This window comes from Gordionus sp. m RMFG-2023, chromosome 2, assembly GCF_954871325.1.
Source record: "Gordionus sp. m RMFG-2023 chromosome 2, tfGorSpeb1-WG-v2, whole genome shotgun sequence".
Taxonomy (NCBI): domain Eukaryota; kingdom Metazoa; phylum Nematomorpha; class Gordioida; order Chordodea; family Parachordodidae; genus Gordionus; species Gordionus sp. m RMFG-2023.
In genome coordinates this window covers 1,876,817-1,943,541 of record NC_088776.1, presented here as the reverse complement: position 1 = coordinate 1,943,541, position 66,725 = coordinate 1,876,817, and the positions used below count along the sequence as shown (strand labels likewise).

The 66,725-nt window shown below is 28.3% G+C and overlaps 3 protein-coding genes across 3 annotated transcripts in view; 2 read left to right on the top strand and 1 right to left on the bottom strand.

The window, feature by feature from the left end:
• LOC135923115 (heparan-alpha-glucosaminide N-acetyltransferase-like) overlaps nucleotides 1-73 on the bottom strand; it is a 13,857-nt gene extending 13,784 nt beyond the window's left edge. The window contains exon 1 of the mRNA XM_065457695.1: nucleotides 6-73. Coding sequence (XP_065313767.1) covers nucleotides 6-73 — 68 coding nt within the window. The remainder of the gene's footprint in view (nucleotides 1-5) is intronic.
• A 14,276-nt stretch (nucleotides 74-14,349) lies between these two features.
• On the top strand, nucleotides 14,350-41,696 carry LOC135923524 (metabotropic glycine receptor-like). Its single transcript, XM_065458323.1, has 12 exons — nucleotides 14,350-16,339; nucleotides 31,444-31,627; nucleotides 33,332-33,455; nucleotides 33,852-33,995; nucleotides 34,765-34,956; nucleotides 35,494-35,562; nucleotides 35,680-35,789; nucleotides 36,923-37,137; nucleotides 37,677-37,815; nucleotides 38,412-38,517; nucleotides 39,920-40,096; nucleotides 40,694-41,696. Exons 1-12 carry the CDS (start codon nucleotides 14,557-14,559, stop codon nucleotides 41,312-41,314), a joined length of 3,864 nt encoding a protein of 1,287 aa, XP_065314395.1. The 5' UTR covers nucleotides 14,350-14,556; the 3' UTR covers nucleotides 41,315-41,696.
• Nucleotides 41,697-47,053: 5,357 nt separating this feature from the next.
• LOC135923398 (antistasin-like) lies at nucleotides 47,054-49,023 on the top strand. The gene is made up of 3 exons (XM_065458120.1): nucleotides 47,054-47,133; nucleotides 47,983-48,221; nucleotides 48,935-49,023. The coding sequence occupies exons 1-3, from the start codon at nucleotides 47,079-47,081 to the stop codon at nucleotides 48,995-48,997; spliced, it is 357 nt and encodes a 118-aa protein (XP_065314192.1). The 5' UTR covers nucleotides 47,054-47,078; the 3' UTR covers nucleotides 48,998-49,023.
• The last annotated feature ends 17,702 nt before the right edge of the window (nucleotides 49,024-66,725 follow it).

Genomic DNA, 66,725 nt, shown 5'->3' with positions numbered 1-66,725 from the left:
TTTACATGAGAGGTGGGGGTTGGAACAGTTTGCATCCTATCTTTAAGAGGAGTGAGGAGTAGGGATTAGGCATTTAAGAGTTATAGACTAGGAGTAGCATAAATTTATTGGGGGATAATCTATTAAATTTCTTATGAAATAGGGCATAATGTATTGCTGTAAAAATTAATAAATTTATCATAGACTATTTTATTACAATGGTATTGCTAAACATCGATCAAATCTATATATTGCACACAATCATAGATATTATTTTCCGAATAAAACAATTTCTGGACCCCTTTCTGCTATGCTTTTAAATGTAATTTAAAAAGTAGTGACCTCTAGACTTTCTAAGCGATGGAGGTAGAAAATCCCCATGAAAAGTACTCCCACCCCCTCGAAATAATTTGATACCCATAAATTTTAAAATAATTTTTACGCATCAATCTTTAATACATAATATTAAAAAAATATATACTTTAAAAATTATTTTTAAATTAGACAAATTAGCGAATTTATAATTTCATCAATAAAAATTACTTTACTATTCTTCCAATTTTGAGAAATATTCTTAAAAGCTATTATTCCCTCCACCCCACCCCTTTTAGTGACTTATAAATATTTTAAACAAAATTATAAACTTTTGGTGGTAAAATAAATTCAAATAATTTTGCAAGAATTTATATGGTTTTTTTATAATTTATAACTTTAATCATAATAATATATAAGCACCAACATACAAAATTAAGGTACTATCTTTATGCGATGTTATAGTCAGGATTCTTCCAAGGGGGGGGGGGGGAATTGCGAATTTTTTTAAGAGGTAAGGGGAGTGTTTACTTCTAAAGTTGCTCGACTTTTAGCCAGATCCGGCCTATAAGAAATTTTCATTAGCCATTTAATTATAATATTTCTAAGTTTATTTTTAATTTGCTCTTTAATTAAATTTATATCAATATTTTGATCTTTATTAGGATACATCTGAGCCACTAAAAAAATTATAATAGCAAAATCTTGGCCAACTTTACCATCAAGAGTGACTATAAGCAAATATTCTTAGAATTTGATCAAGGTTTCATGCTTATACATTATCAATAACTTTGAAACTTATATCAAACCTTAAGTAGTGCTTCGTTAGTTCATGATATAGCTATAATATAAAAATTATTAAACAGGGAAAAGATTATTTGTTAAACTAGAATAAATTCCCAAAATAGCATTGTGCCAAAACGTAGAATGCAGAAGGTTAAATGTCTGGTTTATGCGAATATTTAGTGCCCTCCATTTTACTTATTCAAATAATTTTTCCAACCAATCAAAAAATTCGCATTCAAATTTGATGCTATGGTATCATACCTTAAATATAAAGCCAACCAAATCTGGAAGAAGGTGCTTTCCATTGCATGATTTTAATTTTTTTAAGGTAATGAATTAGAAATAGCAAATTTTAATTTTTTAAAATATAATAAACTAAAATTTTTGTTTGAGGGTAAATATTTTATTCTATATTCTTAGAATCAAAAATATTATTCATTGTATATCCATTTTATTTATATCAATCATTTCATTTTATGTGCTAGTTATATATATATTTTTTGATAGTTTTAGGCCTTTTCTTCTCTTCTCTTCTCTTCTCTTTCTCTTCTCTTCTCTTCTTCTTCTTCTTCTTCTTCTTCTTCTCTTCTCTTCTTCTCTTCTCTTCTCTTCTCTTCTCTTCTCTTCTTCTCTTCTCTTCTCTTCTCTTCTCTTCTCTTCTCTTCTTCTCTTCTCTTCTCTTCTCTTCTCTTCTCTTCTCTATCTTAAGAAAGAAAAAAAATCGATAAATATATGAAGGAAAGCTCAAAGTTTTGTTCACGGAACAAAAAATTCCACAGACAACTGGAATAAATTGGGGGCCAAATTAGATTTCCTAGTGTTGTAATGCTCGTTTTTAGGCTATTTTTAAAAATGACTAACTCAATATTTCATCTAAAAAAATATTACGCAACCCTGAAGATTTTGCTTCATAGAAGGAACAAAGGTTTAGACTGGTAAATGGAATATATTAACATATGACTAATACAACTATTTTATAAATTGAATAATGGTATATAAAAGTTTTTATTGTGTATCAAATATTCTGTGGTTAAAATAAAATAAGTTTTATTTGTAATATATTAAATTAAAGGTTTAGAAAGTCTTGATTATTATTAAGTAATAACTTATATTAAAACACATATCTAAAAAGGGTTTAACACCATTCACAATTTTTCATGTATATATATACCAAACTGAATCCCTACACTTCGGTTTGGTTTGATTGATAACGCAAATAACAAATTAATTTAGTTATTTAAATTTTAGCATAACTTAAAGGTTGTTATCTTATATATTTCGCATGAAAAAATATTTAAATATTCTTCTAATTGTAAAACCTTAGACGGACAAGTGAAGGGCAGGTGAGACATATTAATCTTCTGCAGCCTTTTGACCCGATACAAATATTTTATCGTTTTTGTAACTTAAATAAATAAAATCCTTGCTAAGAGAAAATGTGTAGTAATTGTTTTCATATTTAAAGGTTCACAAGCTAAACGGTTGGTTCCAAATTTATATGGATAGCGTTTATTTATATTACCAAAAATATATTTTAAAAATATTTGAGCGTCCATAACCTTAGACAATTCTGCAGAGAATCATAGCTGTGGTATAATTATGCCCTTTCGATTAACAGATCATTTTGGCCGTTCTTTCTTCCCTCGATAAACGCAATCTAGTTAGGTTTACTTGTCTGCTGTTAATCGAAGAATTTTCCATCTTTGTCGACACATGAAGACTATTATATGATTTATGCATTCGCCTAGCTTTTCTCCACTCTTCCCATAATTTTAAAATTTTCGCTTTAATTTTCCTCAGTGAGTATCAGCTTTGCCATGATATTTTGTTTGTGTAATATCTAGTATTAGTCAATCTCTAATTATGAATTGATATCCTACGCCATAATGTCGTGATCGAGCTAATTGTTTTAATTGACACGATATAATTTATGATCGTATCTGCCTGTCGTTTAGCTTGTCGAGGATAAGATTCATCGTTTCTTGATAATCCAGATAATAGTAATTGCTAAATGGTATGATTTGGGTCGATTTTAAAAAACTGTCCGATTAAAAGCTTACCCAAAATAATAATATGTAATCTTGGAGATTTTGCTCAAAGATGGCATAAATATTTGGAACCTCTATTTGTGAAATCTAGAATTTACATGTAATTATTATTTTGGTTCTAATCTTAATCAAAGATCTGACAGCTTGACAGCACTAACAGATAGTACAAGATTCTAAGTTCTTAGTTAAGGTTTTTTTTTAAAATTAAATTCAGATTTCTATTATATTCTTTTTGGGAAAATATACTATATCGAGAAAGGTTTCACTATTTGAATTAGAGTTGTAAGTAAGTGAAATCAAAATGAGATTATCTGAAAAATTGGAACTATAAAAGATAGAAGTCAATTGAAAACTCTTTCCATTAGGTATACCATATTTTTTGATTTAGGTTCTACGGTAAGATAAAACTCTTAGGACCGAATGACTTTTTTTTTGACGATAAAAGAGGGAGGCCATATACCGCACCAAGGATAAAGATGTAAAAATAATTACCTGTAGTGGGTGAGGCTAGAAAAAAAATTAATAATGTCAATTAGTGATCTAATTAGTGATCTGCATCGGGATTTTAAAAAAAATTTACCGGCCGGGTCCGAATTTATTTAAATATAGAAATTAATTTTTATAATTACTAAAAATAAGAGACATATGTTATGTGGCGTTTAGTTTCAATAAAATTAAATCAAAAATGTTTATTTTACTTAAAAAATTCAATATTAAAATTGATAAATTTAGATATATTTAAAAAAATTTCCAAGGGCCGAGTATGGGCCGGGCCTAATTTTGCAGATCTCTAATGTCAATTAGGTTATATATAGTAAAAACCCACCCTAATAATATCTAACGGTGTAGACTTCAGAGAAACTACTTGATGGACTAGAACATCGCTAATAATTGAAAGAGCCCCCTCTTCCTCCCTCCAATCAAAATTTTTTCGATAAACTGACAAGTCTACAAATAGCCCGATGAAATTTTATAAATAATCTTGGTATTTCCAATTCCAATCATGATGATAATTAATAAACTTTTATCAACTCGATCAGCTGGTTAAATGGCTAAACCATTATATTATACCTCGTGGCGTTTTATAACAAATCTCTGTTAATATGAAGTAAAAAAAAATGCTCAATTGTGAATGCTAATAAAATAAGATTAATTTTTTTTTTTTAAATATGAAAGAAAACACTCAGAAATTCCTAATTATCCAATTTGAGAAATCAATAATGTTAAAATAATACGTCTTCCGTTTCTCCTCCTATTTATTTTATCAACTTTGAAGATTAACAAATCAGTTTTCTTAAATAAAAAATAAAACCATTTTAAAAGCAAATTATATTACAAGTTCTGTTTATTAATTCCAAAAACGTAATAAGTATTATAATTAATAAATAATTAATATTATATTTAATATTAAAAAATAAAAGTATAACATGAAAAAATTAAAATTCATAATAAAAAATAAAAAAATATCATAAAAAGTTAAAAGTTTTTTTTTTTAAAGTATTTATATATATATAATTAAAATAAATTAAAATAAGTTAAAAATTTGAACAAATATTAAAATTAAAATTTAATAATAAAATAAAAATGAAAATTTTAGATGAATATTTATGCAAAAAAGTTATAATATTTAAAAAACAATAATTTAATGCTAATAATTATAAAAAATTTATGCCTTTTAAATAATAAAAAAAAAATGTTTTTTTTTGTAAATTTTCTTGTAAGAGCAATTAACAATTATATATATATAAATTTAATTATAAAAATTTTGGCTAAAAATATCTAGCAAATCTTCATATTAATTTTTAGAAAATTTTCAAAAATGGAATATTAAATTTTTTTAAAAAACATAAAAAAAAACACTTAAAATTCTTAATGAGAAAATATTTTTTAAAAAGTTTTAAAAAAATTATTAAATTCCTTTCCAATTACTTTAACGTTACACTTAAATGCTCTTTGAATGCCAAAAGGTATGAAATAAAAAATTATCACTTATAATTTTTAAAGTTGTAAGCATTTTAACGCGACTCTAACAAAAGTGAACCAATGTTAAGCTTAATAAAATATAAAATTAATAAGTCTATTTAACTGGATTTTTTTTTTATACAGCTTGTTTGTAAGGTTTTATAAAAATAAGGTAATATAAGAAATTTTTTTTTAAAACATTAAGCGTCTGTGATAATTTTTTTTAACGTTTTTTTTGCTGAGAAAATTGTTTGATAAATTGACAATGCCTAACATAAAATTACTGTACTACTATTTAGTAAATACATTAGAACACGTTCGTAAATTCTCCTTATATATATAAAAATGTTTATTTCCAATAGTATACTTGGCTCAGACTCAAGAATTCAGAAGAGATAGGTTTTTTTGTTCCTGAAGATAAACTGCCTTCCTTCCTTCCTTCTTCCTTCCTCCTTCCTTCCTTCCTTCTTTCCTTCCTTCCTTCCTTCCTTCCTTCCTTCCTTCCTTCCTTCCTTCCTTCCTTCCTTCCTTCCTTCCTTCCTTCCTTCCTTCCTTCCTTCCTTCCTTCCTTCCTTCCTTCCTTCCTTCCTTCCTTCCTTCCTTCCTTCCTTCCTTCCTTCCTTCCTTACTCCCTTTTCAAGTGCTAGGGGTACATTATATAGGAAATATAAAGCTGAGGCATGATTTGAAACTAATTTAGAGCAGCTGTATAAGGTGCATGCAATAAAAAAAGGTTCAAAAAAGCAGCAATAATATTATCACTCCATCATTAACACTTGAAAATTTTGTAAATAAAAATTAGATAAAAATATAAAATTAGATAGAAAGAGAATCTTCATGAGGTTGGCAAAATTTTCTAAATCTGCAAAATCAATCTTTTATAATTATGAGATGAGTCTATGGAAATAATTGGAGTTGTGTGGGGTCTAAATAATTTATTTAACGGGAATTTTTTTAAAATTTAAAAAAAAATAAATAAACTGAACTTGAAACGATTTCTAAGGCCCGGTTTTATAGTAATCGTGAAATACCGCGTTTGTCGCTCTTGTAAATTTTCAAAAAAAACAACAACATAATTTTAAATATAATACAACTTATACTATCGTTTTATCGGTAAATTACGTTACCCATCGCCATCAGTGATATTACGCCATAACTGTAAAAAAGAAGACTAAGGTATTATAGGATTAATTACGCGACTTGTCGATAGCCATAATGTATTATTATAATTCCTTCTGCAGTAACATTACAGGCGTCAAATTTTGAAACAAAAACCGTGGTATTTTATTCCGCGCGTAAAATAGTGTTTGATGAAATTAAATGTAATATAATCGAAGGAGAAAGAAAATAATGGCGATTAATTTTCGCGTTTAAGTAGTGTTATTAAACTACCTAACTTTACTCAACTTATAAAAGAGCATAGCTATGTTTACATCCAAAAATATTCGGATCAATCTTCAAGTTGAGACTCGACTTTGAGGCTTAATTTCTAATTTTTAGGCTAAAAGCTTGACCACAATAGAGATCGTCAAAATTAGGTAAAATTTAACAACACTACTTTTAAGGTATATTAAAGTAATCCTATAATATAACTAGAAATTCGGCTGAAAAAAAAAAAGATTTCCATTTTTCCTTTTGTTAACTTTATCAATTTATATAAATACTTTTATATCTGATTTTGGTTTAGGAAAGTTTTATACACAAAAATTTATTTCCCTTTTAGAAATTTTTATTTTTTTTCCTCTCTTTGATTTTAAATATCGCATATTAGGGGAGATTAAAAATAAAATAAATTCATCAAAAAAGAAATAATATTTATTTTTTTTTAAAAAAAATAGCTCTATTTAAAGAAAAATAACGATAGTAAGTGGCTTTAAAAGTTATATTTAACTCTTTTACCGTCATTTAAGCCCCCTTTAAAAAAAGAGAATATTTTAGCAAATAAATTATCATTATTTGGCGTACAATTTTCTAATTTTTTTTAAATTCACTTTTGTGTCTAAATTATATTCTCATAAGCGTAGGCATAGCAAAGGAGAAGGCATGAGGATATCACCCCCCCCCCCCCCAATTAGAAATGACTGTTTTGGTAAATACTCTTACACTTTCTTTTCCTCTTCAATTACCATCCCATCATCGACTTTACCAAGATTGAATATCTCTAAGTGGCATTTACCTATGAGAGCGCGATTACGTTAGAGAAGTGGGTGAGAATGTTAGCTACTACAGTACGAGATACCACGACACTTCCATTTATAACAGAACTTGTCAATAGAAAGACAGTTAGGCCCTGGAGAACAACTTATAGGGCAAATACTTACCAGCCTTTTAGAGGGGTCTCACGAGAGAGAGACAGGTTGTCCCACGTGAGGAGCAAGAAAATGTCTTAAAATCCTTTTGGACCGCATCGATCCCTTCCAATCGAGGGGCCTCAATATAGATGAAAATTGCCAGCTGCGGTAGACAGTCAAATTAAATCAAACTAATCAGGAAGCTGAGTTATGCAATCCTTTTCCCAATTCAAGGCTACCCAACGCCACCGCTCACACTAAACATATAATAAAAATGATATAAGTAAGGGCGAATATCGCCTGTAATATAATCGATATCGCAGAGGGTAATTATATCAACTCCAAATACGATACAGACTAAGAGTTTTTTTCAGCGATATTATCAAAAGCCTAGGCGACATCTAACTTGAACACTATTTCTTCAATGGCCTAGTCGGGCATTGGATCTCGTTCACATATATAATTGAGCCCCAACAATTACCAATATCTTTATTAGAATATTTGTCCCAAATATACGCAATAATAGCTAAGAATTCCACTTCCTGTGTGTTGGATATGCTGCAAAGAACAAGACAAGAGGCGGAGACCGAAAGAGTTACGATTATTGATTTTCTAATTTACACAAATCTATTGATCATGAGGATATGCTATAACTAATCATCTTTCACAAAGAGAATCTTAAATTTAGGCGTTTATCTCCAGTTAAAGGTTATAGAGGACAAAAACATAAGCTCTTTAGGAACCTGAGAATATTAAAGCTAGAAGTAAAGCTAGAAGTAGAATCCTAGAAAAGGCTTAACGACAGTTTGCAAATTTTGATTTTATATTACGAACATAGACATATTTGATTAACTAATTATATCTAAATCTTTTGTAGATATATATATATATATAACTTTAAAAAAGGAGGTATATTAATTATAAAATTATAAATATCTTTCTTGACTTTGATAATTAAAAAACAATAATTTAATGTAAAGTCAAAAAAAGTGTTATCTTTTATATAAAATCCATGTTTAATAATTGTGTAATATTTGAATATCTAGTTCTACATATCTCATTCCTAACCTAATCCCCTTCCCCAAATATTTCTAAAAAAGCAATTTCAAAACAAAACTTTTTTTTTTATAGAAAAAGGGGAAATTATTTTTTCCTTCGATTAATTTTTATGACATGGATATTTTATATTTAAAAAAAAAAAAATTACTATTTATTATAAAGAGAACAAAGGCTTTAAACAATGTTATATGTATAATTTTATGGTTAATTAAAGTTAGATATGAGATTTATATATGCATAATTATAAATATACATAAGATTAAAGATTTAGGTTTTTAATTTGTTTCTAAAATTGTAGCTCTACAAAATAACACTTAATTCGGCAAATTAAAAATTTATTGTAAAAATTAGGCGCTTTTTATTTTAAAAGAAATGGTTATCCAATTAAGTTAAATATTTATAAAGTTTATTTATAATTTATTTCAAAACGAATGCTTAGTTTATTTAATCTAGGTACATCAATTTCAACAGGATTAAATTACAGCGGGGCAACGTGGTCTGGGATAGGTAATGTAAACCCAAAATGTAGCAATAAAAGTTCAGGTAGTATAAATATATATGGTTAATTGGTTATAACTGTTTGAGACACTTTCAGCATCCTCCCAGAACTATTTATTTGGGATTGCCGACGCTTTATAATGTTAAATCATGTCATGATAAACTAGAAATGTTTGTTCATCTGATGTTTATTTCTTAGAAATCTCTACATTATTTTTTTTTGAGTTATCAGGACCATGGATTGTTATTCATAAGACCTATTTAATACTTTGGCTAACCGTTGTAGAGTACGAGATACCGAGGTTATTAATAGCGTTAGTTATGATCAGCTCTAAGATAGGTAGAAGTGCACCTCCCTTTTCTCACGACAAACTAAGCAGTTGGAGAATTCATGCATATCTTTGATATAGATTTGTTCAGTGCATCAACGCCAACAACTCTTTTACATTTATATGTGATATGCACTGGCATGTCTAAAAATAAGCAAATCTCCTTTAACGTGACCGACCCTCTATTTCTCTAGATTAGTATTCTCTATGTGCCCGAGGCATTTGAGTATTTGTTTTATTTTGGAAAGATGGGGGATAAAGATTCTAGACATTCCTCTTATTGTATAGGTATGGTGATTTATGTTCTAAGAACCTTTACATGAATGAAGTCTCCCGATGTCCATTCCTAGAGGACTGTGGTATCTTAAGATGCATGCCTCCAGTCCTTATCTGGTTAAGCTATAGGAAACCATTGTTTTTACTCATAAAATCGAGGTTGGACAGATTATTAAATAGTTAAGGGTAGCAGTTAATTTATCCTTGTTTACTGAGAATCCCCATTCCGTTACTTTATAAAAATTAATTTGTTAGCATTATTCTGGACTTCTAATTGTTTTCCAAAGATTAACACATCATTGAGATATACACTTTATAACGAGAGTTCATCTTTTGTTTGCATAGATGTACTTTGTATCTATATTTCTCTTGTGTGCGTTGGAAGCAAGCATTAAAGTTATTTTTTTTTTACCCAATATATATATATATAGGGGTATTAGAGAATTGGAAAGTTAATTTGAGATCAATCCTACATGCAAACCTGGCTGCTGATATTGCAAATGTACAATATTTTCAGCATCTTTCTGAAGTCAGAGATAATTATGAGTAGTCTACTTATTTTATTACGGTTAAAATAACATGACCGGAAAACCCCCCCTAATTATATTTTACTCCCAACACACCCATCTTCACTAAATATTGGTATCGAAATAAAAACAAATCTAGCATAAAAAAGATATGTATATTAAATTTAATTTTCGTAATAGAGAAGTTCCTATGCATCGCCATCCTATATGTTAATATACTCTATAAATATAATTTATAAATTATATATTTTAAAAAGAATAGCCTCCCCTAAATCTGCTGGCTCGATTGAAATTTTTAAAAATGACTAACACAATTATTTTATCCAGAAATCTCATGGATGGAAACAACGTCTTGAACATTTATTAGCCAAAATCTCGAATATTTTTTTTCCGGCTAAAATATTGAGTTAGATGTTTTTTAAAAATGGGCTTAGATCGTGGCGAACATTACCTAAACCCCCTTCCATCAATACGCGTAGCCTGGGTTGCCTACTATAGTTGGTATGATAATATATACATATATATATTGAGTTAAATTAATATTAATTAATAAATATCAATTCTTGCCTAATTTTACCTAAACTAGGCATAAAGGATAGAGTTTGATAGATACTCGTCAGTAAATCAAAGTCAATCAAATACGTATAGCTTACTTCTCTAAAGAAGTCAAACAGTTTAAAACGCGCCGAATTCCCGCTCCGCTAAATTGTATAGAAAGTCAAAGTGTCACTCAATAAATTTTTGATTGGTCCGAATTGTCATATAATCACTCAGTAAGAGTCACTTTGACGAAAATAATTATCTCACGTGAGAGATGGGATGATTGACAATAATTTGTATAGAAATTTTTTTAAAAATTAAATTCAAGGTTTTCTTAGTATAATATAACATTAATTTCTTCCCCCTTCTCTATAGTTTAACCTTATACCAGTCAGTTATATTAAACACATAAATATCGCAATTTAATTAATGGTGGTATAACAGTTTAAAACCGCTAATAAAATAATCTATTCTTTATACATTATTACAATTGTATAAAATACAAAATTATAATATATTTTGGTCCCAAATCTATTTCGTTGCACAATTAAATGCTATTGATTAGGGGAAAAAAAAATTCATTTTTTTTAAATATTACCTTTCTTTTAAGTTAAAACTGTCCCAACTTAATCGTCATGTTAGCCGGTTATCCGGTTAAAACCAAGTTTTAGCTGACAACCGTTGCGCCAACTTGGAAGTTTTTCTCCCTTCCGATTCTGATTTCAATCTCCGTTATATTAAACTCTCTTTACAAATATGTAGCTGACGATTAATAACCCCGCTCTTAAATATAAGAAAATATATAATGTGACAATACGACAAAAAAAAGGATAAATAACACAATTGATTAATATTTTTTAATAGTTATGATTTACAAGAAACAAACTAATTACATTTATTAAAAAAATAATTCTATAAAACGGAGTCGTTTTAAAATCCCCCTCCCACTTTTTTTTGACTAACGAATGATTTATATTTCTAACTTCGAAAAATTAATTTTTAAAAGAAAGCTATCTAGAGTTTTTTTTTAATATAACAAATTACATAATTATTTAATTAACTATAAAAAATATATATAATTTATTTTTTTTACTATTATGATATATATATATCTACTAATTATATTTTATGATTATAATTATTACTCTATATTAATCTCTCTCTTCTCTTATTTTTTTCGAATTTATATTAATGAACGTGATTATAACCACCGATATAGGGGTGGGGAAAAAAAATATCCAATATGATTTGATTAGGAGTGGTCAGTTATTTAATTTTTTTGTTAGTTGATTTTTGTTTTATAATTAAAAATATATAACATTTATTTAATCAAAAATTTTGACGCGTTTAATCATTGTAATTTTTTTTACAAAAAAAAACAAAAGGTTATAACATAATTTATGCTGTTAGATTATATTGTATTGTAACAAATTATTCAGCCTAGTAGAGAGTTTAGATGTAAGTTATTAGATACTTTATTAAAATATACAAATGTTTGAACGAAAATTGTTTTATTATTTTATCCTTTTTAAAACATTAATTATTACTTCATTTAAATTAATCTTTTTACATAAAGAATTCGAGGTTTTCCCGTTTCCAAATCGCTAAAACAAAAATCGGCTAAAAATTGAGAATCTTCCTTATATCTTCCTAGAAATTTTTTTAAAGTAAATTTGAAATTAATATTAATAGATGCTAAGGGGAGTACGTATTTAAGTTGAGAATTTGGGAAATCAAATTGAGAGAAATGGTTATATTTCCACACAATTTTTTAGTAATTTTTCTGATAACTCAACCCTAAATACAAGTGTTTTCAGTTTACTTTGAAAATTTCCTAGGAGATATAAGAGAAATTTCCAATTTTTAGCCATTTTTTTATTTTAATGATATAGAACCCATCCCCAAATTTGTTCAGTGGGCAAATGATTAGCTGTCATTTGCCCGGGAAAATTATATGAATAATTATTGGGTTGTTTAGATTTTAGCGAAATCGGTTATATATATCTTTTTTTGAAAGCTATTCTAATTCAAATTTTTTTAAAATTATTTTCCATTTCGATCACATACCATCCCCTATTCCTATTGGAGCCCTTCCCTTCGAGGCATTTAGTCTGCTAAGATTTTATTCTTTTCTTGGCCATTTAAATTATAATATAATTTATTATTTATTAGTAGAAGTTTGAAAAATAAAAAGAAGAAAAAATGATAGTGAATATCTTTTATTTACATAATTTATTTGAAAAAATATATATAATTAATTAATTATATACTTATTTGTTTAAATAAAATCAAAGGGCTATTACAATACAGTATAAATTCTATGAGCGCAAATAATAATTTTTATACGAAAGAAAATGTCAAAAGATATTCCAGAACGGATAAAAATTAAAGAACAAAAAAATAATTAAAAAAAAGGTTTTCGGTTTCAGGGAAAAAGGTTTAAATCTTCCATTTAATATTTTCAGAGACCTACAGACCCGGCCCTAAACCCGACCCGACCCGCCCGGCCCGACCCGGCCCGACCCGGCTTGACCCGACCCGGCTCGACCCGTTAAATTTCTTAAATATACCCGGGTGGTCTAAAAGAAAAAACCTTTCTGAATATTTTATAAATTGTTTTATTAAATAATATTAACAAATATCAGCAGGTTCTCTCCGAGAACCCAACTTAGAATTTTATGGTCTATATTTTCAAAAAAAATATTATATATAAATTACGAACGCTTAAGCCGGGCTGAGCGGAATTCAAAAAAAATAAAATAAAATAAATTGAAATTTAAGCCCCAGGTCATTTAAAATACGGGGCAAAATGGGTAAAAAAAATATCTTAATCAGGACAAAGGCCTAAAGAGGTTATAAGATGCGATTATTACAAAATTTACACCTTTTAATGGATCGGTTTCAAATAATTTTTATAGATCACTAATTTTTGCCCCTTTAAAAAAGATTTTTTGAACGAAAAGAGGAGGGAGAAAAAAAAATTTAAAAAAAAATAAAAGAGCCAAAGAAAGAAAAGAAATAAAAGAAAGAAACTTGAAAAAAAATATAAATATTAATTTTTTGGAAAACGGGGGTAAATCAATAAATTATCGAACAATATAAATATCAAATATCTTTAATTTCTTTTCACTTTCTTCTCTTAAAATAAATTTATTTCTTCTTTCAAAAAATTATGAAAAATAGTTTAAGTATGTTAAGTAGTTTTCCCATACCTAAATTTAATAATTAAATGAAAAAATGCTTAGATCAATGCCAAATTTATTAATTGTTTTTCTAATCTTTTCTTTTTCCTTTATTTTCCTTGCTTCCTCCTGCAAAAAAAAAAAAATTTTAATAAATCATTTTTCTAATTAATTTAATTTTCTATTTTTGATATTTTAAATTACTATATTTTTTTGCTTTATAAAAATGGCAATTCGCGAAAGGAAAATAATTACGAATATACAATATAAAATGTTATATATATATATAACTTTAATATAATAATAATATCGATAAACTTAATAAACTTTAAATATTATATTTATTTATCATTTAACTAAAAATAAAAATATTTCTATATATATAATAAAAAACACAAAATTTTTCCCAAAATCATCATAAAATTAATATATATTTTTTTTATAACAAAGTTTTATTATTTTAATGATATAATTTTATTTTTTATTAATTAATTCTATCGATTTCAAATATTAAATAATATTAAAATAATATCAAAATAAAATATCTAATTAAGTTTTTTTTCTAATTCAAAGTTGAAATATATGAAATTAACTATTTTTTAAAATTACAAAGCACTATAAAAAATATTATTAATTGAATGCTTTATCTGCATAAATCATAAAACTTCTAAAAACCTCAAAGAATGAATTTTTTATCGGAAAAATAAAGAAAAAACTTTCCTTTTTTTGCCTCTATTTTTTTTGTCGGGAAGTGGGGTGATAGAAATATGTCAATATCCCATACACCTTGGGCTGATAATAATAATAATCGTAAGAACAAAACCGTTATTAAGATCATAATCATAACACACCATAGTAGAACATTATTATTAGTAGAAAAATTGTTTACTGGCACTGACCCGATCGAAACCTCTACCCTGAAGCATCTGTACGAGTCTCACTATCTCATCATTCTCATCAGTCTTCCAGCCCTATCTTCCCACCTCCCAACGTCGTTGCAAAGCACTCGTAGACATCTAAGATCAAAAAGATCACCAATGATCATAATCTCGAGCATTTTGACCTCTAAACTCTCTCCTTATAACAATCGCAATTACCAGTATTCTTCGAGTCTTTTAACCGTAAATTTCTTGAATTTCCTGCTTTGGCATTTATTGACTTTAGTAAATGTAAGCGTATACGAGCAGTATAAATTTATAACCGATATTCCCGATATCAGCGGAGACTCAAGAAATTCTACCATCGTCTCCTCCCATGACAAGGAAGATGATTACGCTATAGAAGAATATTTTCTTTATGATGAATTGGACAAACACGAAGATTACCTGACAGATATCTTCTCAAAGATCCCGCTTAACGTTCCCCATATTCTCAAAATTCCTAAAGTAGTTGTTAATCAAGATCCCAGCAGAGTCAAAGATGGATCGAATAATACTGAATTCCTCGCATCTTTACTCGCTTACAACACATACAAAAGAAAAAGATATAAGAAAGTAGTTTTTCCTAATTTTTACAAGATGCCCCAGGGCAAGATGGGAAATTCTACCTTATATTCTTTTAATAGTAGTACACCTATTTCTTACAGTCATCTTTATACCAAAAAACCGATATCATATTCGAAGCAATTTATTCCGCCACGCTCCACCGCGGTTTACGATAATCATAATCGCGTAAGAAACGTTGGGAGGCGTCAGCATTTACCCGCTAAAAGTAAGGCTACAAAGACAATAAGATCTCACCCGGCCGCTAAACTCACGGTTAAAAAAGCTTTGAACGACAAAGATGAAACTGTCGTTAATATTTCTAACGAAAATATAAAACCGTCATCTGGTTTAATCACTAAAATCCCGAAATCAAAGATCATCCCTCTAGACGCCGTTAAAAATTCTACTACCTTTCCTCCAACGGGAAATAATTTATCGACAAATACGAATAATAACAACCTATCAGCTGTTACTACCCATAAGAATATAACAACCATTTTCAAAAAGAAAACGGATCCAAATTACGTTGGCGGCAGAAATAAATCGTCAAATGTGGCCTCAATGACTGCTCATAGAGAGAACCAATCTGGCCGGTCAGAAGTTGATAAAGTGACCGAGTTTCTCAAGATAGTCGAAGAGTACGAAAACGACGCCCAACACTGTAAGGCGGGTACTACGGTTAACTTAGGCGATGGAGTCATAGACCAATACGGACTCAAGAGATATTACTCTCAGGCGTTAATAGCGGTCAATAGGGCTAACCTGCTGACTAGGTTATGGCGGTACGCTCCCAAGGAAGTTCTAGATAGCGAATTCCTCCTCTACAGCTTAGTGAGATCGATGGTCGAATCCGACGTAAATATTTTCGCCGCGGGAAATTGCTACGATAAATACGAATACAAGGATTATTATTTGTTCTGCCCTTTTTCTCATTATTTGCCGGACGGAAAGCGTATCTTGGTAAAAGATCTGAGCGTGCAATACAAATACATGGGGAACGAATCTGAGTGGTTCCATAGCTCTAAGATGTGGGCCAAAAATTTAAGTCGATTTCAGAAGCTTAAAGGTAATTATAAGTTTTTTATGTATTGTAACTGTTACCCAAACACGAGTTGGAACGCGAGATACAGGTAAGTATCGTTGGAATTGGAGGAGGAGGGGGGTTCGGGGATTGGTTGGTTAACTCTGGGATACCCTATTAGTCATTGAGCACGGTCAATAGTATATTTATTTCTTAAATATTTATTAATTGAATTACTTAAAATTTTTGTTCAAAAGTGAGGGGGGGGGTCACATAATTTTTATCAGCTCTGCTATCGTCAAATGCTAACTGGACACTCCATACGGTGCATCAATCTTATTGCAGGTAGTTTTTGAGTGAGAATCAGATTTCTTTCGCCTATTTATGCATTTCCTCATTTCTTAATTAATTATTGTATATATATATTATATATATTTTTTTTAATTATATTTTTCAATGTGGTTATTGGCTTCACTCTACTATGAACTCTTACCATTCCTCGAAATGCATCTTGATTTGAGAAAAACTCAAAATAGGGATGTTTTTTCTTAGTATAAGTTTGTTTTTTGAAATTAATTATTTTTAAATATAATTTTTCAAAAATTCTGAAAAGATAAAAAAATAAAATAAAAACGCAATAATGAAATATATATAATAATAAAGATACAAATATAAAAAAAATATAATTTGATTTTTCCTTAACTTTTTTTTTTCAATAAAGTATTTTTAGTTAAATAACTGTGGGTTGGGGTTTATATTATTTTTTTGTAAAGGTGATTTCTTATCTAAGATAAATTTATGAAAAATATTATTTTAGTAGAGGGTTTTAAAACTAGTGTTATAGAACGGCTCGTTTTGAATCCAGAAAAAATATAGCGCACGCAAGCCTGAAGAATTTTGTCTTCATAGAAAGAACAAATATCTAGGCAAATATTATCGTTTCAAAGCTTTCTAGCTAAACTATTGAGCTAAGCCGTTTAACAACACTAGGTTGCGTTCAATTATGATTTAAAATATTAAAATTACTTCATCCAGAAAAAAATATTACTCACGACTGAAGATTTTGCCTTCATAGAAGGAACAAAGGTTCTAGATAAGTATTATCGAAATCTAGAAGCTTAAGCAATATATTTTTTTTCTAGCTAATCTGTTTAACAATACTAGTTTTAACGTATTCGCATAACATTGACCTGCGCTCATTCCTTTCTAGACAAAAAAAAACAATATGATTAGTGTCAAAGATTCTTTAAACACACGAGTCAATTGAAGTCATAGCTTTTTAGATTTACTAAACAATAAGGTTGAGAGTTTGGAAAGGATGTGAAAACGTGGAAGGCCAAAACTTTAGCGGGCCCATAAAGTTAGAGCCAATATAAAGAAGTATAAATTAGATAAAAGAGATAGTACGAATAACACAAAATGGAGAGAGGTATTGAAGGAACTTACCACCAGAAAAAGTGAAAGCTAAAGAGAAAAAAAAATTCCTTACGACATAATAGTACTTTCTATAAATGTCGCATAATCAAAAATATTTTATATAATTAATTCAATAATACCCCCGTTTCCAACGGCTAGGGGTTTTATATATATATTTTTTTAAACTTTAAACTTATAATAGATTTTTTAAAATGTTAGTTATCATTTTATTCCTTTTGGCTTTACATTTATAATGATAGACCTGATTGTTTAATTGATAAAAAAAAATTAATTATAGATCATATGATATCCCTTAATAAATTTAAAAAATTTTTTTTATAATTCCAGTTTATAATGACTTTTGAAAAAAATACAATAACATTTAAGGGTAACAAAAAAACAAATTTTCTTTAAATTAAAACGCTAGAAATATTTTTTAAGCATAAAAACAGGATAAAGTTTCAAAAAAAGACCAGGAAATTGTTTGAAAACATATCAAAAAAAATAAGGATGTGATAGTAGAAGTAGAAAAAATTTATAATATTTTCTATTTTAATCTTGTATTAGTGAATCTTTTCTTTCTTTTCCTTCCTTCAAATTATTTCCCAAATATTACGTTTTTTTTATGACTTTGTACAGTATTATAGTTTTTTTTTAAAAAATATGTCTGTTTTAAATCATAAACTTTCCTATGAAAATTGATAACCAAAAAATTGAAAAAAGGATGTCTTTTCTCAATAAGAAACAAACAAAACATGTACTTTTACATACCATTTCATTTTTAGGTGTCTTTACAATCAAATTCCAAAATTAATGTTTATTATAATAAATGATGATGAATAAAAATATAGGAAAAAAAAAATTTTTTTTAAACTTATTTTTTTAAAAACCGCTAACCCAATATTTTAGCCTAATCTGAAGATCATTTTTTAGCGGACCTGGTGTTTTATAATGGCCTTAGACCGAGGTTTGCGGGCTAAATATTTTCAAATTTAAATTTAGCTTATTTAAAACAGTCGCTAATTTCTTCTAATAATGGTAAATTTCAATATCGTAAAACCTAATGTAGTTAAACGGCTCGTTTTTAAGGCGATTTTTTTAAAAAAAACGGCTAACTCAATATTTTATCCAAGATATATATTTATGCTAACCTTAAGATGGTGCTCATGGCACGGCAACAAAGTTTTTGAACGTCTTATTTAAAAATAATATCGAGGTCTAAAACATTAATTTTTTTTAAATTCAGTTATAAATGCGCACGAATTGCGTTTTAACGCAAACGTTTCAAAACGCAAATAAAAAAAAAACAACGTAAACGCTACTATGTTTAAATTTGAACCTTTAATTATTATTATTAATTATTTTTTTTTATATATGAAACAAATAAAAAAAAACGCTGTCCAATTTAAACCCTTTGCGTTTTGAAACGCTGCTTTTGAAACGTTCAATTTGTGCGAACTATTAGCCGCTTTTAAAAAAATCGGCCAAAAATAGGGTATTTCTTTTGATATTAAATATGGGCCAATCAGGCCCGGGGAGAGTTTGATCTAAAAATTAAGGCCCCACAAAGGTTCTCTGGATTCAATGAAATTCACTACGATTTTTATTTGACCACTAACTTGAAAAATAAAAAAAATTTATATTCTTATAACTAAATTTATTGTTTATGAAATGGTTTTTTTTTTGCTGAAAAATTACATATTTTTTTTTTAAAACAAAATATATTTATTACATTTTTTTTATTTTTTATAACCACCATAGAGAAAATAATTAAATTTATATTACTTTTTTTAAAAAAATAAAAATATAAATTTTTATTTTATTTGTGGATGGAAATGAAACCATTAAAAAAAATTATGTAAATGAACTGTTATTTAATTTAATTTATATTATTTTTTTCCCCTTAGCCCCTTCTCCTATAAAAAATATATTAATATTAATATTAAATTTGCGTTAGTTATATATATATACACACAAAAAAAGGTCTGAAAATCTGATTATTTAATTAGAAATTAAAAAATTAAAAAAATGATATACCAAACCATGGGAATGGAAATTATACAAGGGGGGGGGGGGGGTTTAAAATTGAATAATATTTTTTTTTTTGAATAAGAAATTTTATTATCTAAATTATACATTTATAAATATATTTTTTTTGGTTTAATTTTATTTTTACATATTCTGAAAAAGTAAATTTTTTAAAAAATGTGGTTTTATTAATTATATTCGGGAATATAATTAATGATATATATAAAACTACAAAAATAAGAACAAAAGGCCCCGAACCCTAACGTAGAAGATAGCCGAGTACCTATGACGCGAGGGCGGAGATAAGAAATAATAGCGTAGTCAAAATTTTTAGGAAGATACCTCAGGGTTTCTAAACATGCAATTGTTAAGTTATTCATTTTATAATTTAATTATCGTATGGTGGAAAAGGGAGCTCAGATCCATCTTGGAGTGGGGCTAAATGGCACTTGGAGGGGTAGTGTACCGTCTTACCCTCTCTGGGACCCTCGATGCGACTTTCTGAAATTGGGGCTATTTAACCCGGTTTTTTTTTCTCTCACTCCTTCATCCATAGTTATTATATTTTTGATATCAATTTTTTTTATAAAGTTTGATCAGGTGTTTTTATTTTGTAAATGCTACGCTTTGAATGAATGGGTGGTTACAAGAATATATAGTCCAGGCATGGGAAGGGTGAAATTTTACCCCCCCCCCTTCTCATTGCATATTTGCCTGTTCTGTTCTCCTACACATCCCTTACCCCCCCCCCCCTCTCTCCCCCTAAAATGTAATATCATTATAAGAAAGAATTTGAAAGAAAAAAATAGTAAAAGTTTAATATAATTTTTTTAAAATAACGATACTTAAATTCAAAATTTTTTGGGGAAAAATAGAAGCATTTTAATAATATTAAAACAAAATTATTTTTATAAAAAATCTGATATAGCCCAAAGGCCTGGAATTAGTGGACCCTAAATATCTCCAATAAAATTTATGGGGAGTAAAATTTACCTTAGAGTGTTCTCCCAAAAAGCTGTCTCAACTTTTAGAAGAACTAAGAGTACTAATCCTAAAGGGGGGGGGTATACCCTAATACCAGTGTTTAGCAAAAATCCTGGATACGCCTTTGATATAGTCTAATATGTATTATAGTTTGTTTTTTTTATTAATTAACTGATTCCGATCATTGATGTCTAGACCTTTGTGTCAATCTATGAGCAAAACATTTATGGCCTGCGTAATATTATTCTGAATAAAATATTGAGTTTAGCCGTTTTTAAAAATCGTCTCAAAACGAGTTGTTTAACAACACTAAGTGCTAAGTTATTTCCCAAAAATTAAGGTTCCCTAGATTACAAGAAATTTTCTAACAGGAACGCCTTACTTGAGTGAGACTTTTATATGTAATAAAAATGTAAATTACGAATTTAAGGAAATTCAAATCATTTATAAAGATAAATAAATAAGAGGAAATCTTAAAAGTTATTTTTAATTTTTATATATATTAATTACAATTCAGAAAAAATGTAAAACTGGACACTTAAAAACAAATACTATTTTAAATAGATATAGTATAGGTATGTTACAAGTCAATTTGGGTAATTATCTAAGTATACGGTAGCGCATTGGTCAACGTGTGCCATATCGCAAAGAAATCTGGAATACACTTCCTGAAAAAAAATATATTAAGATCTGAAGACAAAAAAATCAGCCTAAAATAAATTATTTAAAGTTTGATAAAATTATACTTACAAATTAAGCGTAAAATTATTTGCTGATAGCATTTTTTGTTTTGTTTTGAAATTTTAAACATTTGATTTTACCTTAAATATCTATTCCAGTGAGTATAGAACTAGTAATCTGTATCGGGCCTAATTTTTCAAACCCGGCCCGGCCCGAAAATATAGAAATTAATTTATTTTTTTTAAATTATAATTAAAATAAAAGATATATGGCGTCTAGTTTTCTATAAATAAAATCAAATTATTTTTATTTTACAGACAAAATTCATGATAAAATTTATAAATTTAAGATATATGTGAAAAAAATTTCAAAATCCAACTTGACGCGGCTTGATTTTAGAAGACCTATACTATAAATTTCAAATAATTTTACGTCATTTTTGAACTTTTATATGGCAAGGCTTTCTTTCTTTCTTTCTTTCTTTCTTTCTTTCTTTCTTTCTTTCTTTCTTTCTTTCTTTCTTTCTTTCTTTCTTTCTTTCTTTCTTTCTTTCTTTCTTTCTTTCTTTCTTTCTTTCTTTCTTTCTATTCTTTCTTTCTTTCTTTCTTTCTTTCTTTCTTTCTTTCTTTCTTTCTTTCTTTCTTTCTTTCTTTCTTTCTTTCTTTCTTTCTTTCTTTCTTTCTTTCTTTCTTTCTTTCTTTCTTTCTTTCTTTCTTTCTTTCTTTCTTTCTTTCTTTCTTTCTTTCTTTCTTTCTTTCTTTCTTTCTTTCTTTCTTTCTTTCTTTCTTTCTTTCTTTCTTTCTTTCTTTCTTTCTTTCTTTCTTTCTTTCCTTCCTTCTTTCTTTTTAGACCGGGACCGATTTGGGTTTATTTTTATAAACGGCCCAATTAAGATTTTAAGGCAAAATAATATTATGTAAAGCCTGAAGATTTTGCCCAAGATGGCAGAAAGGTTTGGACACCTCTAGTCGCTAAATCTCTGTGCTTGGTTAATATTATTTTGGCTAAAAATCTTAATCTGGCCTAATGCAAAAAATCCCTGATCCAGTCGTTCAACCACAAATATATATGGTCAATAACGAGGCAATATTGTCCAACATATATTATGTAATTAGTTCATATGGATATTTTTAGAAATAGACGATTCAATTTACACATCTTTCTTCCTCTAATGAATGGGGTTGGTAAGTGGAGTGGACATGAAGAGGTAAAACGAAAACATGAAAATTGGAGGTAGGAAATTAAAAGATTTATACTATTCCATAAAATGTTACCTTTTCATTAATTTACGATTTTATATAAATATGGGCAGATTAAAATATTAAAATAAAATATTGTATCGGTTAATCAGGTTAAATTATCTGATGGGATCTTTAATTTAATTATGCCGTGTTTGGAGGCTGATGGTCAGCAATTCCTTAAGTAAAACAGATCTTAATAAGCTTATGGGGGGGGAATGATGGTAATGTTATAATTATTCCTAAAGGAATATAAGTAAGCAATCAGGTATTTGGGATACTAAAGGATCTAAATCAGGGAAAGAAATACTCATCAGCGTCCTCAACGTCATATTAGATATGACTTCTCTGATTTAGGGCAACTTACAGGAAGAAAAACAAGGAGTGGGTGAGCTTCCTAAAAAACTGCTCTTTCATAATAATGACTCTCATTTATCATTATAAAAAACCTTTTTAGATTCTAAAGGTCAAATTTTCTTGAGGTGTTACTAAACGAACGAAAAAATTAAATCATTTTATTATAAAAAATTTAGTGCTTATATATTTTTAGTTTTTCGGTCAAAATTTTTTATAAGATAGTAATAAAAACTGCTAATTTTATTAGTTATAAAAAAATTTTATTTTTTATTATGTTATTTTTTTGTTATTTTTCGATATTTTCATTTTCATAAGTTATAATAATGAATAAAAATGTAATAAAATGATGTATAAATTTATATTAATATTTTTTATATATTTTATATATATTAGGGGAGAATTAGACCATAATATTTTAATATTTATATTTTTAATATTATTATATTATATTATGTTATATATATTATTAGTAAGTAAATATTTAATAAAATATTTTTTTTATATATAATCCAATTTGATAACGATTTAATAGAGAAATAGAGAAATTGGATTTCAACTTAATTTAATGATTTTTAATATGATATGATATATATATATATATATATATAATAATAATAATATCCAACAATTTATACATGAAAAATTTAATGAAGCGTGTTTGGAGGATCAATATATCATCGATTTGCGCAATTTTGAATCACTTAAAAATCTCAGCAAAAATACAAATTTGTGAAAAATTGCAATTTTTTTTATAAAAATATTTTGCTCAATTTTCTACAAAAAGTATATCAAAAAAAAATATAAAATTAGATATTCTGTAATAATTTATATCTTATAGCTTGCTTGATTTTTAAGAAAAATAAAATTTAAAAAAAAACTCAAAAAAATAGGTTATTGAAAAATTGGGAAATTTGAGGAAACGAATAAAATTATTTAATATCATAAGAGTAAGTGATGTGTGATTCAATTTATCATGTTACATAAATCTAATAATTACGCTATTCAACAAAATTTGAAAAAAAAACGAAAAAAACGTTTATAGCCTAGGAAGACTATCATTCCATGCATTAAATGGAAAATCGTAATAATCGGTTATTCTTACGATTTGTCAAATATTCGATTTGTCAAATATTCGATTTGTCAAATATTCGATTTGTCAAATATTCGATTTATCAAATATTCGATTTGTCAAATATTCGATTTGTCAAATATTCGATTTGTCAAATATTCGATTTGTCAAATATTCGATTTGTCAAATATTCGATTTGTCAAATATTCGATTTATCAAATATTCGATTTGTCAAATATTCGATTTGTCAAATATTCGATTTGTCAAATATTCGATTTGTCAAATATTCGATTTGTCAAATATTCGATTTGTCAAATATTCGATTTGTCAAATATTCGAATTGTCAAATATTCGATTTGTCAAATATTCGATTTGTCAAATATCCGATTTGTCAAATAGTTAAAAAAAAATGGAAGTTCCATTAGAAACATATTTAACAATGGCGTAAGTAAAAGGATGAAGAATTTCCCTCCAGGAAATCGACACCCTTACCCCTTCTTCCTAAAAAAATGAATGAATCGGAGACCTGAGGGCCCACCCTTAAGCCAGGATTTTATAATTTTTTTTGAATATAACCAGGCCGGAGCGCTGTATTTTTAAAATTAAATATTTTAAATCGCCATTTATTAAAGCTAAGTAAATTTTACCAAAATAAATATAATATATATTTTTTTAAAAAAAATATCCGGACCGGTCCCGAAATATATAAAACCCGGGTCGGGCCGAAAAAGTCCGGGGCAAGTCGGTCCGCGTAAATGGTTCTACCTTCCCTTATAAAAAAATAATGATTATAATAAGCAGATTTAGCGAAAATTCGAATTTTTTCTTGTTTTTATAACAACACAACACAATCAAAACTAAATAAAATTTTGAACCAAAAATAAAATAAAGCTCAAAATATTCCTTATTCAATTTCAAAAAAAACCTTTAAATCTAAGAAAGTGGCTACATATTAAGGAATTCATAAAAATAAAACGTTTTTTTATAAGGATTTTGCATATTTTTTTTCCTTTCTTAATTCCCAGTTTAAACTCTTATTTACTTAATCGATAATTGATGAATTTTTTTTTTTTTAAAAAAAACAACAAAACTTGTATTTTGTTACCAAGAAGTCTATATTATTAAAAAGATGGACAAATATTAAATTACCAAATATTTAAAGTCCATATCTAACATAAATATATATTTTTATGGTGGATCATCATATTGTAAGGTTTAATTTGGATACGAATAATTATTCACAACAAAATCCTATTATAATCGTTTATAATCATAATATTACCCCAGTAAAAATCTGCATGGCCGAGCTGGAAACACCCCCTTCCTCCAAACCTCCGGTCAGCAATAATAAGAAAATTTGGGCGGGGCATACTTGGGCCAGCATATTATTCTCCAGGGGGGGGGGGGGGGTTTAACTGTATTTTGTAAAAATTATGATCGATTTATGCTATGAGTATAGGTTTTTAAAAAAAAAATTGGTTAATTCGATTATAGCGTGATGCGAAATAAATTCTCGTCTAAAAATCCTTGAGAGCTCGGATCTTATATCGATCTTCTATGAATCGGCTATTCCTTGCATCTCGGTAAATATACTACAAAATCGGATCATGAATTTGGGAATTGAGAGAAGGGATTTAGATCTTTTTCCCTTCTTCTTGATCCTAGCAGATTTTTCTTGCACGACCGGCATCCCGATTTTTTTTTTCGAAAAATTTTGTCCCTCTGGCCCCACCCGGGTTTTATATTTTCAGGCCCCGGCCCGATTTTTATAATTTTTACAGCTAATAAGATGGCGATTTAAAAAGAGAGGGTTTTAAGATACGAGACCTGGCCCGAGGTTATAACGGACCGGCCCTGCCGATGGGCGGGCCTTCAGGTCTCTTATAATTATAGAAATGTATTTTCCTCCGGAATATATTTACTCCTTATATATGTAAACATATCGATGAAATGTAGATAAATTAAAAATGAATATTTCTTAATTAATTTTATTTTTTTTTCGCAAAAAAATATAAAAACGAAGTATGATTTTTTTTTTTTAATAATTAATATAATTTTTTGAAAAAATAATTAAGTTTCGATGTTGATATAAGGGATGAAAGAGGGAAGGAAGTTGGGGTGGAATGGGAAAAGAAATGAAGATTGGAATGAAGATTGGAATGGAAAAACGGGATGAAAAAAACTAAAGCTAACTCATTTTTTTAAAAAAAAATAAAATAATTAAGGATAATATATTACTCTTTGCTAGACTCGAGAAAATGGTTATGAAATTTATAATTAATAAATACCACAAGGGTCGGTGCATATTATTTTTATATTTAAAAAAACAAATGAAATTTTAAAATCAATATCCAATTTTAATCAGCTGTAAAATCATTACAATTACGAGATTTGTTTTACCCATTCATTCGTTTCTTCTCATACTTTCAACCCCCCCCCCCTCTACCACTCCTTTTTTTTGAAGACTGACGATGCATCCATTAAAAGTGTACAAAAAACAGCTGAGGACACCATTTTGATTACCTATAATCATTATAAAAATATTTTAAGTCCGAAGCGAACTTTCTTAAAGAATCGCCTGATCATCGAATAAAGGATATCAATATAATAGCAGTTTTTTTTTAAATATGAGAATAATTACCATATGGATTAACAAAATGGCGGGTCCAGCTGATTTGCATACAAGGACGCTTTCGAGTACATTATTATGAACACATCGCCAGTCTAGGTATTAACTACCTGTCATGGGACCAATGAGAAAATGGGATCTTTTTGTTATTCTAGTTGTAATTTCAAAAGCTTGGCCTGGTAATATAATGTAGTAATTTAGTATTGTAAAAATGAACCCTAATTAAGATTTTGTACAAAATATTATCCTGTTAAAGCCTAGAGATTTTTTGGCTGAATAGATGGCACAGAAAAGGGTTGGAACGATCTCTATTCGCCGAATTCTCTGAGTGAAATCTGAAATCGAGCCGTCAATCCAAATCAAAGCCGTCAACACTTAAAATAAAGTCTATTTTCATACATTTCTTAACACATTATACAATCATTTTTGTTTTTATTTTTTATTTTAAAAATATAATGGAAATTTTGTTGATTGAAAAATTTTAAATTTTTTTTTGTTAATTGCTGTCATCATTTTGAAATCCGACACCCGACAATAATAAATTGATTTAAATTTTCTGCGAGAAAAAATAAAAACACATAAAAATTTTCGACGAAAAATGATATTCTTTTTCGATTTTTTTTAAAAATTTACAAATCCTTGTAATTCTTATTTTTTCCGATTAAAAGAAAGGAGAAGCGGAAAATATCAGAAATTTTTTTTTTACTTTCTTATAGAAAACGTATAAATCCCACTTTATTAATATAATATTCCTTCGATGGAATTCATTTGTAAGAGTAAGGATAAGGATTTAAAATCTTCCGGAAGCATTGAAAATTTTTTTTTGATACAATTTAACTTGAATGACCCCTCACCGCAGATTAATATCGCGAACGGGTTTTGTAGCTGCCAGAGCGGGCGTTTTATTTTTTTAAAAAGTTGTAAAAATTATTATTGAAATCGTTTCAAGATATTTGTTTCTGTATATAGATTTGTATAATATAGTGGCAAAAAATAAGTTTTATAATTTATCGCAAGGTTTTAAAATGATTTTTTTTCCAAGTAATTTTGTCAAAATTCCCGATTCGGGAAATGACTAAACCTAAAGATTTTTTCGGCATAGCTGGACAGAAAATGTTTGGGACATCTTATTCGCCAATTCTCATTTATTGCTTCACGTTACTATCGTTACAGCTAAAAATCCTAAACCTCGCTTTTTAACATCACTATTTCCCCGAGGATAAAACAAAAATAATACGATGTATAATAAACATTTATAAATGTATAATAATAATAATTAATAAAGTTATTTATATATAAAAGCTAAATATTGATGAGTTTTAAAAAATTATTCTATTTATTATACATAATTTTTTTTAAATAATAGAAGGTATTATATATAAACGTTTTCGAAAATTATCCAACATTAAGCAATAAAATGTTGAATAGCCCTTCCCATTTCATTAATAATTTAAAAGGGTTGTTATAATTGGACTCACAATTATTATATTATATTATTATTTAGTAAAAAGGCGAAATTTTTAATGGGTTTTTTTTTAATATACTCAGGTTACCTATCATAAATAATCTTGATTTTCGTGAAAACAATTATAAATTGATGATATTACTGGAAATGGGTGATTAGGCATAATTCATGACTTCCTAGTGGATAACTATCTTTTGAGTAGTGTTTACCCCCCAAATGGAGAGAACTTTAGGTTCCTTTCTACAACCCCGATAGTCATTAGAAAATTATTAAATTAAAACTCATTTTTTTTCTTTCTATAATGACAATATTTTATACTAAGTATTTTTTGGGAGCGAAAGGTGAGTGGGAAGAGTTCGGGAGGGATAATTTTTCTTTTAAAAAATTTTAACTAAAAAACTTGGAAATTTGTCGAGGGTTCTTCATGCCCCTGTGCCCTTTCCTCCCGGGAAACACTTTATGCTCATGGTAAAGGTACGATACCAAATAATGTTTTGTCTTCACTAGTAGTGTTGTTAAACGGCTCGTTTTTATCCGATTTTTAAAAGCGGTTAACACAATATTTTAGCCGGAAAAAAGCCTCGAGATTTCTCTAATAGGTGTCTAGACCTTTGTGCCACGTATGAGCCAACTTCTTCAGGCTTGCGCAATATTATTCTAGATAAAATATAGAGTTATCCGTTTTTAAAAAATCGAATCGAATAGAGCCGTTCAACAACACTATTCGCCGGATTTCCTAATTTTCGCTGAGATCATAATTTTATCGAAAGCAGGCTGTATTACTTATATTATAGCTTCATTAAGTAATATTTTTTTTCCCATATTAGCAAAATAAGATATAGATACAGATCCCATATCCTATAATATTCTAGTGACCGATTTATATTTAAATGCAATTTTTAAAAAAGTCGACATAGAACCCTATAATACTCAGTTTAAAATCTTATATAGTATATTACTAAAAAAAAAATTTTAATCAAGGGAACCTGTTTTTTATTTATTTATTTATTTACCATGTGATAGTTTAAAAAAAAACCAATATTAAATTTAATATAATATTAGTTAACGATCACCTTTCCTGAATTCACAGTTGTGGTTAGGAAAATTGGCTCCATCCCCTTCATTAGGATAGACTAGAAAGAGCTATAGACCCATGTTCCCTTAGACCTGTAGATCTAAACGAAGTTAATGGCACATCTTAATGTGGTTAGCTTTTATCTGCTTCATTTCTACGTTTGGTAACTTCTAACAAGTGGTACTATTTTTTTCCTAGAAAATAAAATGGGTGAAAAATTTAGCGCTCTTTCATTAGAACACTGAATTAGAATAGAATAAATCACTCACCAATCCATCTTGGAAGAAGAAAAAAATTAATGTAATTAATTAGTTTTTATTTTTGTAATTATTTTTTCTCCTTAGTCTATTAAAATAAATCTTTCTTTTTTTTTCTCACACAGATATTTCATATTTCTAATTAAAGTTTTTTTTTTAATATCATAGTTTTTGTTATAATTCCATATGCATACTATTCTTAATTCCATTTCCCAAACATATCGTTTTATTGGTAAAAAATTTACTCAAACAACTAAAATTGATATTTATTATGAATTGAGAGACATTATAATTAACTGGGAATTGATTAGAATACCTTATTATATTTAATCATCAATTCCTGAACAACTTCTTTAGGGTATAAAGGTTGAAGGTAATTCTTCAGCCTGACAGAGATTTTTTTTTTCCTGGAGGCAAAACCCTAGAATAACCCTTTGTGGCTCGGTTTGAGCCGATTTTTAAAAAACGGCCGACTCAATACTTCATCCAGAAAAATATTACCCAAGCCTGAAGATTTTGCTCATAGAAGGAACAAAGGTCTAGCCCTATATTATCGAAATCTTGAGGCTTAAGCAATATTTTTCTGGCTAAAATATTGAGTTTAGCCGTTTAGCAACACTACCCTTTACGCCTTCTCTAGTCCATTCAGTTCTATTAGACTCGACATCCCTAGAAAGCTACAACCCTAACTTACATATATATATATATTCATGTCCTCTCCGTCTCCTCATTCCATTCATATTACAACTTAGGCACTTGATTGATTTATTTATATAACAATTTTTTTTTTTTTGCTTGAAATTAAAATCAGATTTTCACAAATTTATGTCTTATGTCTCTTTTTTTTATCTCTTTATTCATTCACCAAAAAACAAAACACTGTATTTATTGACTGTCACATTAATATAAATTAATAATAATATATATATATATATATATATACAACAATATGCATATTTATTACATAATATTATAATATCTTTTTAATAGGACAAGCAAAAAAGAGATATGTCAATTTGTCGTTTATTTTTTTTTTTGTATTTTTTCGCGTGATAAAATTTGTATTTAAATTTTTTTATCCCCATTTTATTTTTTCGAATAATATTTTATGGAAAAATATAAAAAGGAAGAAGAATGTTTGAATGGAAGCTGATGAGGGAACGTTTCATGATAAAAAAAAAATCCAAAAATTATTTTAAAAAATTTGAAGGATTTCTATTTTTTTTAAAAACGAAAGGGAAATTAACAGGCATTAGTTTTTGTGGTTTTCAAATTATCGATAAAATTGAGAAGAATGGAGATAAATCACTTTCGTACGGATTAAAAAACCTACTTAACCCCAGGGTCTTTGTGGTTTAGGCTGGATGATTAAATTTCCAGAAAGAACTCTGTTCAGGTTCCAGGGTCTCCTACCTAACACGAGGAAATGGGCACAATATGCGCCTTTAAAATTTCTAGGCGATAGCTCGGGGGGGGGGAATGCCCTATTAGTTAAGATAAACAGTTAGTGCCCATTCTATTGATCAGTTTTATATTTTATTCATCAGGAGAGCCTATAGCTTTCATTAGTTTAGGTAAGATCGAGGTTTTCCGCAAGACCGAGAAATAAAACGGACCAGCTTATAGACCAACCCTTACCCTCCTCTGGTTTATATGGCAGTGTAAACTATTTTGAAAGAAAATCTGTTATCGGGTAATTAACCCCATTTAATGTTCAAAATTTTTCTGATGAATGTAAAATTGCGAGATTGGGGAAAAAAAATAGTTAATTCTAGAAATGGCCCAGATGAGAGTGTTGGGATATTTTTACTTATTAGTAGAAAACAGCTGATTTGACATACTAAAATATAGCTTAGCGAAAGAATAATATAATCAAATACGGGAATATTTTAAATATTTATTTTTGACTTTCTCCCTCCACACTCCTACGCCCATTTAAAAAAAAATAAGGTGTGTATAATATGCGGTATAACGGGTCAGCTGACGCCCCAGAGGAACGGGAAGAAATATTAGCCGTCACCTACAAAGACGGCCATTGGAGCAAACCATATTTCGATTGCGGAGGCGGAAACATTTGGATGATGACGTATACCATACCATTCTTCGGCTTCAAAAACGGGAGCTTTTATTTCAAGTATTCTTACTCATAACATTAAATTAGGGGCAAAGTTATCATTGGTAGGGTTAATTAGGATTGGTTAAAAATTTTATTTTAGGACTTTTTAGGAAATTAAAATTAGAGGAAAGCGGGTATTTATGCTTAACCGTAGTTATCTATATAACAATTATTATTATGAAATACAATAAAAAAATGAAAGTATATAGCTATCAATATCTGTCACTTTCTAAAAATTCTAAGAAAAGTGGAACTTACCCTAGGTTGATTTTTTAAAAACGCGAGTAAGGTTATAACCAAAATAGTATTGTGCAATAATTGCGAACAAAATGAGCGTTTCAGACACTGCGTTGCGAGCGCAAATAATGCATTTTCAAAATGGCCCTCGTGCAAATCGGTAAAATTTACCGTTTGGCATTAGCGACCATTTTAAAAATATGCAAAATAGGTCTGCTTTTATTCTTCATTTTGTAAATATTGTATAATAAATATAAATAACTTACTTATATAAACCTTAAAAAAAAAGGAAAATATTTAGAAATTAAAAAAGAAATAATAAAGCAGACGATAAATAAATTTTCCAAAAGATAAATCCTTTTCTTTTTTTTTAGAAAACTTATTTAAAATTTATTAATCCATGAATATTAATAATAATAATAAAAAAAAAACAACCTCAATTTAAACAAAGGGACGCGTTACGTTTTTTTTTTAAATTGAAAAATATACGGCAAAACGCATAAACGCTCAATTCGTGCGCACTTATAAGTCTAGCGATTTTGATCATATAGCAGAAAGATTAGGCGCTATTGGTTAAAATCTTAATCGGGCGGATTTTAAAAAAACCGACCCAAATTGGTCTTTTTAACCACCCTAGACTTAACCACAAAGTTTCAATCTTAATACAAAAGTAGGTAGCTCAGACTTTATTTTTTTTTTTACAAATCCACAATTTATTATTTTAAATGGTTAAAAACAAAACTAAAAAATTAGAACGCTTAAAAATAAAAACTTAATTTATTCTTTTAAATTATATATAAAGGGGAAACCTTATCGTATTATAAGAAACTTTTAGCGCTTTAACTAAACTTCTAATACCAAAAAAAGGCGTTCCAAAGGGAGTTAAATGTAGTGAAGGGACTCGTAAATCTTTTTCTACAGATAAATATTCTGGTTTCTCTTAGATCTCCGAAATCAAGATATTACCATCATATTCTCTTTCTTTTCTTTCCTTTGAAAGTAATAAAATAAATGAAAGGTTTTTATATTAAAAAACTGTAAAAAAATATCATTTTCTTTTCTTGGTCAGATTTTTATATATATATCTAATACGATACTAATATTATAAAGGACAAATATATTTAACGAAAAAAATAGAAGAATTTCTTCCCAATAATCAATCAATAAATTTATTACGAAAATATAATTTTTTTTATAATCGAAAAAAAAATAGAAAAATTAATAGAAAAAATTTTTTTTTTCCCCTATTCTTTTTTAGATATTTAATGATTTATAATTCTATTTTATTCCTTTTGTCTTTTGTATTTTTTAAATATTTAACCAAAAAAAATCCTTTGGTGAATTTCTGTGTAGAGATGAATTATGAATTATGACTCGAAGTAAACCTAAAAAATTTTGGCCAAAATAATTTTTAAATGAATTTTATCAAATTTTTGATATTAGAAATGAAAATTTAAAAATAAAAAAAATGGCTAACATGTAAAGAGGCACAAGTGGAATAGATATAGATTTGAGAAAAGTCGATATAGATCAATGCCCTACAAGCGGAAACGATACTACCGTAAATGTATTCGCCGATTCCGATAAATGCCAAAATCGATCCACTGTTGTAAGTATCTTCAAATTCTTTTGATTATATTTCTCTTCTTCTCTTCTCTTCTCTTCTCTTCTCTTCTTCTCTTCTCTTCTCTTCTCTTCTCTTCTCTTCTCTTCTCTTCTCTTCTCTTCTCTTCTCTTCTCTTCTCTTCTCTTCTCTTCTCTTCTCTTCTCTTCTCTTCTCTTCTCTTCTCTTCTCTTCTCTCTCTTCTCTTCTCTTTCTTCTCTTCTCTTCTCTTCTCTTCTCTTCTCTTCTCTTCTCTTCTCTTCTCTTCTCTATTTTCTCCCCATCTTTCTCTTTCTTTTTCTCTCGTTTCTTTTTTAATTTATTTTATTTTATTTTTCTTTGTTTTCCTGACTTCAAAAATAAAAAATCTAACAATTACAAAATATTATATTTTATGAAAAGTGTATTCCGGTAGAGGGCCAAGGATTCAGGAGAGGTTCTTACAGATGCGTTTGCAAGAAAGGATTTTATTTCCCTTTCAAGGAGAGCCCAGAAAAATATTTCTTGGGAACTGATATGGAAGATGAATTCGATAAATATATAAAAGTATACACTCACATCACATAATTTAGAAAATCCTTTTTTTTAAGATAATGTCCTAGAGAAAAATATCGGAACAAAAATACCCATTGACAAAATAACTGTAAAATCCTATGTTAAAAGGAAAAACATTAAGCGCAAGATGGAAATTTTTTAATATTAGCCTATTTTTTTCTAAAATTAAAAAAAAATACTTATATATATGTTAGCGGTAGTGTTTTTAAACGGCCGGTTTTGAGCCGATTCTTAAAAGCCGCTAACTCAATATTTTGGTCAGAAAAATATCGCCCTAATTTTCTAGATTTCGCTAATAGATGTCTAGACCTTTGTGCCATCTATAAGCAAAATCTTCAGAAGCTTGCGTTATATTTTTTCTGGATGAAACATTGAGTTAGCCCTTTTTAAAAATCGGGTGAGACGTTTAACAATACTTTATTTTTCTCAAATTTTGATTTTAAAAATCCAATTTAACCGGAAATGCGTACCATGTTTGGAATGCTTACCCCCCCCCCCCTAAATTTTAGAAATTTTTCCATGAACTTTTGAATTTAATATAATTTTAAATTCACTTATTCATAGATTTTCTATGTATAAATGAGTTATCAATGATCCTAAAGTTATCTGCAAATTTGCCTAAAATTTAATTAGATAGGTATTCTAAACATGCTGAAATGCATGTCCGATAACATTTTTAAATTTGCCATTGACACTAACATATTTATTAGATAAGAATTAAAAAGTAGGAATTGTATAGTTACTCTCATTGTTTTAATAGAATGGTCCAAACAAATATCAAGAGATGATATGTTTACCATGCCCTAAGGACTGCGAAGAATGTGTCGACTTTAGGCCATGCTCTGTCACCACCAATAAAATTTTAAGGATAATCATTCTATGCCTTCAATGCATGATAATGTGCGTAGTGCCGGCATTGGCTTGGTTCACTTGGGCTTATAGAGATATTAAAGTTTTCTTTCTTTTTTTAAAAATCTTTATTTGCTTTCTTTCTAAATTTTCATTTTATTTTATTTTTTTTCCTTTATTTCTAATTCATTTATTCATTACATTTATTTGATTCATTTATTCATTTATTCATTCATTCATTTTATTTTTTTTATCATTTCATTCATTTATTCATTCATTCATTGATTTATTTAAACATTCATTAATTTATTCCATCATTTATTCAACATTCATTCATTCCATTTATTCATTCACTCATTTATTAATATATTTATTAATTTCATTCATTTATTTACACATTTATTCATTAACACATACATTTATTCATTCATTCATTCACTCACGGAATCATTCATTCATTAATTTATTCATTTCCAAGATTTTTAGTCACACATTCATTCACTCACACATTCATTCATTCACACATTCATTCACTCACACATTCATTCATCCACACATTCATTCATTGTTTCATTCTATTTATTCATTCCGTTTATTTATTAATTCATTCATTGTAGTATATTATAAATACAATTTTTAGATAGTCAAAGCTTCAAGTCCGGTGCTTCTATATATATTCCTAGCAGGAGCGCTATTCTTATATTTGCCAGTAATTTAATTTTCAAAAAATATAAATAATAATTACACAAAATAAATAATAAATAGAATTATGAATAAATAGACAATCATAACATAGATAGTATATATTATATATATATATAAATAGGTTATAGTTACCTTTCCAGATCCGTCTACAGTAACATGTACTATGAAACTTTGGTTCAGGGAAATAGGATTCTCGATAGCTTACGGTGCTATCCTATTCAAAACCTGGAGGTAAGAAAATTCCTTTTTTTTTGCTTTCATTCTTTCTTTCTCTTTCTCTTTCTCTTTCTCTTTCTCTTTCTCTTTCTCTTTCTCTTTCTCTTTCTCTTTCTCTTTCTCTTTCTCTTTCTTTTCTTTTCTTTTCTTTTCTTTCCTTTTCTTTTCTTTATAAAATATTTCCTTACTCATACGACTATATTAAAAAAAATTTTGAGTTATATATCATTTCTTATTTTCATATTGCAAAATTTCCCTTTTAAAAATATCATAAGGCGCCCGACCCTCGTTTGTTATAATATTTTAATTAGTTGCTGTCAGACGTTACTTCGAATAAGTAACGCGTTACTCGTCACCTCGTGAAAATAAAAACGCGTTAATGCTTCCCTCGTTACTTTAAAAAAAACATTAAACATTGTTATAATAAATTTTATTTTTTAACAATTTTTTTCCCCATAGATAATTAAATATTTCAGATTAAATAAACAAGAGCTTATACACCGCTTTAATTTAACTGCGCTAAGCACACCTTCAACTTGCGCTAGAAGATGGGAAAAGTTGTATTATATTTAATAATTAATAAAAAAAAATTAAATTTGGAGTTAAAAATATTTAGAAGATTGATCTTTATTTTCAAAAAAAAAAGTCTTCAAAGATCTTCATTCAAATCTTTCAAAATTTATTCTCAAATTATATTTTTATTCTTCACATATTATTTTTTTTAGATGAGTTTATTGATGAAGAAACCAAATGAACAGTTAAAAAAAAATAGATTAACAATTTTGACTGCAAGTGTTATAAAATTCAACACTAAAAATATCGTAAATTAAATTAACATTAAATGAAAGAACTTTGGTGGTTGATCTGTAATTAAAAACCCTGCTTAAATATATGTTTTAAAAAAAAATATCCTAAAAATTAATTGACCAAAATCTTCCATAAATTTTTGTTAAAAAAAGGTTTTGTAAATTAAAATTTTGAAATTCCTTATCAAATAATTATTTCTCATTTAAAAGGTGTCTATTATGCTATATTCGAAAATGTGTAAATTTACTTCTTTTTTTTTAAATATACAAACTTTGAAAAATAGATAGGGGAAAGAATTCACAAAATTTAGCCATATTTGCATTTAAAAAAAATAATTACAGGATTGCTAGAGTATTTAGAGTTAGGTCTGCAGCCAAGATCAAGATAACGGATATGGATTTAATCAAGAGGATGGGAATCATAGTAGCCACCTTCCTGGTTTTGGTTATAGCTCGAACAAGCGTATCGCCGGCTAATGTTACCACGATATACAACAAGGAACACTTAAAAGCCTACCTTTGCGTAACGGATTGGTGGGATTACTCTATCGCTTTAAGTTTTCTTAATCGTATTTTCCGTTAATATTTATAGCTCCCATATTTTTAAAATGACCCACACTTTAAGTTTGAAAAATTAAACTATAGTTTAAAAAAAAAATTACTAATTATGTTGTAGTCGTTTAGAAAATTCAGAACTATTCTTCATTGACACTAGTGTTGTCAAACGGTTTGATTTGAGTCTTAAAAACGGCTAACTCAATATTTTATCCAGAATAATATTATTTAAGCCTGAAGATTTTGGTCATAGATGGCACAAAGGCTTGGACATCTATTCGCCAAATCTCGAGGCTTATAGTCAATATTATCCGACTAATGAGTTAGCCGTTTTTAAAACCAGCTCAAATCGATCCGTTTAACAACACTATATGAACTCTGTTTTTTCAGCAAATATTTAGAAACTCATATCATTTATAGCGCGCGAATTCTTTTCTAAAGACCTAATAGTAAATGAATACAACATATGTGTAAATTTTTTAGATAATTTTATAACCTTTTTTGAATATACGTGAAATATTTAAATTTTCTTTCTGAAAAGCCGAACTAGCACTCTTACTTTGGGGCATCAAACTCAGCTTCGACGTTCGCAAGGCCCCCTCCGAATTCAACGAAAGCAAATTTATATCGATGGCCATTTACAACGAATTTTTGCTTTCACTGTTCCTCAATATATCCCTGTTAAATTTTTTTTATAATTATTCGAATTTGATACGGGTTTAGAAGAAAAAAAATAAAAATTTTCAACATCTTCCATTATATTAAAATAAGGATTAACTTCTGACCGGAATTGCTTCCCATTTTATATTTTGTTGAGGTCTGAGCACCTCAACTTCTTTCTTTCTTTCTTTCTTTCTTTCTTTCTTTCTTTCTTTCTTTCTTTCTTTCTTTCTTTCTTTCTTTCTTTCTTTCTTTCTTTCTTTCTTTCTTTCATTCTTTCTTTCTTTCTTTCTTTCTTTCTTTCTTTCTTTCTTTCTTTCTTTCTTTCTTTCTTTCTTTCTTTCTTTCTTTCTTTCTTTCTTTCTTTCTTTCTTTCTTTCTTTCTTTCTTTCTTTCTTTCTTTCTTTCTTTCTTTCTTTCTTTCTTTCTTTCTTTCTTTCTTTCTTTCTTTCTTTCTTTCTTTCTTTCTTTCTTTCTTTCTTTCTTTCTTTCTTTCTTTCTTTCTTTCTTTCTTCCTTCCTTTCTGAAGGTTTGTTAAAAGAGATGTGGAACAATATAATATTAAATTTATATAGATCTTTTTTTTATTCATAATTTTATTTTACAAATTATAAAGATTCTTCCTTCAAACATATGGTGATCCGGACCTATTGTACATAATATTATTTATCCACTGTCAATTAACAACGACATCTTTACTAGGATTGATATTCGGAAATAAAGTAAAACAATATTCATATATTGTATAATTATGCTTATAATAAATATTAATATGCCTATCAAATTTTGATTCGGACAGATAAGTATATATAGTAATAAATACGAATATGATTAATTTTAGTATTATTCTACTTTACAAATATCTTACAAAAAAATAATTAAATTTCTTACATTTTGGCTTTTATGCAATTGTATCGGGATACTAAAGGTCCCTGAATTCTTTGCCGCATTACTCCCGTGCTAAAAAAGTGTTTCTCTTTGTTCCTCTTAGAGTCTAAGTTTATTCTGTTTTATAGTAAACCAATGTGTTTAAAAATTGTGCCCATTTTTATTATCTCACATTAAATAGACACTGAGGAAAATATCGTATTATTTTCTTCAATTGATTTGGTATAATAGTTTTATCCATCTTAAAACACCATTGTTCGTGTAAATATTTACGCAACGTTGAGGGTTGTGGATTAAAGAAAACGGATTATGTTTTGTGCAAGTTTCAGTTTTTTTCCACTATCAAACTTTCCTGAAAAATTGCGACAGAATTCCTGTAATAATTAAATAGATCTTTGAAATGGCTCATATGAGCTTTCCATATTACTAAGTTTTCTTTGGAAAACAAATTTTAATTAACTAAATTCTTCTTTGAATATTTATTGATATAGTTGTTAATATTTAACAAAATAATTATATTTATCACTAAAAGAATACGGGTTAAAAACACAAATATTTCGTGATTTTTTTATGCTTAACAAATTATAAATCGTGAATAGTGTTGGGAAACTCCCAATTCAGTCAAACTATAAAACAGCATAGCTATATTTTTATCCAAAAAAACTCAGCTTAGAAGCTTAATTCAATTTTTCAGGCTAAAGGCTTGACTAGGTGATACGTCTTTTATGTTTTCCATGCCAAATAATGTCATCAGCTGATTTCTATTTAACTAAGTTTCAAATAATGTCATCAGTTGATTTCTAGTTAACGTTCAAATAGTATTATCAGCTGATTTCTATTTAACGACCTTTTAAATAGTGTCATCAACTGATTTCTATTTAACGAAATTTCAATATAGTGTCATCAGCTGATTACTATTTAACAAAGTTTGAAAATAGTGTCATCAGCTGATTTTTATTTAACGAAGTTTAAAAATAGTGTCATCAGCTGATTTTTATTTAAACGACGTTTCAAATAGTCTCATCAACTGATTTCTATTTAACGAAGTTTCAAAATAGTGTCATCAGCTGATATCTATTTACCGGCCTCAAAAATTCGTTTTTTTTATTACGAAGATTAAAATGAAATGATCAGTTTAAGAAAATGTATTATTCGTCGCCTTAAAATACTGATCAATAAACACAAAATTTAATTTATTATTTATTAATTTTTTTTAAAACCAAAAAAAAACAACAGATTTACTCGATATACAAGGGTTTGGGAAACAAAGCCGGAGGAACTATCGATCAGGCAATTAAGAACAAGTTCTTCAAAGGCAAAGTTGGTGGAACCGAAAATAAGAGCCAAGCGGCATCCTTATTGTCTCAAAGCGGTGATACAAGTTACGCTAACATCAAGGACCAGGATACGGCGGTACGTCGAGTGTCAAAAATCATTTATGTTTCTACTTCATGCTGACAATCGAATAATTTTAACGGAATTATATAAAAGGGGGAGAGGGAAATTGGGGGGGGGGGGTTATTTATGAATTATGATTAAAACCGTTCATAACGTGTCAATCAAAAAAAATATAAGAAGATGCTATCAAGGTCTTGAGTTTTTTAAAAGGATAAAATTATGAATTAAGTAGGTGTTAAAGCTTCTTCGGTTTAAACTGTTAATGGCCGCCTTTAATAAACATTTAAACCTAATTAAGGTCAGTTAGATCTTTAACTTTTTTTGGGTTATAACCCACCAAGTCATATGATCTTCGATATTATTTATAGTACTATTCAATTCAGATTGATTGAATGGAGATACATAATTTAATCCCAAGCTTTATATCAAGTGCCCATTACTCATTAGTCCTTCACATGTAGACTGAACTATTATTTTTATTATAACTTCATTGATAACAAAGAAAAATTGATAAATAGTTGGCCGGTAAATGTATAAATTGTTTCTAATATTTCTGGCAAAATAATAAATTATTTTAATAAAAAAAAATGTTATTACGTCAAACTTTTAAAGGCTGAACTGAAACGATTATACGCGCTCGTTGAGGCCATGAAGATTCAAAATATGAAATTGGGGAATCGCCACATCCCGGGTTACAACAACATTCTCAAGGCGAAAATCTTGAAGAGCAAAAGCACTTCCCATTTCAAAAAATCTTTCAGCACCAAACGCAAAAATTTGATACGTAAATTTTCTAACGATTTACTAGACTCCATAACGGATTCGTTGTCTTCCCCTCAACACCCCGCATCTTCTTCTAACAAGAACAGACGCGCGATGCAAAAAACTTCCAAGTATTGGAAGGAGAGGATAGATACGGCGTCGTCGGTGATCGATAAGTTCAGAGATAGCAATAAAAAAAAACGAGTGAGGGCTCTGGGAGGTAAAAACGTTCTTACATCCAGTAGGGATAGTAGGCTGAACGGTCAATCGTCACCCTCGAGGAGTAGGTTAGGAAGTAGTTCAATGATCATTCATTCGGGGTCTTCCATCTTCCAACAACCGCTAAAAGAAGAAACAGAACGGGATCACGGAGGAGAAGCGGAAGATAAAGGAGGCGGAATTAAGATGAAGAACGGTTTAGCATCTACCGATAATCCTTCCTATCGTAAGCGACGCCAGGGCTGGTTCTAAAAGGAAAAAAATAGTCGCGGGAGACGTCGTCAGGAAAAAGGGAATACTAGCGGGACCGAAAAAGGCGCTAGTGATCCAAAACGAAATCTTTACGATAACCGCCCAACCTAACCCCGAAAGGGATGCCAAACTAATTTACGTGATCAAACCGAGATTCGTTACCTCGTTTTCGTTAGACGAACCCGAAAAAGCTTATAAGACGTATCTCCCTCGTAACATAACCATTAACTTCGATAACGGGGATATCAGCATTTGAACGAACGTGCTAAACACGAAATCCACACAATTTATTATGCAATTAAATTTCTTTCTTATTTATTTTTAAAAAGAAACCAATATTTCATAATTGAATAGGATATAAAAAATGGGTGTATATTATAATATATATATATATATTATAATACTAATTAATGATTATTTATTTTTTGAGCTCAAAATTTTTCGAAGTTGTTTTCATTATATTTTTAATTTTTCGATCATTTCTAAAATCTATTTTTTAAAGTAGGTATCCAACAAGAAAACTTTAAACTAGTTGTTGTTAAACGGCTAACTCGATATTTTATCCAGAATAATATTATGCAAGCTTAAAGGTTTTGCTCATAGAATGGCACATAGGATTGATCATCTATTTGGCGAGATCTCGGCGCTTAGGCCAGAATTTTCTTGGCTGTAATGTTGAGTGTAGCAGTTTTTAAAAATCTCGCTCAAAAATAGAGCCGTTCAACAAGTCAACTTTGACCAGTTGCGTTTAAAAAAAAAGAAAGAAAGAAAATAGATTTTAAAAAAACTAACGAAAAGTTAGAAATTATGAAAAAATGAACAGATTTGGACATTGCTTCCTGGGGAAGAAAATATAAATTATTTCGAGTGATAAAAATTTAAATTATTTAAATTTTAATTTTTTTTTAAAAAAAAAGGGGAAAAAGATTTGTTTTCTTGCCAAGTTTTTTTTATTTTTTGATTATAAAAATATAAAAATTAATGATTTTTAGTTTATAAATGAGAGAATTTAAATATTTTTTTTAGCGAGTGGTATTTCGTGCCTATCTTTTAAGTTTTTAGAATATCGGCATAATAGTTTATAAAATTATCTTTTATTGATGCTAAAAAATTTTTTTTGTTCACGCGTATAATAATGCGCACAAAATTGAAAGTTTCAACGCGGACGTAAAGGCAGCTATGTTTAAATTGAACCGTTAATTTTTATTAATTTTAATATGAAAAGTCTAAATTTAAAAGAAAAAAGAAAAGTGTTTTCCAATTTAAACCAAGGCATTCATTTAAAATGCATCATTTGCGTTTTGAAACGCTGCGTCGAAACGCTCAATTTGTGTGCGCACTATAAACTTACGATTCAATAATCGGCGACAAACATGCGTGCTAAACTAGCGGAAAAGGAATTTGTCATTACAAAATTGGTCATATTTTTGTCAAGTGTCATCATCCCAACTAGTCCATAAAACAGACCTCGGCTCAAATAATAATAAACTCGATTTTTGTTAGACGAATAAACTACATTGCTAAAAAAAAAGACATCATATTTTAAAATTTAAGAGTTAATTATAAATTTAGGGAAATTTATAGACATATAAGACATATATATTATTCAAGATACTTTAAAAGTAGCGAATTATTTTTGTCGTTATCACATTTAAAAATGGAAGAAAAACATGAAAAGTGTGTATTAATGTTAATAATAATTACTTTTGTCAAAAAAAAGAGTGAAAACATCTAAATTATTCTTGAAGAGCACTAATTGCTAGTATTTTTGTGGCTATTCCGCCCCTAAATTTAAAAAAAAATATGCTAACCAGAAGCTTAGTATGGAAATTTGTTGGTGTAAATAATTTTTAATAAATATTACCAAGTAGAAGTTACAAGGAGACCATCTATTTTCCACCTTATCAAAAAGTGGTATTACTCTGACTTTTCTTACCCTTACCAGCTGATTAAATAAGAAAATATATGGAATGTATTTTGAATATTATATATTTTTTTAAAATATTTTTATTTTCCCAGCTCTATCAACTAAATTCTATAAGAAATTCAACTTATATTTAAAACAAAATTCTCAGAAGCTTCTAGTTATGGGTTTGTAAACTACTACATGAACCATGAACGTTTTTTAGTGGTAGTTCTTATCATTTGACAATTTAACATGCTTAATATATTTAAATAGAATTATAAATAATTTTTATAATAAAATGGATTCTTCATGGGATTGGCTGATGGTGGAGTGGGTGGAGGTTGTTGTTGGTGTAACATCATAAGACGAGCTCGCATCATTAAAGGGTAGAATGATGGCTGATGTTGTGTCATATTCCATGTATGGATTAAAAGGAGGAGGTCTTAGAAATGCTTGGATCTTGTTCTTATTTAGGATTCTAAATAATTTATGTAATCCTATTTAAATATATTAAATACACCTAAAAAGTCTGTATAGTATTGTTTTAAATCATCTAACTTTGGCCGCTAGCTAATTTGCATTTAAATTTAAAAAAAATTGTCTCTTTTTTCAAAATTAAAGCTAAAAGTTTTATTTTCTGGTATTATAATTAGCTAAGTCAGATGATTTAGCAACGTTAGTTTCGATAATTAATTAGATTTAAAGTTTTTCAGAAAACACTACTTCAATCTGATGATAGATTCAATGGAATGTGAATGGCTAAGAAGTATTATATTTCAAAATTTCTTCGAACGAAACATTATACAATCAAATTGATTGTCCTATATCTAACCCAATCAGCAGATTTAAAAGGTTAGGTTGGTAAATATTGTTTAAATTATTTGAATAACAAGTCAGCAGTGGCAAGATTTCATGTATACTAGAGGTCTGCAATGGGAGAATTCTTAGCCCATAAGCTAAGAGTCGCTCATTCTACTCGCGAGGGTTAGAGGGTGGGATATTTAATTTTAATGGGCGGATGAGCTGGCGGGTCAAAATATTTGGCAGGCGATGAGCATGCGAATTTCAAATATTTGGAAAGGAGAGCGGAACAGATTTCAATTTATTAAAAATCATTTTATTTTAGTTTTATATAAAATTAATCAGCTAGACGGTTGGGTATGGGACTAAATATTTTATAACAATGGTCGCGCTAGCTTTTGGGCTAAACCCCACCCATCGCAGACCTCATAATTACATTCGCTCCTATAATTTACTAGTGTGGTTAAATTATCTAACTTTAAGCCATATTTATATCCAAAATATATATTTCAAACTTCAAGTTGAGATACTCGAGTATTGTTATAACGCTTGACAAAGGGACAATGGAGATAGTCAAATGTTAGTTGTTTCCACAACACTATAATTAACATATTCTAGAGTTTAATAAAACCATCTCCAGGAGGGGTTAGGGACTTGTTATCTTGTCAACAGTTCTAGGTGTTTCAAGAAAAATTGCTTTATTTGGGACTTCATCATTTTTAATTCAAATAACGGAATCAATATTTTTTAGGCCCCGAATTCCCGCCATCTGTGAATGAAAGGTAGTTTATGCTTAATACAGCGTCCAATTGTTGGGATCAAATTGGCAACTTAATAATTTTATATGAAATTTCTGGACACCATCTTATTAGATCTATAAATATTATCATATGTTATATCTTTAATGTTGCCTTCTTTCTTTCTTTCTTTTTTAAAAAAAAAATGAAGGTTATTCTTTTTTAAAATTAATAGTATCTTATATCTTTTTTTAGAAATAAAAAAATAGCGGTGTGTTCAAAAATGTCATATTTCTAGGCTAAATATAATATGTAAAATTTATATCTAATAAGACTAAAAGAGTTTCCTAGTAACTATAGTAACTATTTCTAAACGCAAAGCCCTATTCATAGTAACTCCCTCTTCCCTCCCATTACCTTAATCATGGTGATTAATTTTAATAGTATTTTTAAAGGAATATATTTTTTAATAGCTAACATTTAATAACTTTATTGAAATATTCTCCTCTCCACCTCAATTGGACAAGCGTAAAATAATTAGTAAAAATAAAAATTAAAATAAATCTTCAATCGAATATACAGAGACGATAAATATTTAAAGATCATTTTTCCCTCCATTTCTAAAAAGATATAACGAAATTATATTTTATTCGCATCACGTATAAGCGATTTTAGTCGCCTCTCATTCTTCCCTTCTTCTAAATCGCTAAAAACGAGTTGCGTCTACGCATTGTTTTTTTTCCCCGGAAATAACCTATCTTTTCAAACTTTAAAATCATTTGCGCGTCTTCTCTTCTCTTCTCTTCTCTTCTCTTCTCTTCTCTTCTCTTCTCTATCTTAAGAAAGAAAAAAATCGATAAATATATGAAGGAGGGCTCAAAGTTTTGTTCACGGAGCAAAAAAATTCTACGGACAACTGGAATATATTGGTGGCCAAATTAGATTTCCTAGTGTTGTAAGACTGCTCGTTTTGAGCCTATTTTTTAAAAATGGCTAACTCAACATTTCATCTAGAAAAATATTACGCAACCCTGAAGATTTTGCTTCCTAGAAGGAACAAAGATTTAAACATATATTATCGAAATCTCGAAACTTAGGGCAATTTCTGGCTAAAATATTCAGTTAGCCGTTTTGAAAAATCGGCTCAAAACGAGCCGGTTAACAACACTGAGAGTTCCTTTAATAAAATTTTTTAAATAAAAGATATTAAAATTTTAGCAGATTTAACGAATTTTTTAAATTTGATATTTTTTTTTAACTGTCCGAGTTTGTTTAGTGACAATAAATAAACTAAATGTAAGACATAAATTTTTTTCCCAAATATATTGGAACAATAATGATAACTTACTTCATTCTTTTTTAGAAAATATTTTTAAAATTTGGTTTTATTGATGTTACAGATAGATAAACGCTTTCTAAAAAAAGTAATCGCATAAATCACAATTTACAAGGCCAATTTTAAAAAATAAAATGTTATATATGTCTTATCTTTCCTAAAATTATCAATATATTTCCAAGACTTACATAGACACATCAATATTTAAATAACACCTTAAAATAAACGAAAACTGTTTTTTTTAATTTATTACAGTGCAAAGTATATTATGTACTTTTCTATAATTAATCATTGTAAATGTAAGTATGTCAGTGAAAAATAATAATATTTTTAAATAGTAAACTTAGATAACTTTTTTATTTAGTGTATCGGTATAAATTAATTAAATAAACATTTAAAAAGTATCTTTTTCAACATCTCCTTTATGCTAAGTATATATCAACTCAAATATAAGTAGACCATCTATTATTCAGACCAAGATAGTAAAAATTAGTGTTATTAAATTACCAACTTTGACCATCTCTATTGTGAGTGACAGTTCAATCTTTTAGCCTAAAAAATTGAATTAAGCTTCTAAATTGAGTCTCAACTTGAAGATTGATTGGAATATGGTTATAAACATGGCTACGTTGTTTTATAGATGACTAAAATTAGGTAGTTAAAAAAATAATTCAACAGCATTTACATATATATACATTCCTATTTTTATTTTATATTTTTAAACTTAATTATTTAATTTTAATCCATTTTTGTTTGCCAAAGAGAAAAACGTTACATATTTATAAATAATTACTAATTATCCTACATTTCACCTTTGTTTTAATTTTTTTTATCAAATTATTTACCAATTTAAAAATAAAATTACTTTTTATAAAAATAAAATTTATATAATTATCATCATCTTTAATTCCTGTCACTAATTTAGATATGCAAGGAAAATGTGGAAGAATGATAAGCATTTTAGCATTGTTCTATACCATTTTCATGATAGGAATGGAAATGGCGGTGCCAGAGAATAAAACAAAATCGACTTCAAAAGGTTAATCTTAAAATAAAAATTTTTTTTTTTATCTTATTATTTTTTTTTGTTTTAAAAATGCTAAATTATTATTATCCTCTCTTTTGAGCTTTCAGATTGTATATGACATTTACAGGACTTTTTTTTTGCGTAAAAACAATTTAATAAGTTGAGTTTATTGGAGAAATTTTTGTGAAAATAAATAATCATAATAATTTATCGCGATTAACTTCTAATAAATAAATATGTAAGTGTTGTTAAACGTCTGGCTTTGAGCCGGTTTTTAAAAACGGCTATCTTAATATTTTAGCCAGAAAAATATTGCTTGAGCCTCGAGATTTCCATAATATATGTATTATAGATCTGCAAAGTTAGACCCGGCCAGTACCCGGTCCGAGTCCGGCCCGAACGGGCTTCGGGCCTGGTTTGGGTCTAATTCTATTTAAAATAATCGGGTTCGGGCCGGGCCGGCTAAAACTTTTTTAAAAAAATCGGACCAGGTCGGGCTTGAAAAATTAGGACCGATGCAGGGCACCAATATGTATAAAACTTTGTTCCTTCTATGAACTAAATCTTCAGGCTTTGCGTAATTTTTTTTTTGGATGAAGTATTGATATAGCGACTCAAAAAAGAGCCTTTTAAGCGACACTACTATATATGCCAGAAGTTTTTAATAACCAATACAAAATTCTAATATGGGAAAAATAATGAAATAAGATTTAAATAATATTAACGTACACTAAAAAAAATACATAAAACAATGATACAATTTTTGTAAAGGGGTCTTTTATTGAGAAAAAATATTATCCTATCAGAAAAACAACCAATAAAATATTGTATATTTTATCCCACGTGATATATAAATTTAAGAAATAGAATACATAAGGCTACCGCCATCGTTAACTACCAATATAACAAAATGTCGCCCAATGTGCCGAAAATTTTGCCCGCATGGATACGTGACAGATTCCGATGGCTGTCCTTCTTGCGAATGCCGACCTGATCCTGCTGACTGCCCGGGTTCTTGCTTGCTATTTTGCACCTACGGAAACGAATTGGACAAATATGGGTGCCCTGCGTGCACATGCAAATCTGAACCGGATGCCAAAGTTTTTCAAAATATTTAAACTCTTCGATATCTTGATTAAAACACACCCTTTTAATAACCATTGATTAATAAGGTGATTCCTAATATTTGAACAATCTGAAACACCATAAAGACACGTGACTTGATATAGAAAAAAAAAGAAGAAGCAATTTTTTTTTGATCATTCCTGATCATCATGATGTGGTAAGACGCTATATCGACATTGAGATAGAAAGGAAAGAGTAGAGGGTTTTAAAGAGGCTATCATTCAGAGTAAAATGGGAAGTGAGTTAATATATGGTTAAAGGATAATATTGGCTTTAAAGATAAAGGTGGGAGGGTGTGGGTAGATAAAATTTTTATAAAGGATCATTCAATAAAATAGAATCAAATTTAGGGACCCCGCTATCGGCATGGATGCTGATGTCGACGATTCCACATGCTTGGGTCTTAGGTAGTCAAAGAAGAATATACATTTACACAGGAAGTTGTAGTAAGGAAGGCTAAGATAATAAGGATTTATTATCCCTGAACCCTCAACTTCAGAATATCCTTAATTCCGTTCATGATGATAGTTTGGAGGTTGAGATTCAGGGATTAATATATTTTACAGGTATTTGAGGGACTCAAAATATTAATCAAATTAGGGAGATTCATCTAATTTATCAATTGTCCATATTAGACCTGTTTTACTGTATTTATTTATTTAATTTTTAATTTTTTTAATATTAAAAGGATGATAAAGATGGTGTTAATAAAATGGTGAACAAAATAAAGGTCTTGTCTGCCACGCAGTGAAATTTGAAAAAAAACCTCAAAACCGCCGAATTAATGAAACAAAATATTTATATTTGTGATTCTTTACCATGATTAAATAAAGATAATTTTTCTTAGAAAAAACAATTTAAATATTGTTGGTAACCAGGGTTGGAAGAAATGGAGAAACATACCAGGGTGATTTTTTAGATACCACTATGACTTAAAAATAGGGCCTAACTATTGACAGATCGGTCTTAGGCGTAAAACTTTGGCATTTCGAGCTCCTGAAAATATGTTGGATACATCCGAAATGCAAATAATTCTTGGAGCAGGCTGTATCTTATGACCAATGATAAATAACATTAGTCGGAAAAGTAAGGTAGTAGACCAAAATTCTATGGACATGTGTTGAGAACTCAGACTCAACTAAAGTAAATCGACAAGTTCCCGATATTGAATTTATGGGCTTGTTGGATAAGAAAATTGTAGTAGATGTAGCCCAAAGTCAAAGACATATGGAGGAAGGCGCGTTAAGAGAAGATTGTTTTATTTTTTGTCTAATTTATTTTAATTCAAAAACTAATTTTTTTTTCTTCTTCTTTAAACTTACAAAATATACAATAATTATTTTAGTAAATATAGACCCGTCCTGATCAATTCTCCCATAAAATATTTTAAATTTACCCGCGTGTAGTTTTAAAAATCTTCAGCCCCAAATGATTAATAATTTTTTTTAACTAGCATTATTGAAGATCTTCATTGTAGAATATATGGTAGACCGGGGCGAAACAAAAGTGACAAAAAATATTTATCTCTATTTTCGATAATTTGTAATTGTGTGTTTATTTTAAACTCTATATTTCAGAAAATATTTTTCTTCAAGATTTTTTATTTCGTTTACATTCCTCAAAATTATACTTTTAATTAAAAGAAAAACCCAAACTTTTTCTTCTAATTAAATATGGATTTTGTTTTTCTCATATTTATAGAATTTACTTAAGACCAATAATTATGTTGTTAAACGGCTAGTTTTAAGCCGATTTTTCAAAACGGCTAACCCAGAAAAATATTGCTTGAGCCTAGAGATTTTGATAATATATGTCTAAACCTTTGTTCCTTCTAAGAGCAAATTCTTCAGGCGTGCCGAATATTTTTTACCTAATAATATAGTTATCTTTTTATTTGGATTATAATGGATTTACTCATATTTATAATGTAGTATAGATAAATTAGTATTTTTAGAAAAAAATATTATATAAGCTAAATTTCTTTAGGGCCCCATTTCATTAGGTAAAGATAACTCCATATACCCTTTCCATAAAAAATCCTTAAACACGATAAAATGTTGAAGTTCAAATTGGTACGATGAAAAAAATACCGCAGTAAAATAACCCACGTATTTCTTATTTTCTTAAGGATTATTTGTTATAGCAATAAATACAATATCCATCCTTAATTGCGAAATTAAGTAGACTCAATTTGACAAAATTTGGATAATTAAAATATATTTATTTTATTGATGAATCATGATGATTATATGTATATACAAATTTAATAATTTTAGAATAGTAATTTTATTGATTGACATCGAATATTGGAGGAAAATCGCTCTTATAAAATCTGGAAGGCTTAGCAGCCCATCACGGTATTCCTCGCGATGTTTCTTTAACCGAATCTGAGTATTATAACTCTGCAAATTTTTTTTTGGTGTCCAACTATATACACGTCATCGTTCAAGTTTAGTTTTTCATCGGTAGCCAGCTCGCATTCCATTTTTTTTTAAAATCAATACCCAGATTGATGGGTGTTTATTCCCAACCAGATTAGAAAAAAACGATGATTCCAACCTTCGCACTGATTATTTGTGCGTTCTTCGTCGCGGATAGAGTGCTCTGATTCACGTTCCAGGTTTCTGGAGGAAATCGAGGCTCAATTCGATGTGCTTAGAATTGAGAATTGCTTCTTGTGACAAATTCTATAAATATGGAGAAAAAAAAAATCCGGGGGTTTATTTTTCGGGAGTTTTTTTTTTCCTGGGGGTTTTTTTTCCGGAGATTTTTTTTCTCACGAAAAACGTATCATAATATATCTAATTTTAATATTTATTTTGTCAAGATATTCCTACTATGTCATTTTATTGACAATTTGATAATTAAAAAAATATTAAATCTACAAAGAAAAGGTATTATTTATTATTAAATGTAATAATAAATATAATTTATATAATTCTGTAATCAAACTTTTATATAAGGTATTTCTAGTAAACTAATAAATTTAGACATACGTCCGAAAAAAAAATGTAATGCAAATGCTTATTTGGATAGTCCAATATACCCCTAGTTTATATTACATACCCCGACTTGTTAAGACGTGCTCACTTGTTTTTGTTTGGTTACTCAAAAATTCAAATTAAGTCCTAATTCTTTGTTATTGCATAGATAAAACAGTTACTGTTAGAAATATTGCTCGATATCTTATCAATGTTTTCCGGGGTTTCGTGAACCTAAACATCAAAATGGGTTCTATTTGTCTCTGGTCTTCCATATCTACTTTATCAATTTTTAGAGAATTATATCTACGAAACTGTGTTTTCTTTTTTTAAAGTTTCAATAAAAACTCCTGGACTCTAAAAGCGTCCATGTAATACGCTGAACTACATTAAAATTTGAAAACCGTTCTCTGTAATGATTTAAAATTTATAGATTCCGAATATCCAATAGGTGGATTGCGTATCCCAAATTACGACATATATAAATATTTTTTAAAAAAAAATAAAAATAATTATAGGTTAATTTGTCATTTTATTTTCCTTTCACGTTTTTATTCCAAACATTGCATTTTAAAAATGGTAATAAACATGCAAATTGCCATTGCTCACTTTTGTAATATCGCGCACAAATTTAGCCTTTCAAAAACGCAAATAATACATTTTAAATGCGTTTTTCTTTTAAATTTAGACGTTTCATATTAAATAAAAATTTATGGTTTTAATTTGAACATAGCAGAATTTACGTTTTTTTTTATTGTTTTTTAAAACGCTGCGTTGAAACGTTCAATTTTTGCGCACTTATAAACACTATTAGGCAATGCACGTTGACTATTTCACGTACTTTTGCATTTTAAAACTTTTCATCCTTTGCTTGCTAGTTGTCATATAGTTCCAGAGTTGTTAAAGTGTTTAGATGATGTGGTATCTGTATCTAGATAACTTTTTAGACCACGTATCTGTATACAGATGCATTTAAAAAGTATCTTTTAACAACTCTGTATATTTTCCAATGATTACCAATATTAAAAGCCCGCTATATATGCGAATGGGATTATAATATCTAGCATTATTTACAACTATATAAACAAAAACAATTATATCGGGAACTGGAAGTTTTTTCACATATGTGTTTATTTTTTAATTGTGTATTATAAAAATAATTATTTATGCCTCCAAAATTTTTGTGTAATTTTACTAAGTTAAATGTCATCGATAATTTTATTACAATTATTAACTTATAGTTATAATAACGATAAAAAAAATTTTCCCCAACCCATTAATATAATTTTATTTTTCTTCTTCTTCATATATATTATAATTTACATTTTAAGGTATAACATCTTTTATATCTCAAAAGTTTAAGTACAATTTTCTTCTATTAATTTCATATTTTATTTTATTATATTTTATTTTTTATAAAAAAAACAAAATACTTATAATTGAATGGTAATCACCCGCCAAAAAAAAAGGTGAAAATTATCACTTTCTAATTTATTTTTTATTTTAAAGAAAATATATAATATTATAGATTACGCGCGTAATAAGTGTATTTAAAAAAAATTACCAAATAATAATTAAGATCCTCATAGTTTGAAAACAGGAATCATAACCTAGAAATTCGCCATTTTGTTCCCCTCCTTTTATTTTATATTGCGAGCTAGTGGGAATGTGTGGCATATATAGCAGGCAATGACGAAAACTTGGTAAGGGTAAATTCCTATCCCCCCCCCCAAAAAAAAATATAAATCATGAACGGGGATATAAGAATATCATTCTACTCGTCATATATTCACATAACTTTTCTGTAAATCATAACCCAAACCAATTGAGTTATAATACATTAAATTTGTTGGGGGGGATTTTATCATCCTTGTCAACCTCTCTAAATAAATGACGGGAGTCAAATGTCATATTATTTATTTTCTATACTCGTTCACTAAAATATATTAGTCTCGAAATTTGAAAAAAAAAAACAACTGAATAAATCTAGAAGATGCATAAATAAAATATGATATCGCATCTTCTAACTAGTCATCTGCATTGGGCCCGTCAAGCACAGGTTCTCGGATTCGGAGCGGATACATGTCGAGCCTACTTTTGCAGATCTCTACTTCTAACATATACAGTATCTACATGAGCGGGGGGGGGCGTACAGTTTGCATCCTAATATCTATAAAGGGGTAAGGGGTAGGCATTTTGAGGGGTAGGCTAGAATAATCTAGAAAATTTTCCATTACATTTTTAAATTATCTATGGATAACATTTTGGTATTTTTAGGGGGGTAGATATATATTTTTGAGGGGGGTTTGCATCCAGCGAATATACTGTCATGTAGACGCTGAACATGTACCACTTTTAAGGTAAGAATTTAATAAAAGTGTTTTTTTTTTTTTTTAAAATAGCATTAAGCCCCCTAGAACAAGAACTTTAGAAAAATTATTGAATTCTAATAATAATGAACTAAATATCATATTATTATATGCGAAAAATAAATTGAAAACATTATAATCCTCTTTGTTAAATTGTTTTTGTTTCTCTCGTTTATTAAGCTTAATACGACTAAAATGTATAATAAATATGTTCTAAAATTAGCCAGGTCGATTCGAGTTATCTGATATATTTAAAAAAAGTTTAATACCCTAAACTTGACAAGGAATTTGAAATTTAATTGTTCTCAAAATTTTATTTATAACAACTGGATTTTTTTACAACTATATTTCTAAAACAGGGTCATTACCAGTTTAACTCGACATAAAAATTTAACAACATTATTGTAATCATAATAATTTTTAATTTTTTAAACTTAAAATTATTCTATATATAATTTTAAAAAAATAAAATAAAGGTTTCATCGGCGGGGCTTAATGACCCATGTATAGATATGGATCTACAAATTTCGACCAATATTCTTTAAAGTAGGTAGAAGCCTTCTTTTGGATCACCTGTAATCAAACGTAACCTTTGCCTTATTGCTTTGAATAATTTTAGAGCTTGGGGTCTCCAAACGATCCACAGGTCCCATAACACAATCTTATCAATTGGGAACTAAAGGAAGCATACAGGAATGAATTAGTGTTGCTAAACGACTCGATTTGAGTCCGATTCCTAAAAACTGCTCTCTCAATATTTTAGCCAGGAATATATTGCCTAAGTCCCGAGATTTCGTTAATAGATGTCCAAACCTTTGTGTCATCTATGAGTCAAATCTTTAGGCTTGCATGATACATTGAGTTAGCGGTTTTTAAAAATCGGCCCAAATCAAGCCGTTTAACAACACTAGACTAGAACGAATTCGAATAAACTTGTTTGAATTTATATTGTTACGATAAATATAAATTTTTTTAAAAAATTTAAAATCAAAATTCTAATCATTGATAAAGTTTTATTAAACTGGTACATATATACTTCTATATATTTACATTTTTCCCTCAGGGGAGAGGCAATGGAGTGCGAGAGTTATCTACAAATTTAAGATTAAAGATCTCGGAGGTTTTTAATGATGAGGTCTCATCCTAATATTTCAAGGTTATAAAATGAGAACAAAAATTGTGTTCTTCTAAAGAAAAAAAAATTCCCTGTCGTCTAGTGTCTTGATCACGTATTCTTGATCGGATTAGTAACTCTGAAATCGATACTATTTAAGTGAAAAAGCAGTTACATTTGCAAAAAAAAGAGTATATCTCCTCACACTTCGATGTAAAATCATAACTTTTCATAAAAGTTATTATTTTACTTTTTCGGATTTTTTAACATTTTTTTTTTACTTATTCTTAATTTCATTTTATTATCGAAGATAAGTAATTTAATTTTTGTAATTTTTTAAATTTAGCTTCATGGCAATAAATATCTACTATCTTTTATAAATTACTATAAAATATAAAATTATTATTTATAATTCTATTTGATTATTGAATGATTGTCTTAAACTCATAGTATGGTCTGAATATACATAGGAATTCCTGAGAATTCTGTTAGGATCTATTTGAGATTCTAAGTAATTACAGGGTTTTGTGATAATAATCTTAGTTGAAGTTTAAGTTCACTCTTAATCGTCAGCGGCACTGCACAAATTCTGGCGCATCCAATTTTGTAAAACTTCAGGCAGAGACTTTAAAAAAAATAGCCTAAATTTTAAATTTCTAACTTATTATAATATGCTTTGGAAAACCCTAATATTTAAATTTTAGGGCAATTCACGCCATAAACTGTTGAACTATTTTAAATTTATATTTTTATTTTTTTATAATAACAATTTTCAAATATAAAATTAGAAAATCACCATCCCTAAAAATCACGGGGTAGGTTGTGTACTTACTTCATGTGTAATCTTAAAAAAAAATTTAAAAAAAAACGCGCTAAAAAATTTTTTTTTTAAATCACGGGTCAATGATATTAGTTCGAAATTTAAGAAAAAAATACCCTCCAATCCTCTCCCTAGTTGACGCGAATTCGCGGCGAGCTATAAAAAACATAGACCGTAATTTTGTATACATAGCCGCCATTTTGTGGTAACTGTTTCCGCTATTTTGGATTTTAAAATATCGGTATGAGAAATAGTAATTTCCGGATAATATGATTTTTTTTAAAAAAAAAATTAAAAATCCGATTTAAACTATACATTATTATTTTTTTAAATTCTGAGTGAGTTTGATAATTGGGAAAATAAAGCAGGGGGGGGTAGGATAGGGGGAGGGGAGTACCTTCACTCATACAGCAACAAAAAAAATTTCCTTTCCTTTCCTTTCCTTTCCTTTCCTTTCCTTTCCTTTCCTTTCCTTTCCTTTCCTTTCCTTTCCTTTCCTTTCCTTTCCTTTCCTTTCCTTTCCTTTCCTTTCCTTTCCTTTCCTTTCCTTTCCTTTCCTTGCTTCTCTTCTCTTCTCTTCTCTTCTCTTCTCTTCTCTTCTCTTCTCTTCTCTTCTCTTCTCTTCTCTTCTCTTCTCTTCTCTTCTCTTCTCTTCTCTTCTCTTCTCTTCTCTTCTCTTCTCTTCTCTTCTCTTCTCTTCTCTTCTCTTCTCTTCTCCTCTTCTCTTCTCTTCTCTTCTCTTCTCTTCTCTCTCTTCTCTTCTCTTCTCTTCTCTTCTCTTCTCCTCTTCTCTTCTCTTCTCTTCTCTTCTCTTCTCTTCTCTTCTCTTCTCTTCTCTTCTCTTCTCTTCTCTTCTCTTCTCTTCTCTTCTCTTCTCTCTTTTAAAAAATAGTGGTTTAGACTTCCTATAATTTTTTCGAAATACCTGTCTTTGGTCGACGACAAATTAGAAGCGAAACAGAAAATATTTCTTCTGTTCACAAAAAGCATTCGTTTAAGGACTAAATGTCACATCGGATTATCAGCTGTTTTAGGAAAGAATTTCAACTCAATTTGTATATTACCTTAAGCTTACTTTACGTGTATTCTTTATTATATGATCCCTGAACTTAACCGTTATTCCTTCTACCCTCGACTCTTCCTTCGAATCTCTTGTCAGAAAAAATGAATGGTCGGAAAAAAAATATATTAAATTAAAAATTTTTATCTATATTTATTTGTTAATTAATATTTATATAAAGTATCGATGTGTAAATTTAAAATTAACTTATAATGTATCGATGTGTAAATTTAAAAATTAACTTATAATGTATCGATGTGTAAATTTTAAAAATAATTTTTTTCAGAAGTATATGATAAAATAGTGCGTTGTTATTTTAATATTGGTTAATTATAAATTAAATTCTTCATATTTATAATTTGATAAAAGAAAAAATTTCCTTTTTTTTTACAAAATCGAATATATAATATTATTATTGAGATGGGTAATACCAGGTTACAAATGTGATTTAGGAAACGCTAGTTATTGATTATTTAATGTGAAGTTTTTGTGTAGAGTGTTTCAAGAGGTGTAAAAATTTCTCTCTAAAATCCTTAAGGAATGCCCCCCCCCCCTTACCAATTCACGTCCTAATATTAAAAAGCTCTCAAGTTCAGTAATTCTTAAATTTGTCAAATTTGAATGGTATAAATTTTTTTTTTATTGGGTAAAAAGATCTCTCAAAAGTTTTCTGAAGTTATCGTTGAATACTAAGAAGACGTAGAAAGTTACACAGTGGTTAGCAAGTTGCAGAACGTTGGTCACCACTATGAAATCCCTAAATTTGCAATCTATGTCATTGAGAGAGCGGCAACTGAATCTATTGTAGACAGCAGTTATTAGAGCCTGAGGTACTTCGCACAAAAAAAACTGAATGACTATAGTTAGCTGGGTCAAGGTTGCCCTAGATTCTTCGGCGCTCAACTTGAGCTGGGCATTATTTCTATTACCTTTAGTGATTGTAGACTTGTCATCATTCTGGATGCTGCTGTCATTATTAATGTTAGCGACATCTTTAAGTGATCGGGATTTCTCTTTCATCCTTTTCTTGTTCCTGAAAAAGGATCTGTGAGCTACCACTATGAAGTAACTCAATACAGCTATGAGTATCATAGGTAATCCCACCATGATTACCTCACGAACGTTCTCTATTATAAAGAATATCCTCATACGAGAAAACTTTGTTCCTCCCGCCCTAAAATACCCGCTGTAGATGTTGATATATTGATCGCGGGAATGTGCCCTTGAAATGAAGGAAATATTGCTTAGAAATGTGGTATGGACCTCGGAAAAAGAGGTAGCGTTTCTAGAAAGCCAATGCTCAATAGAGTTATTTGCGGAGGCGTTGTAATACAAGTAATTCTTCATCACTATGAAATCGATGTAAGTCAGGGTGTACCAAAACACCGTTGTGCTTTCCATGAAAACGGTAGCCAGTGATATGACTATCAAAGCTATCTTGCCGTTCTTTAAGGTAGAGACCGATTTGTATCTTAAAGGAATTTTCAGGGCTATGAATCTGTCCACCGTCATGCACAATACAATTCCTGTAGATATTTTGGAAAAGATGTTCCTCAAAGGGAACTCCAGATTACTCATGAATACATTGTAAGGCTTGGATCTCCAGAACAGAGATTGGTGTAAAGCTCCCCAGAAATACAGTAAAGGCCAGGGAATAAGCGTCAAACAAAAGGCAAAATTTATAGCTGATAGCATTTCGGCGTAAAATATAGTAAGGGTAGCCTCTCCTGGGACCCTATTTATTTTCACTATATTCATAGCAAGGGTATATATCTTGATGATCAATACGGTGATCTTACCAGAATAGTAACTTCCGGATGACTTAGATTTAGCTCCTTTATTTGCTCCTTCGTAGGTCTTTTCTCCATTTCTTTCGCCATTTTTCCTATCATCCTTAGCCTCTTTAGTAGAGTCGCCCTCGATATACGTATTCTCCTTAAAATCGTCGATTACCCGTACTTTTTCTTTACTGGCTGAATGAGCGGGAGCATTTTTATTGGCGTCTCCTTTCTTTCTTTTCCTGGAATAATTGAAGGTCAAGTACATTAGAATGTTTCCTACCATCCCAGTGATAGTTAAAATTATGGAAATATAGCAGAATCCTATTACTTCCGAATAAGTCACGAAAAACCCCACTATGGTGCTGACTTCCATCCGATAATAATATATATTTTTTGGAAAAAATTGATAATTTAAAATTTAAAACTTAATATTAAACCTTTAAAAAAATATTATAACTATATCATATAAATCCACTAGAAGAAAATTTAATATTTTCTATATTTTTTTAAAAAATATTTCATTTTTTATATTTATTTTTCTTTTTCGCGCTCTCTTCTATTTTAAATATTAATTATCGTATTATTTAGATATTTTTATATTTTAAGGTATAATGATTAATGTGTATTTTAATTTTAATTACGGTTATTAATGCATTTGTTAATGCATTCATGACATTTTTAATTTTTCGAAAGAAAAAAAAATGATGAAATAAATAAAAATTATACGTTAAAAAAAATTACCTGGTTTTTATGCTATTTTGTTATTTTTTTTATGACCTAATTTTTCCGGACAAATCTATAATTAATCTAAAGATTAATATGTCACGGTCAGAGTGAACGCCATTCTGTCGTTCTCAGCTAGGTTGATTTCTAATCTAAAAGTTCAATATGTCACGTGTTCAGAGGGAAAGAACGAATCCATCGTTCTCAGCTGGGTTGATCTAATTCAATGTGTCACGTGTTCAGAGAACGTCGTTCTAACAAATCCAGCATTCTCAGCTGGCTTCCTAAATTGTTTAAAACCCCAGTACCTCCCCTCCAATCCCTTCTACCTTATCCCCGTGATCATTATTTTTTTAATCATATTTTCCTATTTTTGAATTTTTGAAATGTTGTTATGATCTAAATTTCTTATATTTTTTAAATATTGTTAAAAAACATAATAATAAATTTAATTCGAAAAAACACAAAATTGATTAAAATTTTTTTCCCGCTTTGGTTCTAACCGGTTATTCCCGAAGTTCTTCTAAAATTTAAAAAGGAGATTCTATTTCCTGTTTCTAATTCCGTTTTATTAGACTTGTTATGAATGTTACGACATCCGGTTTCACTTCCATAAAATCTGTATAAAAAATATAAAAACTAAAAACATTTATTTAATCAATTATAAATAATTTCAAAAAAAAAATTATTGTTTTATTTTTGAAATATATTTACGAATTCCCCCCCAAAAAATAGGTCTCAATCTCAATTAGCCCCAGGTCATGATGGTTATAACTAAATATTCAACAGCAAAAAAGTGGACCGAACTTTGGGAGAGTGTATTCTATAAAAAAAACAAAAAAAATACATATTTTCTTTAGGGAGTTTTTATTTTTCTTTCTTTTTCTTTCTTTTTCTTTCTTTAATGTAACAATTTCAAAATGAGAAAATCGAAAAACAATTATAAATAATTATAGGAAGATGACGCTTTTAATGAAATAACAGATAATAATCATAATATATTGTATTTTTAATGTTGTTTGTTTTTAACGATTTAATAAGTAGGGAAATTATCCTATTTTTTTTAAAAAAAAATATGCAAAATTGGACACATTGATTAATTAGAAATTAAGCTAAATTCATAGTTAAATGCGTTAATTATTTATCGTTTTATGTGTATTAAATGAAGATACAAAAGTCAAATATATAAAATTCAAATTTTTTTTAAATAGTATAGTGAGACCGGGGATAGTGTTATCCCTGTAATTTTTAATTCCTTTTTTAAAAAAAAAAAATTTATTAACTTTGTATATTTACAATTTAAACCATAAATGTATTTTTTTTAAATAAAATGTTTCATTGGTTTCTTGATGTTTCATAGAAATTATGCTTAAGAAAATTCTCAAATTTTAATTACAGCCAAAAGTAAATTTTTAAATCATTTTTAAAAACTAATTAAATTTTTTTTAATAAAGGTTTTCAGACTTTAATATCCATTCTAAATGATAAAATAATATCAATTTTTATCATGCATCTAAAAAATATCGTCAATATTTAAAGGTAAAATTAAATTTTGATTAAATGTGAAGACCTTGGGGTAGGTTTTGGCTGGGGGACATATTAGCCATTATTAAGCAGAGATTAATTTGAAAAAAAAAATCCAATTATATTTGAACATCGGAAACCGCGAATTTGCAGAGGGGTCACCAATATGAATAAGATTGACTTCTCTTTTGTCAATCATATAACAATTTTAAGTGACAACAAAGTGCTTCCCGCACGAACCCTAATAAAACATATTTGACACGATTTATTTACTTAGTATTAAAGCCCTGCAAATGATTTTTGAAGCCCGACCTGACCCCTTAAACTGCTAACAATATCTTTGCTAGAAAAATATTGTTCTAAGATTCGAGATTTCGTTAGTAGATGTTTAAACCTTTGTGCAACCTATGAGAAAAATCGTAAGGCGCTTGCGCAATATTGTTTCCTTATAAAATATTGAATTAGCCCTTTTTAAAAATGAAGCTCAAAACGAGCCGTTTAACAACATCAATAAGAAACGGCACGACCCGAAGACCGAACATGTAACAGTAGAAATATTATCCAGTGATCATTTTGTTTCGTGTAAATGTCAAGCAGAATCACGTGTCATTTTTTTTTTCTATAATCACATCACACTTACTATTTACGTAATTTCTATTTTCCCCGAAATTAACAAATTTCCCGTGATTGTCATTTGTATTGTGACTAAGGGAAACTCTATTACTTATAAATTTATTTATATTAAATATTTGATTTTAAAAGCAAACAAATTTTCTGAAAATTTTATCCGCTATAGCAAATATCAAGCAAAGGATAAATAGTAGTAATAGTAATGGGAGATAATTGTTCATATAAAATATTGGGCCGGCATCATATCGAGGAAATATTAACCTATTATTATTTTATTTTAAATTAACTTTACTAAAAAAATTTATAGCCATATCACGGCTAAGCCGATATAGTCATTTAACAAATTATACCATTACCATTGTTCACTTCTCACTTCATTGAATATTACGTTTTTTTTGTTTTTCTTTTTAGATTTTACCTTTACTGGTGATAATCTCCTTCAAAATCTCTCTCCACTTTACTCATGTTATTTATTTTTATTTAATTTATGCTTATGATAGATACCATTTAGATCTATCAGGAGTATCGCTATCGAGGCTATATGTAACTTGATCTCACACCAAAGTATCAATATCGACAGATATCTCACCGGAGTATTCTTACGTGATGGTAAAATATTTGTAAATTAAATCTGGTGTGGCCCTAATGGTAAAAAATTATCCCTCCAAAAATTGATTAGGTATATGGCTTTAGGCCGCATTCATAGTGGAACCGATCCGACACTATTTAACAGCTGATCAATTTTTAAAATCGATTTATGAGAATAAATTTTTCTTAATTAAAACCAATATTTCTTAGGTTATTGTCATGTATAGAATTAAAGACAAAATTAATATTATTACAAAAAAATTGATCTCATAAACAGATTTTAAAAATCGATCAGCTGTTAAATCGTGTCAGATAACCACTATGAATGCGGCTTTAGTCCGGCAGTAAATGAGTTATTAAATTTTATGGCCAGGATTTATAGGCAAGAAGATGCGCGGTATAATTGAAATTAGTTTCAATATCAGTTTTCTTTTAATTTGTGTTTCTTATTTAATAGTAAAAAACCTTCTGAATTATCCCCAAAACTTCCAGTATTATTTTCCAGTCATTCATTTAACATATGGTTTAAAGAATTGGCCTGTTAGGAGAAAGAAAGAATATGTTGCTGTCCGCCATAAACTGTTTAAAACCATTGTCCCATTTTATTAGACCCATTGTCATATCACCCTTTGAAAATTTATGTAAGATGAAATTTCAAATTTTTGAGTTTATCATTCAGGCGAATACGCTTAAGCTTAACATTATAATTGAGAAGAGCATTCTTGATGTTTACATTAAGATCTTTTAATTAATCTTTGAGCTGTATATTGTTTTAAAAATATTTTTCAGAACAGGGCAGATGTGTGAATAATTATGATACTAAAAATTACTTTAATTATTTTAAAAAATTATAAAAAATAGGCATATTTCATAAAATTATATCTTAAAATAAGGGTTAAACTTTTAAAAATTTGATAAAAACAATATTCTTTGTTAGTAGTGTTTAAGATTTAATAAGACCCATAAATTCTTGTTCCAAAAAAAACTATTGTAAATCAGTATTTTTTATATTTATCTGTATATGCAAAATGTTTATTTCATAACTTTATGTTATATAGCTTAAAAAGGTTAAAGTTTTAAAATTTGATAAAAACAATATTCGTTGTTAGTTTTAGTGTTTAATGCTTAATTAAGATATTTAAATTCTTAAATATCAATTAAAAAACAAAACTATTGTTAAATATTTATCTGTATCAATGTTTATTTCATAACGTAATGTTGTAACTAAAAAGGTTAAGGTTGAAAAAAAATTGATAAAAACAATATTCGTTGTTAGTTTTAGTGTTTAATGCTTAATTAAGATATTTAAATTCTTATTATCTTTAAAAAATAAAACTAATTAAAAATACAGTGTTTTTTTAAAATATATATATAATCTGTATACGCAAAATGTTTATTTCATAACTTTATGTTTTATATCTTAAAAAGGTTAAAGTTTTAAAATTTGATAAAACAATATTTGTTGTTAGTTTTAGTGTTTAATGTTTAATTAAATTTTAAATACAGTGGTTTTTAAATATTTATCTGTATATGTGCAATGTTTATTTCATAAATTTATGTTATATATCTTAAAAGTTTTTTTTTAGATTGAACTTCTTTAATATAATCTATCAAATAAAATTATATGAAAATTAACATATCAAATATAAAATAAAATATAATAAAAACCTTATTCTATAAAGACGGAGGTAGGACTACAAGTTTCAAAAAAACATGAATAATTATATTTTAAAATAGTAATTTGTAGATTTTGTTTTAATAATATTCTTTAATTTCTGATATAAGGGCTCTTATCTTGTCGCCTATATTTTTTAAAAATTTTAAAGTTCCACTTGACATATGTCCAAGGGAAGAGATAATTGGTTAAAAAAATATAATTTGTTAACTTTGAATATTAAATTGTTTTTTTGTCTCTGCTATATCATCGGATTAGAATAAACTTTTTTGAAAAAAATACGCATGTGAAGTCCCAAATTAAGGATTTCCTTACAGACCAAGGCACGGAAGTTAAGCCATCTGGTCTTATATTATCATCTAATCATAAAGTAGGCTCTAGGATGTTTGGTATCCCTGGTAAGAGAACGGATAATAGCTAAAATAATTGCTGCGTGTCTTACATGTCTCTTGACTATATATACAATTTAGACCATGTCTCCATTTGTAGTAATTAATATTGTAAATTTGATGCAATTTTCTAGAGTAATTGTGAGAAAAAATTTACCAATTTAATATTTAGAATTTTTCCTAATAAGATTCTAAAAAATTCATGAACACGATTAATAATTTCATTATTTTTTTAAAAAAAAAAGATCTAAAATATGTAAAATCTTTGGTAAATTAAATATTTTATTTAAAAGAAAAAAACTCTGGTGTGAAGGAATTTCTTTTAAAATATTTTCAAGTCTAAGCCTTAAAATTTTTCCACGAACACCTCACAGTTAGAAAAACTGCTTAAAGGTGAACCAAGAAAATTAATTTCACTTTTTTTAATGATTTTAAACCCCTGGACTTTGAGAGTATTTGAATTTAAAAGGCATATTTTAAATTTAGCTTTATTTAGAGTAATACCTATGTTTAGAGAATTCTTCTCTATATATTCTATCGTTTCTAGAATATTTTTAGATAGTCCGCAATGGTACCATCATCTAGATAACATATGTTTAAATCTAAGTTAAAAAAGGTTTATAGGGAATGAACTAGGTTAAGTATACCTAAACTAAAGATGAGAGGGCCCAAACAGTCTCCTTGTTGTATACCCTCTTCCGAAGGAATTGTATATTCCCCGAATTTGAGAGGGGTTCTACAGCCATAAGACTGTTCAATAAATCTTGGGTTAAACTGGGAATTTTTCATAAAAATGTTCAAAAATACTTTTCTGGATAAAGAGTTAAAAGCATTTTCAAAATCAAGCTTATATCTTAAAAGGTTAAAATTTAAAAAATTTGATATAATATTCATTGTTAAATTAGTGTTTAAGGTTTAAAAAGATATTTATGGTTTCAAAAATAAAACTATATATTCAGTGTTTATCAAATATTTATGCACCAATGTTTATTAACTAATGTTTTATAACTTAAAAAGGTTAAAGTTTTAAAATTTGATAAAACAATATTCGTTGTTAGTTTTAGTGGTAACTTTTAAATGTTTAATTAAGATATTATTGATGGTTTCAAAAAATAAACTATTTATTTAAAATCCAGTGTTATTTTTAAATATTTATCTGTATAATAACTTTTTGTTAAAGATATTAAATAAGTTAAAGTTTTAAAATTTGATAAAACAATATTCGTTTAGTGTTTAATGTTTAATTAAGATATTTAAATTCTTAATATCGTTTCAAAAACAACTATTTATTCCAGTGTTTTTAAAAAATATATTTATCTGTATGTACATCAATGTTTATACGTTATGTTTTATATCTTAAATTTGTTGTTAGTTTTAAATATTTTATTAAGATATCTATGGTTTCAAAAACAAAACCATTTATTAAAAATAGAGTGTTTTTAAAAAATATATATTTATTAGCACAATGTTGTAATCCTAAAATTAGCGTTGAGGATACTCTCTTACTCTATAAAAAGAAAGAAAGCATTTTTAATTTTTTAAATAAGGCTAGCGTGTAATGTTTGAGGTGATTTTCAAAAACTGGCTAACTCAATAGTTTTATAAAGAAAAAAATATTATGTGAGCCTCTTAATATTTTGCAAATAGATGGTACAAAGGTTTGAGCATCTACTAACAAAATCTTGTGTCTTAAGGCAATAATCGTTGTTAAGCGTTTCGTTTTGAGCCGATTTTTAAAATGGGTAACTTAATATATGAGCCAGGAAATTATTGCCTAATCCTCGAGATTTAGCCGAAAGATGTCAAGATCTTTGTGTCATGTATGAGCCAAATCGTTAGGGTTTGATTAATATTTTTTCTGGATAAATGATTGAGTTAGTCGTTCATAAAAATCGCTCAAATAGAGAGGCTTAACAACACTAAGCTAAATTATGAGTTAGCCCGTATTTAAAATCAGCTAAAATAAAGACGTTTGACAAACACTAGTAGCAGCTAAAATGGATAAAAAAAAATAGAGTCGAATTTTTAATTTTTTCTCAAGAATTTGATATATATATTTTATTTTTTTGAAAATCTTTATTCATTTTTAGTTTATATAAATTAAAATATACATTTGAAGTTAGATTTTTTAAAATGCATTTGATAAATTATAAAAATTATAATTATAATACATTAATCAAGAATAAAGATTTTTAAAAAAAGAAAAGAAAAAGATGCAAATATACTACGATATTAGCTATAGCGAACCTAATTGCACGCTTCCATGGTCTTTTTCCCTATGACTCCCACTTTTTAATATACGAAGAAGAATTTCATACTGACTGGAGAGGAGGGTAATAGCCTTTATCGTCATTAAACTGGAAATATTGCTTTATTTTATCATAAAAAACTTGCAAACAAATCCATACCGCTCTCACATTCAGCAGTGGCACTATGTGGAATTGCCTTCGTTAGTTACAATATTTTGTAAACTCTTTTAAATCGTGAGGGCATTCATTATTTTCATTATTTAATATCAATATTTTCATCCCATTTATTGCGAGAGATCCACATCGGGTTTCAGTGGAATTCGATTAATTTTCTACTCCTAATTAATTGAATGTATGAATCACTGGTTAGTTATCTTTTTCGAAATATTCCATATCAGATAAGAGAAACTAAAAATTTCATAATTTAATATTAGTATCCATAATTACTATGCATATCTGAACTAGTACCCATTGACACCCTTTTGCGTAATTGTATTAAAAGTAGTATAAATCAATTTATTAAACAGCTAACTCAATATTTTATCCAGAAATATATTGCACAATTCTGAAGATTTT

Coding starts and splice junctions, on each gene's coding strand:
- LOC135923524 (XM_065458323.1), top strand. CDS start 14,557: ATGTCAATATCCCATACACCTTGGGCTGATAATAATAATAATCGTAAG. Junction 35,563..35,679: donor CGCTATTCTTATATTTGCCA/GTAATTTAATTT, acceptor ATATATAAATAG/GTTATAGTTACCTTTCCAGA. Junction 37,816..38,411: donor CTGTTCCTCAATATATCCCT/GTTAAATTTTTT, acceptor CAAATTATAAAG/ATTCTTCCTTCAAACATATG.
- LOC135923398 (XM_065458120.1), top strand. CDS start 47,079: ATGATAGGAATGGAAATGGCGGTGCCAGAGAATAAAACAAAATCGACT. Junction 47,134..47,982: donor AACAAAATCGACTTCAAAAG/GTTAATCTTAAA, acceptor TATAAATTTAAG/AAATAGAATACATAAGGCTA. Junction 48,222..48,934: donor AATCTGAACCGGATGCCAAA/GTTTTTCAAAAT, acceptor TAATATTAAAAG/GATGATAAAGATGGTGTTAA.